Source organism: Phasianus colchicus, chromosome 11, assembly GCF_987193195.1.
Source record: "Phasianus colchicus chromosome 11, bPhaCol1.hap1.1, whole genome shotgun sequence".
Lineage (NCBI taxonomy): Eukaryota > Metazoa > Chordata > Aves > Galliformes > Phasianidae > Phasianus > Phasianus colchicus.
Genome location: NC_143446.1, coordinates 6,986,118 through 7,056,597, shown reverse-complemented (window position 1 = coordinate 7,056,597; position 70,480 = coordinate 6,986,118). Strand labels below are relative to the sequence as shown.

Genomic DNA, 70,480 nt, shown 5'->3' with positions numbered 1-70,480 from the left:
TAGCAGTGATTTTACTTTTAAACTATCTCAAAACAAAATTATCTAAATGCAGTTTGAAGTACTACTGAAAAATCATTAATGGAGTCTCTGAATGAAGGGATACATGACAGAAATTGTGATGCTAGCAAGAGATGACGCAGAGAACTTCGTTCCCAAGTATCTGGGAGAGAGGACTGAGGAATGCATTCCACATTTACCAGACACTTCAGTGACTACCGAGGCAATATTTAAACAGCAGGAAAACAAAAGCAGTAAATCATCTCCACTATAACTGGCACTGCTGCAGCAGACTAGATCAGTTCTTGGAAATACAGCAGAGCTTCCAAGCTCAGTTAGACATGCCAGCGCACAGCCTTGAAGCTAAGTAAGATTAATGGAGAAATCCTGATGCCACCTACCCCTAGTGATGTTAGTGCTGAAGAACAGAAAATTGATTCCAAAACCACAGCATCGTGTTCACACACAGAATACTGGACATGTCATTTTCAGGAGGCTAACTTCAAATTCTTTCATCATCACATATACAATTTCAGGTTCAATTTGCACTATGCATATACGTTCTCTTGCTCAGAAAAAACTCAGCTGCTGTGCTAACATGGACCCAAAGCATGCTTGCCCCAAATGTCTGAAAGGTAATTCACGATTGCAAACAAAAGTTTTCTTATTTCCTTTTCTCTGTGGAATGCATCTGAGCACCTGAAGAGCTGGGGCTCCTGCTTTCTGCCTAACTGCTGTGGTGCAACATGGGCTTTGCAGAATCACAGACTGTTTCTACCATTTATGTTCCAGTAGTAACCCTGGCTTTCATGGATTTCTAAACTAGTTCAACGAATTTGTCCTAGAGGCAAAGTAATGACCAATCTGCCCTCGTCATTTTTGTCATTTCAGGAATTATATCATTGCAAAAGGTCAGTTCTCACACAGCCTAAGCTTTTAAACAGTTCCCTGCTGGGGCATTAATATTTCTCCTGGGCTGTTAAATATTTGGAACACAACCCAACATATGGTCAGAAGTAACAGGTGATGACCAGATATGCCTAGGGACATTGAAGTTCCCATACTGTCCTCCAGAAAACACTATAATGTCTGTTAAGTAGTCAGTACTATTTGCAGTGCTTTCTTTGGGGCTTTTTTGTTCTTTTCTTACTTTAACCTCCAACCAGTGACTATTGGGGATAAGCTGAATTCAAATCCGTGTATCCTTCTGAGAGCTTACTATGTTTGGTGACTTGAGTTGTTCCTAGCATGAGAATAACAGTACTATTCTCAGTATTGCTGTACTACTCTTCAACAATAATTACTATTTTTTAGGAAGAAAAAAGACTCTTTTCAAAATACAACTTAAAAAAGCAGGAATTACGTACCAAAGCATCATCATATTTTAACATTTGTATCTTGATACGATAACTAAGAATCTAGTAAGCTTATGCAAGCCATTTAAAAAGCACAAAGAAAATAATTCTACTTGATGTTAAAGCAAGAACTTCATTGTAATGATTGTCATATTTTCCTGCTCCTTAACAGACAGACTTTTGCCTTGCATTGGTAACAATAAAACGCTATGCATTTCATCTCATGTTCATACTTTAAGTGACATCTCTCTAAAAACTGGGAAGTTATTTCCTTAATACACCATCAGTGATGTCTAAAAAATTCACTTCTTACATAAAAACTGCTCATTTCTGTGCATTTGTAATAAACAGTAGATGATTTAGAAATCTTCTTACATTCCATTGGGAGAAACTTGTCAGTTTTTGTGCTGAAAAGCACATTCATATTAACAATATTAGCTTTTGTAAGGATCCAGGCATGGGTTCTACACTGAAAAAGGTTTCTTCAAGTGAGATGAAGTAGGAAGCAAACCACAAAAAGTACTCACAGACATTATCAAATTAGTTCACTTGATAAGAGCTTCCTTTCCAGCACCGTACAGTTTCTGCTGGAAAGGCATTCAGAAGCTGTGTCTGAAGTTAATATTCCCATAACATTAATGTAATAAATAATGCAGTCTTACTCATTGTCAGGGGCTGTTGATGACACAGGTCTATTCAGCAGCCCACTCACCTTCCCTTGCTTGAGGCAGCTTAGGAACTGAAACACAATCATCTCATTGACCACAGAAGGAAGAAAGCCTGGCTGTCTCATCCAAACTGATTGAGAAGAGTTTGGGTCTGACTTTATGAGTGTTTTGCGCTCAGAGCTTCAGCTGAAATCAATGGTAGAAATCACTTTTTATACATAGGTTTCCTGTAAAGGTTTATGGCAAGTATTTATTTCCATCTCTTTGCATTGTTCCCTATATGTATATATTTTAATTCACAGGAAAAACGAAACAAAACAAAACAAAAAGTCAAACACATGGAAATGTTCGTGGCATCTCAAGGGACAAGAACATGGCAAAAAGCCAAATAATAGATTCTATTTATTTGAAAACTACTCAAATGCATCTACAGCTGTAAATGATGGATAAATTGGAAATGCATAATCTTGAAAATAAAAATAAAGATATTGAGAATATCCCATCAGCTGTTAATCCTACTGGCTTTGTATGAATTACTATGCTGATACAAAAACTTAACTCCTCTTTTTTTATCATTATCATTTATGAGGGTTTTTTTTAGGTTGATTAGTTGGGATTTTGTATGTTGGGTTTTTTTGTTTGTTTGTTTGGGTTTTATTTCTTGCTGGCTTCTTGGTAGATTTTGTTTGTTGGTTGGTTTGCTTTTAATTTAAGTGCTGCCTAAATGGTAACTCAGACACAGAGCCTAGGCCCATCCTTCTGCTGTCTTTGGCAATCCTTACTCTGAATTTTTTATCCTTATTCTTGCTGAGGTTTCTGACATTCCCAGTGCAAGGTCTGGGCTCTGTACACACTGAGCACTGACTTCAGAAACTGAAATAGTTCTGCAAGACGTGGTCTCTGTGGTCTTCTAACAGAAGACAAAATTTGATCCTTATAAGTATGTTATTAGAATAGTCCTATTCACTCTTACAGTAAGTCTGAATAACCACCTGTTAAATTACCCCCTTATCACAAGAAGCAAGTCTCCCCCAGGATCAAACACTGTTTATAAAACTCTTAAAATTGTCATTTTATATATATATATATATATATATATATATATATATAATTAAGATTAGGCTATCGGATCACAGACAAACTGAGATAACTTACACAGCAGCAACTGAAAACTAATGTTAGATAACCTTCTGTAAGGAAACACACATCTGTACGTTAGGGATTCAGAAGACAGAAGCCCCGAGCTGACAGCCCAAGCTCCCAGATGCACTTCTGCCATGTAAAAAGGCTGCAATCTGCAGCCACTTGGCTGCAGTACAGACAGCACTGCCTTGATGCAGCAACTGAACTGAATGAAAGACTCTGTGTATGTGTGGGGAACATAAACGGGATATTAATTATTAATTTTGACAAGTCTGAATGCTTTAATAATGTATATTTTAAGCTGCGGGGTTTTTAAAAAGCCATTGAGGCTAAAACAAGCTGACTTTGTGGCTTGGGCTCTCATTCCTCCACTTACACCAAAATGCACAGCGACAACAAAATGGGTTGTGACAGACTTTGGTGAGAGCGGTCTTGTTTTGTATATTTAATAAAGGGTTGATAAATACAAGGTTTAAAGTATAAGGTTTGGAATATATCAACCAGAACACACTACGTGTTAACCAACCTGACACACGAGGCAATTTGAATTCATACTTGCACAAACTGACTCATCTGTTGATCCCCTCCTGCCTTACTACTTCCAGTAGTGTAGTACCAGCACAGGTGACATTGTATTTAAATACAAATGTAGAATTGGTGCAGCAAAACGTGCCGTATATTAATCCTACTTGATTCTGCAAACAATGGGAACTATGTGTTAGATCTCTACCATGTAACTGTTAGGTTACTGTAGGTAAGGTAGGTAGCTGTTAGGTAAAACTCCAGGTTTCATCTGAAACTGAGATGGACTTGAAAGTCAACAACTACATAGAGCACAGAAATAATAGTGGATATATTTTAGAATTGAAATCAAATTGCTTCTTCCTTTCACCCTATGCAACTTTTGAAAGGTTTTCTAATTTGATTAACCATACTTTTTCATGTTACAATTTGTAATATCAAGATGAAGTAGAAAGTTCTCATCTCCAAGAACGGTCACAATACTACCTGTTGTCTATTCTACCTGTTAGTTATCTTTTACCTTGAGCGTGGTGATGATTGGTTTGGGCCTTTTGATGTTTTTTGGTTTTGGAGGGGGGGGTTGTTTGTTTGGTTTGATTTGCACTTTGTGTGTGTTTGGTTGATTTTATAACCAATAGGAAATTCAATTGAGCAACACGTACCAAGTCACATAGTTCAAAAATCCACTGTCAAATATATAGGAATATTTTAATGAATTTGATATTTTCCGACTAGAAATGGAGAGAGAATTTTGGAGTTAGAGGAAACAGGTGGGAAAACAAGTTTTCTTCCTATTCAATTCTACCATCATCACACACAAAATGAAAGTAAAAAAAAAAAGCAGACCCTACAGCTGGTCAGTAGCCTAATGAAGTCTGGTTTCCTGTGGTTTTCTGTTCTATATTCTATATTCTAATGTTCTTCAGCAATTCTGCTTTGCCCCAGTTTGAATGCAAAGAGAGCTTACCAGCAAATCCACTAAATCCTCACACAGCCACAGTGGTTAATGGCTTCTCAAAAGGTGCTGGAACTGGCATGAATTAGAAAGGTTGATAGACAGTGTGCTCGTGTAGGTCTTGTTTCCAGAGAACAGAGATTGAAAAATCAGAAAGCAGCAATGTTTCATTTTGGAAGGAAATCAATCTTCTGTCCAGTTGCTTGTTGCCATGGCCAAAGAACAGGTCTGCCTATGAACTAATACTTCCAAAGACAAGTGCCCCATAGTTTCCTCTTACTTCCTAGTTAGGGTCGTATGGTTAGGTCGTGGTTGGGCTCAATGATTTTTAAGGTCATTTTCAACCTGAGTAATTCTATGATTTATGATCCTAAATTCTTTTTTCTCAGTGGTTGCTCTTAAAATCTTAACATCAACCTTTACGAAGACAAACACAGACCATTTTCTTCTGTATAAAAGATGTGCTTGCAACTAAGGATACATGAAATGCTACATCTTTTTTGTTCCAGTTAGTAAACACTAAAGATCTCCCTATAAGTAACTCTGACACATCAGTTTGCACATCTCCATATCTTTTATCTTCAGCTCTGCTATTCCCTCACTTCATTTCAGAAAATGTTATCTTGAAAATGAAAACAATTCAGAATTAGGCCACCATTTTGGTAAGTCTTTAAAAGACCCCAAAGTACCATTTGTGCAAACATCTCCAGCAAGCTTAACTAATCCATATGTAAGGCAGCAAGTTGGCTGCTACTGGCATCCTACCCACAGAAGCAGAGTTCTGCACCACTTACTGGTGTTGTGGTTGACCAGCCAATACTGTAGACTATAATGACAGTAAAAAAAATCTAGTCACTCTGCTCTGCAAAAACCAACAGGGATATATATATATTATTAATTTATAGGGAGACACAGTTAACAGGTATCAACCTATGCATAATAAAAGAAAGGAAAAGGGCAAGAAAAAAAAAAAAACCCTGGCAGTATCAGAAGATCAGCACACAGTGCTCCCTGGACTAAGGCAGCAGATTTTTAATTGGTGCAAATTATTCACCATTCTCTGCAGCTTAGCAAATAATCTGTTTCAAGGGAAAAACAGGTGGAGCTCTGTCAAACTAATTCCCAGAAGTGGCAGTCAGAAGTCTGCATAACAATATAGCAGCTAACCTGTGTGCACATGTACATCTCATTGTCTGCAACTATTTCTAGTCCTGCTGGATAATGATAGTATGAGATGAAAAGAACAGTTGAAACTCAAGCTGTTAAAGACATGAAAAGCATTTCTTTAAAAAAAAAAAACAACTCACAGTAATGAACTCACAATAAGCATTAACCTCTAAATTATCTGAAACAATAAGAAGAGCATTCAGCTAGGTACGATTATTAGAATTCCCTGTACAGTAGTTTTCATTAAATCTAATATTAATTGAATAATACCTAGCATTACCAATTAAGCCTAATATTACCCAACCCCTCATTATTAAAGCAGAGCTAGCTTTAAACCCCATCCTAAGACCTGTAAAGGCAAGAATCTTGGTCATCTTCTACCAACGCTGCTAGCCTCAAGTCTGTAAAACACATTCTTAAAATGGATTCAGCCAAGCCCTGAAGCACGTGCATAATTCTGAGCCCTGCTGGAGACCCAGAACTTCAGAGCATGCTTTAAAAGCACAGGATTTTTTGCCAAAGTAAAGGCTGAGATTTAACAGGAACAAAGCAACCTAAAATTTAAGCAAAGCCCTAAAAATAGCTGTTTCTTTTGTGAGGAACAGCATAGTCAGCTTCTTCCTGTGTGTTCAATTAATCAAAAAAAAAAAAAAAAAAAAAGTCCTTTTAAGCAAGGATTAAATTGCAGTTACTACCAAAAAACCTTAGCAACTTAGGCTATTTAAACGGATTTTTTGGACTGAAAAAACTTCTGCTTCTGTTTTTATACCCAATTCTGAATGCAAGAATGTATTTCCCAGTCACATCTGAAAGATGCATTATAAGTGAAATAAACGTACCTTCATCTTTCTCTGTATGATACAACATTCTTCTGATGTTTTTAATCTTGCTTCAAACACTGGAGGAAACTGCTTACTCCTTAAAGCGTCCTGCTACAAAACTGAAAGACTTTTAACCTCTAAACATACTGCTAAAAAATCTGACTCACAAGAGTCTGTGGGAGACATTTGTATTTAGTAGCTTGTGGTAGCAGTGGTGATGTGAAGACGGTTGGACTAGATGATCTTATAGGTCGTTCCCAACCTTGTGATTCTATGATTAGACCAAGCTGTGTCCTGCTCAACAGGCAAAGTTAATTCACAGCTTTGAAAACTAAGCGTTTGCTCAGACAGCAGACAAATGCATCACCCACAGAGGTAAAATAGAGTCAATAGGCACAAACACCTGAAATGTTGCCCAGCTGATTCCTGCCCCAGGCATTCAGAGGTGCAGTCCAACCCAGCCCCCAGCAAGCTGCTTCTAGATATCTCCAGCCAGTTTCACGGTATGATTTCACAGTATGCCATTCAACGAGAACAGGAAAGAAGTTTCTCTGTTTACAGAGACACGTATTTACAGCGTTCATTCTTCTTTTTGGATAAGAGTTCAGCTGTAATCCGTATCTTTTGTTCAGTTGCAGATATGAAGTCAGAAGATTTCACGTTTCCCAGCCTCGACTCCAATGGAGCAGTTAGCAGGTGTGCTGCAGATGGCTCAGCATTGGCACGCTGCTCCACACAGGTGTTTTGTTTTACACTTTGTGCTAGCCAGCACAAAATCCAGTCTTCTGGGGACTGAGATCCATGTTCAGTCCTGAAGGGCAGGAATCTTCCTTGTTTCCTCTCTCACTACCAGAAGAGGCCACAGCTTTATTTATAAAAAGATTAAACTATGAGTCCTGAAATGTTTAGGTTGGATATTAGGAGGAAGTTTTTCACATGGGGGGTGGTGAGGCACTGGAACAGGTTGCCCAAGGAGGCTGTGGATGCTCCATCCCTGGAGGCATTCAAGGCCAGGCTGGATGTGGCCCTGGGCAGCCTGGTCTGCTGGTTGGCAACCCTGCACATAGCAGGGGGTTTTAACAATATGATCATTGCAGTTCTTTTCAACCTGGGCCAGTCTATGATTCTATGAAATGTAATACAAAACATGTGGATTACCTAGGGAAAGTCCATGTCCATGAATAGGAGTAATCTGTGCAATGAATGCCACACAAGTACGTCAGAACATGGCAGACTGTAGAGGAGGTGTACCCACATCATTATTTTATCATATACATCATCCTGGATGGAACCCATGTAAGGCACACATTCTGAACAGTCTTCCTTCACACCTCTTGCCATTACCTTCTACTAACTATATAGGTGCAGATTTAATGAATCATTTCCTTCACGTGGCTTCCTGATAAGGCGCTGCAGTTATGAGGACTGAAGTCCTCAACTCACGAAATGCAGGCAGCAGCAATGCACACTACTTGATGCCTCTCAGCCAAAGTGCTTTAACTAAATCTCCACTTCCCTGCCACAGCTGATGGCACAGTTTCCACCCTTTTATGGCTGAAGAAGTGGCTAACAAGTATCCAGCTAAACCACACCGAGCTTCATTAGATGTGTAAATTCAGATATTTATGCAGAGAACAGGCATTCATTAAGCAAGCAACAGACTGCATTCTGCAACAATTTTCAGCCAGTCACTAACAACCCATGCAAGAACTACCCTGGCTCTCTGCAATTCCCATGTTTATGCCATCTCCTCTAATTTTCAGCCACGTTTTAAAGACCATTGCCTTGTTAGTGATGTGGAACAAAGGCCAAACTCTGCTGTGAAATGACTAAATCGTCTTTGAAAATCCTGTTTTCTTATATTTCCTGCTTTGTGTACAAAAAGATCTCTTTAGGAGATGGATATGCAAAAAAATCTTCAAGATAATAAAACTCTTGAGGAACTGACAGAAGTCAAATCACAGTAATAAATGCCTTGCATCCAGAGATGCTGGGGGTATCTTGAACTATCTACTAAGCATTTGTTTATTCGCATTTTCCTAAGATGTTCAGTGAAATTCTTTAAAAAGAATAGTTAATTTTTGGATGATGTTCTAGAGCTGATGAAAATCATTTGCAGACACATAAAACTAAGGAGTCAAATTAATAAGGAAAACAGCTTCAGCCAATAACTTCTTCCTAAGCTCAGAAGGATATCCAGTGGAGCTATTACCAATGGAGAAGCTTCTTGCTTAACTGCAGTGTCTGACCAAATAGGTTGAACACCACATTAAAACAGGCAAGAAACCACTGCAGCACTGAAACCAATGACTGTCAATAGAGATCCTTTGAGAAATTCAGAAGATGGACACTTTTATAGACCTTCAAATATTTGATAAGCTTTTCAAATAAATATTCAATAGGACCATAATGCCATTGTATATTAGACACAAATAACACCAAGTGAGCAGCTATACTGACAAATAGGCAGTTATTACCTAGCTTAGTCAGGTAGCTATCACTTAAAAAAAATGGCAAATAGCAATATAACAAATCAGAGCTTGGTCTCAGACCTGATGTGAGGAAATGTGACCGGCAGTCTTTGGGAGTAAAGACTGCAGTGACACTCATGGTAATGAATAAGTAATTCTTCAGCTGCCTCCAATGAAACAAGTTACTGCTTCCAGCGGACAGATGAAACTTGCTGAAATCATCCTTAGAAGTGCCATTTCAGTGGGACAGTCTGAGAAGAGACTACAGATAAAACAGACATTTAAAAACTCAGCTACAGGTCAGAGGTGAAGCGTGTTGGCAGGGGCCCATGAGGAAGTTCAAGCAAGCATGGCCATGATGTTCTTGTTCTGCAGCCAAGCAGACAGTCTCCGAGGCTGCAGATCCAGTATTTTTCATAAGCACAAGATTCAATTAAAAAAAAAAACGTGATTTAACTGTGAAAAGACGAGTTTCTGTTAAATGCTAAACAGTTGCATCCCTAATACTTAAAGCTTGCTGTGCCTTCCATTGCCAGAGCCTTCAAATAAACTAAGCAAGCTTGCTTATATAGCAGGGAAAAAAAAAAAAAAGATATTTGAAATGCTGAGACAGTGCCAAATGCATCCCAGAGCCCTGTGTTACCACGAACTGGCCAACAGTCATTGCAGCTGAGACCAGAGCTGGTTTCCACATTGCTTTGTTTATATTGACTGCATTTATGATGCCTCAGAAGTTGCCAGTAAAATATTTATTTAGCAGTTAAAACGTTCTGCAAATGATTTTGCTGTCCCAAAAGATAAATATTTCTCAGCATGCTGAAATGATACATTGGTGTTTTTGTTAAGGAAATTGCATGTTGATAAAATTTTCTCAGATTACACTCTGTCGTTCCTTTGTATTTGAAGTGGCCACATTAATTTTTTGTGATATTTATTGTAATTGTAAATTGCACTGAGATTAGAAACATTAAACTTACCATAAAATGAAACACATTTCAGCTATTTCCGAATCATCTATTTAAGGGCTTGAGGACACTTTTGATCCTTCAGGTGGATCCGAGCACTCCAAGCTTTCAGGACAAGGATCCAACACAAACCAGAATCCTACTCTTAACTATTTGGGAGTTATTTTTTTCCCCTTTCATTTCTTCTTCTTTATTAAGTTATTATCCAGCACTATTTCGGTGTGTCCCTACACTGCAAAATTTCAGCCTGAGGTTTGCAGCAGATTAGAACTTTAAGCAGACTGTAAAAAAAAATAAAAAGACACCACACTGCTATCTTCTCTCCTTCCTTCCACTTCTTTTATCTGCCAAACAACAGTCACATCCATAGTTTTGGTTAAGCTTAACAGATTTAGGCAACATAGTATATCTCTAGACAAAGCCTGAAACTGCAAACAAATGAGAGTTGTCAGTAATTGATGTTATCAACGTTTCCATTGCACAGTGAGGTCTTTGTGCCTGCTCCCAGACGGGCAGGGCGTTGGAATTATGTCTCAGGTCCACATTAACCTACACCATAAGCAACTGAGCAGTTCTACTGTACGTGACTGAAAAGTAGCTTCACTTCCACCCACAGGTGACTCCAAATTGAAATCTTCGGATGCAAAACAGGAGCTATTTTTGGTTTAACATCTGCATTAATGTATTAAACTCCAATTTTTGGCTATTTGTGTATTAGGCATTAATAAAAGCAAAGAGCCATCTGAAAAGTAATAGGAGAACCAGATGTCTTTCCTCACTCTAACATAAAGGAAGCCAGCCTTTGACTTCTCTGCATATCTGCAGAGGTACTGGGGCTTACCAAGGCCAGGAGGGATGCTTGCTTCAACAGACTCAGTGCTTCATCTATACAGAAAGGACCTCCAAACAGCATCACACATGGCATGTCAAGTTTTACCAAGGGAATAAATACACCTCAGGTGATGTATAAATGCACAGAGATCAACACATGAAATTCTCACACTGCACGTAATCACACAAAGCTGTTCTTTCCGAGTGCAAATAAATACACACACGTTGCTCAATAAAACATCTTTTAGTTTGCTGCTTAGATTGCTGTACCGTGGGTCTTCATGGGTTGCTTCATAAATCCTTGTGTCAAGAGACTACATCGTCTTCATTCTGGAAGCATAAAAAACAAAATTAAGATTTTGCAACTATTATTTCAGGATTTTCTTATTTATTTTCTTTTGTGTAAGTGGATTTATTATCATTGTTACTATTATTTAGTAATATTTAGCTGCATTACCTACTACCATCAGGTAGTATCTCTAACCAATCATATTATTTCATATCATGTTATCAATATCTGATCATATTATATCAGTATCTGTGTCAACTGAAACAGGTTTCTTAGTTTTATGCTTAGAGTCTAACCCATAGTGCATCCCTGGCAAAGTAGAAGACACATTTTCAGCTGTGCCATCTGAAACTCATTCCTATCAATAACAGTAGTTTGCACTGACACGCTTGATTTCCCAGCCACAGATCTCAAGCATTTTATAACAGAAAAGAAATAAGCATTACTCACATCCGTAGCCTATTTAGGTGCAAGGACTCTGATGAACATGTCTGCAAGTCTCTGCAGCATGCTGACCAGCATTCCAGTTCATCCCTCTAAAGAAGAAAGCTATTCCTAGCTCTGTCGTGGTCTTCCTCCTCAACCTTTGCTCTTCAGTTATATCTTATGGCATCCTGAACACATTGCCTAGATGCAGTCAGAACATATTTGTTAAGATGGAGGATCCCAGAAATCCATTGGAACGCAGAGCAGTTCCAGATTAATCAGTCAACAAGAAAAATATTCTACTTCCCAAAAATTCTCATCTCCCTTCCTCATCAACCTTTTAATTCATCAGATTATCTGGGTTTTGTTATAAAATTAAACCATTTTCCAGCATTGAGGGAGAGCTTTTTCATATCTCCCTATGCAATAAACATTCTTTTTGCCTTCTTTTCTTCCTGTAGGCTTTTTTGTGCCATCTGACCTTACCAAGCATCCCTGTGACTCCACAGGGAACCTACATGGACATAAACATTGAACACACAGGAAACGAAGTTCTGATTCTAGCTGCTTTCAGACCAACTCTTCAAAAAAGGCAATACAAACTTTTCAGTAACTGATCTTGGACATCAATGAATTCCAGCTCTTAAAATGTGCATTCATTAGGAGAAATCAAACCCAGCTTTATAAACGAATGTTTGCAACCACAACCTACAAAGAGGTTTCCACCCTTTCCTCTGAAAGCACGGATGCACCCCTCAGCCAGCACACGAACCAGAGTGAAACACTGAGGCCTCTTCCATAGGAATTTAAGTCCTCTGGTAATTAGCAGGCCTGGGAAGATTCTGAATCAAAGCTAACCAAGAAAGGGCAACATGATTGCATGAGCAGGGATTATTCTGACACAAGGACTGGGTTTCACTCCAAGGACGCTGATACTGGGGATTTAGGATATCACAGACTGATATGAATTTACAGCCAGGACCCTGAAAAAGCTCTCCATCACATATGGAGACACACAAACCAGAACATTCCATGCTAGTGATTTTTTGTTACTTTAAGAAACACTGTACGTGATCATTGGTAGATACATTTTGGCTATAAGCTAGGACCATCACATCACAGACCAAATATAGTGTCAAAAATCAGTACGAACTCCCTGATATGACTGAGATGTGGGGAAGGCAGAGGGATACTGGAGGAAAAGTTGGCACAGTCCCACAGAACAAAAAGTTGCATGGAGAAAAAGAGGATATTGTCCTTGTCAGAACATGATCCAAAATACATCAAATGAAATTAGTGAGTGGCAAGTTAAAAAAGCAAACAAGGAGTCATTCTTCAGATGTTGCACAGATAAAAAAAAACATGTCTCCAGACAATGTGGCATATATACCAAAGCCTATTGGCTGGAAACAACAAATAAATGCAACAAATGACTACAGGCTAATTGCCACTTTCACCTCAGAAAACCCCTGAGCAACAAATGCCTGCAAAGCAACAATATGCTTACCTCTTCTGTACCTGTCACTGGGCACATGACTGACTGCCATCAAACGTAGCACACAAAACAGATTCAGATCTGTCCTCAGATTCTTGGGAAATCCTTTCTCACTGTCACCTTTCTCTGCAGATAAATATTACTTTGACAGAAAAGTAGTGAGGGTAGGGATGCTGAAACCTTCGGCACGCACTGATTTAATTGAAGATTGAAGTGAGGAAGAGGAGAGTATAAACAAATAGGTGCGATAACTGAATTATCTCATTATTAATCTTCTAATATTTGATTTAGAAGTGGCTCATCAGCTTGTCTCAGCTCTTACAGGTACAGCTGCACAGGAACTAAAGGGATCTGAGTAGAACAAATAAGACTCAGTCATGTAGACAGAGGCTGGCAGTGCAGGGAAAACACTTCTGATTTGCAGTAAACAGGACAGGACCTACGTCCACACCACTCTGGAGCAACCATTATTTTCTATCCTCTACCCACTACCTAAGCTTCTTTATCAAAACAGTGCATATATGGATTCAGGATTAAACTTGCAGGTTTGCTCCCCCCATATGCATCTCCCAGCTGTGGCAGATCTAGTTATAATACCTTCTGCATTGAAAATTACCCTTTCTTTGAAGCTTTCATCTGCACTGAACGCAGTATCCGGATGTATATCTGACAGACTTTGTGGGACACTCAAGGACACGTTTACCATAAATACACCAATAAAAATATCATCAGGAAAACGCACCTGGAAAATGGGAGGTGTGTAAACCTAAGGTCAAACAAGAGAAATTGTACAGAGTGTATATAACCAAGCCTGAGAAAGCAGAGCATTTTATTAAGAGGGCAGAAAACACAGATTCATGCCAAAGTCTTTGGCCCACTTCTGGCTACCACCAGTTATGGGCTCTCTAATAGAAAGGTATTCTTTTCTTACCCAACCCAAACATAACTATTCCAGATTCTTAAAGGGATAAGATCTTCACTAGAGGTCATCTCATCTAATAGAAAATACGTTGATGGACTGTACACAATCCAAAAACATTTGTTAAAAAAACCTTATTTTCCTAATTTCTTTTTTTGCAGACCCAATGAAGAATATTGTTTCTTTCTATTAACTGTAGTATTTTAGAACTTTCTAGTTCTGTCAGGATGTCAGTTGCTTTTATAAATCCCTATTAAATAGAAAGATTGCAACAGAAAAGAGAACACAGCAGGATGACAGTGCCCACCTGACACTGCAACAACCAAAAGAGTGATGTTGGTCAATGAGTGGAACTCCTAAGAATCAACATAGTATAAAAATACCCTCAACTACACTGTGACTGTTTTAATAATGAGAGGTGATGCAATACTTTTGCTTACAGAGGCTTTTTTCTCCCTGATAGGTGTTTCTGAGCAGCATTTGCACATGTGGTACTTTCCCTGCTTCTCTGTTAAACAAGATCCAATAGGTTTACACTAGAGGCTACAAGGCTCACAGCAAACCACAAGGATCTCATCACTGCCTTCGTGGCAATCTGCTTTTCGTTCTAAGAAGGGCCATCTTCTGAAATAAGAATTAAGTACAGTTTCTAAATCTAAAAAATACATCATACAATAGAATGAAAAGGGATCCACTGAAACAGTAAAGATCAAGGAGTAGAAGGAAAATGCAGCAAGTTAAAAAACGGTTGTATATATAAAAATCCTGCTTGCAGAATTGTGGAAAGCAAGGAAACAAGAAAATGCCTTCTATTTGTTTAAATGCCTGGAAAACAGAAAACGTGACCCTTTCTGAGAAGAGGAATTCGTGAGTCTGGGGAGGAGACAGCTGGTACGACTTTCTGACCACACAAATGCCACAAACACCCTCTCCAATGCTACAGCTCTTGGCAGCAGACCATCACTCTGCCACTTCATCTACAGCTTTTCTGGCCATTTGTCCAGAATTTCTGGCTGTCCATAGGCTCAGTGGAAGCATGCAGTACGCACTGAGTCCATCATCTTCCAGATTCCTCAGGCTACTTTTGCACTGAAAAAACAGTGAAAGCAGAGGGGAGAATCAGAAACCCAGAGCAGAAATATAAACGCAAGTATTATTTTAAGTGTCAGGAAAATAGCTGTAAGACCTTCATAGAAACATGTGAAACTGTTGTCATTCAGATATTTCCTGGTCCATTGGGATTAAAAAAGCAGCAAAACTAAACAGGAATTCCCTGCATCGAGGATGCTGAGAGGTGGCTTAATCAATGCTGCATGCTGTCTCCAGAGCACATCATCCAGCAGTACCAATACAGCTTTACCCTGGCCAAGCTTGCCAGCTCCTAACAACCTGTGTTCCTTTGAAATCCAATACTCTTTCCTGAGTTCTGCTCCTCATATCTCTCTAGAATACTACCAGCTTGCTTTCACTGCTTCCACGCACAACTCTCTGTCTACCCTGATTTCTTCCTCTTCCTTCGAGGGAGGGAGAAAAGAATTAGGATGAATAAATGGCAACTTTCCCTCTTGAAATTCATCACTGTTACCATGACCTAATAGTGTATCCACCCCAGACTAGCAACACTACAATTAAGCAATCTATACAGACCCAGCATCACCCAATCCATTCTGCAAGGAGAGCATATGCTGCGTGTTAAGCCTGATACATTCCTCCTTCCCCACTCCAAGTCATGCTTCTCCCACACAGCCTGTTTTCACACTGCAAATGCAAAATTTAGCTAAGACAAAGTTTCCTGAAGACTGTCACAATTTCCATTCAGAGAATCAATTCTCTGGAACCAAAAGGAGAAATCTTGACTTACAGAATTCATCCTGAACTGCGGATCCTGGGGTTCAGTCTTCACATTGCTCCTGCTGGGGATAAAAGAGTTAACAGACACTATTTCATTTGTACCCACCAGCCAGCAAAGGTTACAGACCGCTAATTGATGTGGTTATGTAAAATTTCTGATGTTCTGTGTATTTTCTAAGGGTTTTGTTTTTGTTTTTTTCAAACTTGCCTGTATTTTTCCATTTAAACTGAGGATATAAAAGTTAAATCCAGCGGGCTTAGCTGCAGTTTACACACTGGGAAGTGTAAAGCACTGGAATTTACAAGCTTTCTGTACCATACACACACACATTACAGCTAAACCAAAATTCTGCAAATATTCATTAAAATTCAGAAGTAAATTCAGCCATATTTACAGCTGCTTCACTTTTGCTTTCTGCAAATATTTGAGCACTTGTACTTTACTAGTGCAAATACTAGTGAATAATGAACTTTAATTTCAAATAACCCACGACCTTAGCAGAGGACATTCAGATATGAAATGTGTGGTCTGTATGCTTATCCAATGAGAAGTGTGTGCTGATCAAGAAACAATGAGTACTTTTAACTTCTGGAATTGATGGTATCAAGTCTGAATACATTTTCACACCTATTAATGGGGAATTTTCACACCACATCACAGAGTTAAAAGCAGTTAAAAGGACAACGAAAATCCTCACAGTGGCATTTCCATCTCAGCTGTGACAGTAACACACCTCGAACAGCCAAAGCCAGAGGAGGCTGAAAAACAGCAGGAGCTTCTGAATCAATCTGAGGACTGGTGCACAGCCCAGAGCTCTACTGGGGCCCAGCAGCCCTAAAGAGAACCACTGCCCAACAAATGGGAGCATCCAACAGCCTGGCTCTCACGTTGACAAAAAGGAGAAGAGGATGATCTTTGTTCAAGTATTTATTGAAAACTATTTTAATTTACTTAAGATGCTATTCAGTTCAGACAGCAATGTAAATGGGAGGTCAGCATTCAAAAGTACTTGTGGTTCATGTTCAGCTCTTAGTAAGTAGCTCAGAAAACGCCAACTGGGGGATCAGCTGGGAGCTGGCAGTCAGCTGGGCAGTAGGGAAGGAAAAAGCCCCTTAGCCCAAATGGAAGAGCCAGCTTCTTGCTTACAGACCTTGCTGTGTTTTGGGAGTCACTTCCTTGACCGCCAAATCAGATGAAACCTGCTGCTGTAGGATGACTTACACACACTTACCTGACACAACAGCCACACTACACACAGTGCGAGTTTGGAGGTTGCTGTAAGCCATAGAAGAACAGCCAGGGCAGGGTTTGGGTTGGCAGTTCTAACAATTGCAGAATTGTCTCTTCAGAAAAGCATCGGAGCTGCTGTAACACAAAGCTTTCGGTGTGTGAACAACCACTGCACATCCGCCTCTTCTCTTCACAGCTCTATTTTCTTCATCCTCGTGGAACATCTCTGATGGAGAGGGATTTTGCACAGGCAAGTTCCCAGGCTATTGGCTATGAAACATCAGACTGGGATCAGATGTCACAAAGAAACATTATTTTTGCACAATTTTCCACTGCAAGTCATGCTCAAGTAACTTCTGAGTATGAATAACAAGTATTTTTCGAGTATGAGTAATGCTGTAAGAACATGTGCACCTGAACCCAGCAGGCACTTTGTGGCACTGAAAGCCTCCCCCTTGAATAGCACCCTTACACAGAACACACGGGCTTCAGTATCTGCTCAGAGAGTGAGCTTACACTGCCAGCAGCCCTGGAAATAAGCAGCTGGGGGGAAAAAAAAGCGTCGGAAAAATAAATCTTTTCATTGCGGCTAATGCCCAACCTTCAGACACAGATAATCTCCTCGTGTTCATTCAGCTTCCGTGTCATTTCGTCCAGGCAAGTTTCCACGTTCCCAGCCTAAAACCTCTCTCAAAAACGCTACGGGCTTATTTTGTGGTTTGTTAATATAGGTGCAATGTAAACAACGGATTTGAGGATCTCGCATAGAAAGAACCCGTTTGGTACATAATCGTGTTTTAATGGACGGCGTTTGTAAACCGGTGAAACCGTACCGGGCTGTGAGCGCGTGTTTCCATCAGCGCGGAGCTGAGCGTTTACTCACACACGTCTCGGGACACGAAATCCGCCCCCTGACGAACGCCATCGATGTCACTGGAGGCGGTCATCGCACGGCGGAGCTCCGGTTCTGGCGATTCCCTGAGGATCGCACGGAAAGGTGCAGCCCAGCGGCGGGCACAGCCCCAACCGGCCCAGGGCTGCCCTGGATTCCGACCCTCCCGCAGCCGTTCCCCTCACCTTACCCGGTGCCAAAGGCCGTCCGTCTGTCTCCCCCCGGAGCTGTTTGCGGCCGGGAGCTGACGGAGGGCAGAGTCTGGCGTGGGTTTCCTCGAGAAGCTTCATAAAAAGCGAATGTAGGGCGTCGGAGCTGGAAACTCACCTGAAGGGCGTTTTGTTCAGAGAGCCGTCGTGACGTTCGCCGATTAACTGTGACCGGATCGGCGCTCAGACGTACGAAGGAACCGCTTTGATGGTGCTTTTCCAGCCCTCGATCCACGCCCTTTGCTTTGCTTACAGAGAAAACATCTCCCGCGGCACCTCTGCTGCTACGGCGACAGCGGGAGAGCCCGCAGCAGCGGCTGCGGGCCCGGCAGGGCGCACACGTAGAGCACAGCACCGTGCACACCGCTGCCCGGGGGCCGCACAGCGCTGCGAACCACCCCGGGCGGGGACAGCCCGGCCAGCCGGCTGCTCTCCCTGCGTCCGCGTCACGCTTCGTTCGGCTGTGAGAGGTAATTAAGAAACGGAGCCATCAGGCTGCACTAGGAGTGTGTGCGTTGGCACCAACCTGCTCGCTGCCGTTCCCTCCGGGCAGGCGGCAGTGCGGGGCGATGCGCCTCACAGCGCCGGGAGCGCAGCGCGGAACGAGCCCGGGGCTGAGGGACGGCTGCAAGAGAACAACGTAGAAACTCATTAAGAGATCAATGGCTTACAGCGAACGAAGTATTTTATAAAAAAAAATAAATATATATCTATATTTTTTCTTTAAATCGGATATAATTTCGTTTTCTTCCGACTGATTTCTCACGTAGATAAGAGGAATTCGGTTTTAATTCTCATCCGTGCGGCTGTTCTGTTTCGTTCTCACGTCGTCGCGGTGCGGGCAGCTCTTTCCGAAGGGAAAGTTTGCCGTTAAAGTCAGCACTGTTAAAACAAACGTTTCTAGGAGAATAATTCCACCGACGGAGCCACGAACGCGGAGGTCGCAGCAGCGCGGTGCCCCGCACACGGCTCTCCATTCACACCCCTCTCGCACACCATCATCGGACTGCCTGATGGCAGCCAACGCGAATACCGCTCGGGGCAGCCCGTCCCGCAGCCTCCAGCCGGTTCCCGGCCCGGCCCGTACGTGCTGGAAGCTCTCCGGGAGATCTTTCCTTCTGCCGGGAGAAGCCTGAAGCCTTACTGCTCCACCTCTACAGCTCCCAGGCCGGCGGAATGCTGCCATCGCCCCGCGGTGCCACACATCGGGAAGCGGCTCCCGGCGGCTGCTCGCGGCTCCAGAAGGGCTCAGTCGCACCCCGCCTGCCCCGATCCCCAACCCGAGGGCAGCAGCCTGGGGAGACGCGACCTGGAGCCTCTGCGGAGCCGCTGCGTTCCCCTAGCGCTGTTTGGAGAAAAAAAAAAAAAAAAGAAAAAAAAAAAAAAAAGAAAAAAAAATAGAATGAGTTTTCTCATTTAACGCTTTTACGGTCTGTGAAAAATAATCACTTGTTCACCACTTACTCAAATGTGAAAAGAAAATATTAACACGATATCACAAGCGCAACAGGAATAACGTTTCCAAAGCGCTACTTAATGTTGGACACAGCCTGTCTGTCCGTTAAGTCAAGGCAGCCGGGAATCCGCCTTCTAATTACACGCGGTTCTTCCTTTCGGCTGCGCTGAAGCTGCTGTGCTGCAGCAGAACCGCGGGCTGAGAGGAGACGGGGAAGAGCCGGAGAGACCGCGGGGTTCCGCTCCTCGAAAGCGCCGTCCTCGCCCTTCCCGACGCTGATCCCTGGCCCCAGGTCACGCCGAACCTTTCCACTTGATTGTTTGCTTAAATCCAGGAGTCGTTTCAATGTAAGAATATGAGCTCGCTTCCTGTTTACTCAGTACGGCGGTATCCTACGCTTACCGACACTCCATCGCTCGGCCCGGCGGTTTGCTTTACGTGCTCCGGCAGCGGGAACCGGGGGGCACCTAGGGCAAGCAGGGCTGGGGGGGCGGGCTAATGACCGCCTGTAATTACTCAGCAGGCGAGCAATTAGCGCCCGGCAATTAGCGTTCCGCAGCCAGGTCTCGGCCCGGCCCTGTAAGGAGCGCCCGCAGCCCTCGAGGCCGGGCCTTGGGGCGGCTCTCCATCGCTCCCTGCCGCTCGCCACTTCCCGCAGAGCTTCTGGATTTGTTGTTGTTGTTCTTTTTTTTCGAGGACGATGATAATTGCATGTCTCTGTAGATGCTCTATGATTCGATACCTCGACGGAAAAAAAAAGTACAGCAAGGAATCAGAAAATTAAAAATAAAACAGTGCCACGGCTCCTTGCTACGTCGCCTCAACGAGCGCAGAGCCCCGGGGTCGGTGGAAGATTTCTGCTCCCTGTGCCCGAGCGCTGCCCAGAGCGGCACTAACAGCGCTTTCCCAAAGCGGCATTTAGATGTGCCGCCGCATCTCAGCCGCCTGTTAGACGGCAATGCCGCATTTCTTAGAGAAAAGACGACCATCGTCTCTCCCTCTGAGCGCGCCCAAGGCCCGAGTGGCCTCTGGGTGTGACGTGTGGCCGAGAACGAAGAAGAAAAAATAAAACAACAAACAAAACCAACAATATAAAGAAACGATTAAAAAGAAAATAAAAAACATTACTCAGAGCAATAGTCCATAAAATACTTTATTGAAATAAAGTAAATATCTTCGCATTAATAAAACCGATCATAAAATGCAGTTTTCGAGTAACTGGGGGCACCACAGGGTTTCACGCAGCGAGCAACGCCGAGGGCGGACCCGGTGCCCCCCGGCCACCGCGCACCGCGGGTCTCAGGGCCGGGACCCGAGCTGTGCGCTCAGTGCTCCGACCGCGGCCCCACCGCCCTCTGCCCCCGTCCTCTACCGCCCGGGCCGCTGCGCACGGGGTTCCTCCCGCCCGGGGCAACGCGCTCCGGGGCCCGGCGCGACGCTGGGAGTCCCCGCGCTCCCGGGCGGCGGCGGTGGGGCCGGGCCGTGCCCTCACTCCTCCTGGCTGACCTCAGCCGGCGAGCCCAGGCTCTCGGGGGGTTTCTCGACGTCCCGGGCGCGCTCCTGCTCCGAGAGCTGCTCGCTGCTGGGGATGGAGTTCTTCTTGGGGCGGCCCTTGGGCTTGGTGGGGGACTCCAGGCCGCCCCCCTGCAGCACCTGCGGGGCGGGGAGGGCACAGGGATAGCCGCGTAAAGCAGCGCTCCGGTCCGCGGCCCCGGCGGGGGAAGGTCCCCGCTCCCCGAGCCGTACTGCGCGGAACAGGGAGGGCTCGGGCAGCCCGTGTGCTGTGACCGCATGGAGCGGGGACATACACGTATATCAAAACATACATTTTTTTCCCCCCCCCCGGGAGGGCCCGGCGCCGGCACTTACTATTTTCTTCCATTTCATGCGCCTGTTCTGGTACCAGGTTTTCACCTGGAGCTGACTGAGCCCCAGCGATTCGGCCAGGTCTATTCTGCGGGCGGGAGAGAGGCGATGAGACACGGCCCGGCCCGCGGCTCTCCTCCTGCTCTCCGGACGATGCCCCCGCGCAGCCCCGCCGGTACCTGTCGGGCGTCGAGAGGTACTTCTGCTTCTCGAAGCGCTTCTCCAGCCCCATGAGCTGCAACTCTGTGAAGACGGTGCGGCTGCGGCGGCCCTTCTTGGCCTTGCTGCCCGGCTCGGGGCCGCCCGGCTCCAGCTTGCCGCGGAGGTGCAGCTCCAGCGGGAGGTGGGGCGAGGCGGAGCCGCCCTGCAGCCCCGAGCCGGCGGCCAGCAGCGCCGAGCCCAACCCCGAGCAGCCCAGGGGAGCCAGCGGGAACTTGAAGACGGCCGCCGGCTCCGCCTTCAGAACGGCTGCGGGAGAGAGCGGCCGTGAGAGCCGGGCGGCCCCGGGGGCTCCTCGCGTTGGGCTCCGCGCACGGCCCCGGGCCCTTCTCCGGCATCCGCCCCGAGGTCACGCCGTGCCCTGCAGCCGGCGGCAGGCAGTCACCCGCCCAGCGATCCTCGCGTTACCCGCGGAACCCCTTTGGAACCACATAAGAGCTGGTGGCGACTGACAGATTCAAGCGCAAGCGCTGCCGGGCCCACGGCCGCGCCGTCAGACTCGTGCTCGGCCCCGACGTGCGGGGCCCTCCCGAGCGCCCAGGGTCTCGCACCGAGCGGGCAGATCCCGCTGCCCTACGCAGCACCGCGACCGCTCTCCGAACGCTGAGCATGACCCGGGGGCTTCGAAAGCACAGGCGGGCCCGACCCGAGGAACACACACACAGACACACATCGGTGCAGGCCGGCATTTCAGACCGGTATCTAAAATAATCCCGAGTCCCCAGTGTTCCAATACAGGTACTTCTCCACTACGGGACTCGATGCTTTCTCGATTTCTTTTTTTTTAGAGGAAAACAAAAATTTTGAATCCTCCCGTTCCGTTCGCTTCTACAGATAAATGAACAGCGTCTCTGCAGATAAAGACAGCTTCGGAAGCGAAAGCGTTCCCGATCGCATATTAAATATTCACTCTAAAATAAAATAAATGTAAAATAAAATAACAAAAATCAACAACAACAAAAAAAAGCTAAACAAACAACCCCCCCCCAAACCAAAACACAACAAGAAATCTGTGCTTAATACCCTATCCTGCACCACGTCCCGACACAACACCGCGCGGCTCGCGCTCTCCATCCCCCATCTCTCCACGCACAGCACCGCTCCCCACGGCCCCACCGCCACCCGCACCCCACAGATGCGGTCCCATCCCCGCCCGGAGCGCCGCGGCGAGGTTTCCGAGCTCTCCTCCCATAGGAGCGGCCTCACACGCGCCGGGAACCGCGGCCCCACTCCCGTCCGACCCCGGCGGGACATACCGAGGTGATTGTGGTAGGGCCGCGCCGACAGCAGCGCCTGCACCCCGAACTTGAGCAGCTCCCCGGGCGGCGCTGCGCCCTTGGCGTCGGGGGGGTCGGTGAGGATCTCCTCAATCATGAAACTGCGGTAGCGGTGCGAGCGGTGGTCGGGAAAGGCTTCGGCCGGGAAGTAGTGCGCGGCCCCCAGCTCCAGCGGGTGCTGCATCCTCGCCGCCGCCCGGGCCGTGCCGAGCCGAGCCCGGCCGCCGGGCCCTAACGCAGCCCCCCGGCCGCTGGGAGCCGGGCAGCGGGGGCTCTGCCCATCGCCCCTACCCCGCCCTACCCCTGGGCAGGGCCCGGCGCGGCCCCCCCTCCCGCTCCGGCTCCGCGAGTGTCTCGGGACCGCCCCGAGCGCCGCCGGCCCGCGGCCGTTCCGCCGCACGCACGCACGGGGCGCGGCACCGGGCAGCACCTCCCCAACCCGGCCCGGCCCGGCGGGCAGCGGCCCTATTATACGGCCCCGGGGGCTGCGGCGGGCGGGGGAGGGCGCGGGAGGGGCCGCGGAGGAAGGAAGGGGCCGGGGCGGGCGAGTACCTGGAAGCGGGAGGTTACGGCGCAGCATTTGATCCGCTGCCATATAAAGCAAACGGGCCCCAAGGCGGGCAGCGGGCAGGCACACACCCAACCGAGTGCGGGCCCGGAGCTGTCGTGTCCCCCCCTCCTCCTTACGGCAGGGCGCTCCTGGCACCGCCCGCCACCTGCCCGCCCCCTCCCCGCTGCCACGGCCACGGTCACGCTCGGCCTCAGGCGGCACAGCACAGCACAGGGCCCCGCGGGATGCGGAAGGGCCACGAGCTCGGCTACATCTCTATGGGGAACTCGGAGCAGTTGGTCGAGAAAAGAAACAAAGCGCAGCGCGGAGCGGAACGCTTCCCCCGGCGTTTAGAGCCGCTTGACGAACATTCCGCTCAGCACAACGGGGTTCGTTTCGTTCCCCCTAAGCCGTGCCGCGCACCACCGCACGATTCGTGCTCGCTGCCGGAGTGCCCTGAGCGGGGCTCTGCGGAGGGGGTACAGAGCCGTCCTCCGGGAGCCGCCGTCGGGGCCGATCCCGCAGCCCCGCGTCTCGCCGCTGCCTCGGGCCCAGCGCCGCGGGAACCCCGCACGGAGCGGAGGGCACTGGGCAGGGCCGGGCACTGGGCAGGGCCGGGCACTGTGCCTGGGTCACTGTCGTTCTGTAGTGCTATGCCACAGCCTGCTACAACAGCCAGGTGCTCCCTCAGCTGCTCGATGCTCCGTCCCGCACTGACTTCCCCGTAACCCGCACCATGTGCTGGCACGAAGCGGTTCTGCTCGGATTTTCCGTTTTCTCCGCGTCCCGTCAATTTAAAACGACGCTCTACAACCCGTGAGAAGGGGGGAACCCTCCCCTCCTTTTCACTGCGGGGTTCCGAATGTCCCGGGCAAAAATGTATCCTCTTCCCTCGCCTCCACCTCTGGGCACAGCACCGACCCGAGCACACAGAACCGCTTCCGACAATTAGTGGCCCCGCAGACGCCGAGGGTCGGAGCCGCAGCGGTGCGGGTCGGTGCGGTGCTCCGCTGCGGGGCGGTGCGGTGCTCTGCGGGAAGAACGGGGGCTTTCACCTTCCGGCTGCACCCTCAGATAATGGTTTAAAATCGTTGCAATGCGAATCCCACCGCTCAAAGAAAATCGGTCGATGTATATATATGTAAATATATAGAACTATTTTTAATAGTGACTCTTAAAATGACGGAAATCGTTTAATTCACAGAACCCCCAAATCCGAGCGCCGATTTCGCACCTCGTACCCGGCTCTGCGCCGGGGGATGCGATCCTCTGCTGCTTCTCAGCCAGCCCCATGCCGGGGGGACGCGCTGGGCACTGTCTGCCATTCAGCAGCGATGGGGCGAACGAAGGCAGCCCCAAATTACGCGCACTTCGTTTTCCATCTACTGCAAGGGAAGCGCCGTGGTCTTAAAAAGAAAGCGCTCCGCATTTAACGGGTGTTTGTGTTGTTTGCACCAGGCGAAGCGTTTATCGTAGCGTTAGAAATGCAGGGTATTCCTAAAGCCACCTCACTGCTCGCAATTTGTTTCTATTCTTTAACCAAAACGTTTTCATTCGTTTCGGGACTCATCGATCCCTCCCAGGGCACACTTCACAGCCCTCCGCCGCTCACTGTCACACCGCGGCTGTTCCGAGGGCTGAAGGGGGATGGGGGGAGTGGAATCCCCGCGGTTCCGCATCTCTCCCGGTGCTGCGGGCGGTTCATTCCCGTTTTGAAGGGAAGGAGAGTTTTGTCCATTTTCCCATCTTTCCTCCGTTAAGATCCCATTGCGTTTCCCTGCTCAGAGCAACCATAACACGAAAAATAGCCAAAGAGAAACTCTCTTCTATCGGGGTACTTCAGGAAATGCCCTGAGTGCAACGGAGAAAGCGATTTTGTGCAGAAAGGGCGAGGAGTAGGTATGGATTAGATAGAAGTATATAGATATAGATAGATTGATAGATACAGAGATTAGAGATATATAGATGTAGATAAAGACGTATATATTTAAATATAGATATGGAGATGGTGATGGAGATGGATTGAACCCCACCGTCCCGCTCCGCCCTCGCACAGCCCCGCACCACCGGCCACGTCCTCACGGCCTCGGGGCGGCCTCGGAGCGCTGCGGGCCCCGGCGCTGCCTTCTGCTGGCACTCGGCGTCCAGGAAATCCGCAAAGCGGTTGGAAGAGAGTGGAAGCCGTGACATCACGCGGGGCAGGAGGGTGAAGGAGCGGCTCCGTCCGAGCAGCGCGCTGCGCTCGCGGCCGCGGGGAGCTCAGCGCTGACACGCGGATCCCAAAGCGATGATTGCGGCCACGCGGCCCGGCCGTCCCTTCCTTATAAAACAGGCAGAAGCTCTGTGCCCCCGCACCGAGGCACGTTCCCGCCCCGTCGTCTCCGGACCTCTTTTCTCCAAACCCTTCAAACGGACGGAATCTATCCTCATAGCTGCCGCTGTCCGGAAAGATCTGTGCCCGTACCGGGAGCTGCCCTCCGTGAGACCGCCGTGCTGCAGAACGCCAGCAGTGCACGCACAGTGAGTAGGACACGCTGGGACAAAACGGTGAGTCCCTCTCTTTTCTTTTTCTTTCTTTCTTTTTTCTTTTTTCTTTTTTTCTTTTTTTTTTTCCTTTTATAATGGTATCTCTAAAAGTGCGGAGTTCTGTTTTTTGTTTGTTTGTTTTTGGTGTTTTTTTTTTATTGTTGTTTTCCTTTGTTTTGTGGTTGTTTGTTTGTTTGCTTTGTTTTGTTTCCCCTTTCCCTCCTTCACAGAGGAGGGGAACAATTATCGGAAGCACAAACCAGCCGCGAGCGTCGGCAGAGGCAGCGTTGGAGCTGAGACAGCTCTTCCAGGCACTGCCCTCTCCGCACGCCGACCTCGGGGCTGACACGGGGCTCCGCGGGCTCAGCTCGCTCAGCTGCCCCGATCAGTGTCACGGCTGTCAGAGGACCGCGGTTACGCTTTCCCCTGCTGACAGCTCATACAGAGCTATCTATCTCCCTTCTCCACTCGGACCTGCTAGTAAACCCAAGAAAACCAGCCAACCAAAAGAAACAGCAGAGTCATCTCCATTGCTCAGGGCAGCCTCCTGCACTGCCCTGCCCAGGGGCCTCGCAGAGCAGCAGTTCAGGGGCACTGTCCATGCCGATGCTGACACGGTGCTGACATGGCGCTGGTACAGCCTTTAGCACCCAGCTCTCCACCTGTCACACACGAAACCAACGTGTTGCTTTGATGCACAGCTCCAACACGGGGAAATGCCGCTGAGCCCCTGATGTGATGGGGAGCAGGAGCAAAAATCCTGCAGTGTGGGGCTTCGGGATGGCGGTGCCACAGTTCCAGCCACAGCCAAACCCTGCACAGCACTGCCACAGCCACGTATGGGCACGGAGCCACGTGCAGAGCTGCAGGCAATGAGTGTGCTCTGCAATGGCCGGGCACAAACACACCGTGAGACAAAGGTGGGTGCACCAGGTCAGTAATTACAGCCTGTGTGAAACCACAGCTACGGCTGTACACCTATTTCTAGATGCTAAACAGGCCCCAGACAGAAAGCAAGGAACTGTCCTTATCGCCCTGGTGTTCAATTCAAGCAAGCCCCACCTCTGCTGCCCAATAAGAGCTGCCCTCCCTGATATCACATCATCCCCTATGCTGAGAACAGGTGATGTGTGCTGAGACAGCTCACTGTTCACTGACTGGAATAGGGCAGTTTATAAAATTAAGTTAATGATTACATCTGTGCAGAGAGGGGCCTCCTGTTATTAACAGTGAGATGAAGAAACAGAGCAAACCCCACATTCTGTGGGTTTGCAGCAGTGTTGGTCTGCTGGTTCCACCTGGCTGTGCCTTTATGGAGCAGCGGGGAGGTGCTGCAGGCATTTAACACAATAATGGCTAATTGAAACTTTTTATTTCTAAAATAGCACCATGTTTTATACATATTAAAATCATATGAAAGCTGACTTGCCAGACTCTCCTGAGCGCCATACAGCCAGTTAAAAAGCCTGTTAAGAGCCAATTAAATTCTATAACAGGCACATGATATAAAACAATTAGGTGGTGGCGGCTCTTTTCTGTTAGCTTATTTCTCTGCCTTTGCATCTCTAACCAAATCTCATTTTAAAGTGTGGTACAGACCCATCAAAGTGCCCTCCCAGCAGAGCAGGGGCAGAATCTCTCCCCACTCCCATGGAACCAAATAGTCTGGAGCTGGATGTGCTGCAGAGTGCGCCCACTGAACACAGAAGAAAATCACACTGATGAGAAATGCTTAAAGTTCCCAAACTGAACACCCAGGTGTCTGAAGTCCCACAGATGGTCCCTGCAGGGTGGGCTTGGTGGTGCCAAGCTGGGCACCAAGCAGTGTGCCTGATGTCCATGGCCCCAGGCAGCCTCTGTGGCCACCACCAGCCCAGGGCATGGCCAGCAGCTATGGGAACTGGGGATCCCAGGCACAGCACACGCAGAAGGTGAAGCTGATTTACCATCTTGGGATGGAATAATGTTTTCGGAATAAAATTATGCTGCATGGATTAGGATTTCCTGTATGCTGTTTACATTCCTGAGAGCCTTTATCTGTTTTAATCTCTATAGTTTGGCTGAGATTCAGTGGATGCTTAAAAATGAAACTTTTGCTGTAGGAGTCTTGGGCAGGAGTCTTGGGAGCAGGGCTTGGGCACAAGGAAACCTGATTTTCAGGAGGGATGGCAGGGAGCAGATGGCACTGGTTTAGATGGTACTGGTTTGCCATAGAAATGTGCACGGGGGGAGGGGGAGGTTGCCTTTCCTATGACTCCACACTTTCAGCAGTACAGCTGTGCTGCCCAGAGCCATCCCAGTGCTGTAAGACCAAGCTGAGCAAAGGCCTTGTGCCTCCTCTGTGCCTCATGCCTTGGCAGGAGAGATCCCACTAAAACCTTCTTTGCCCAACACCGGTCATGGAGTGGTGCGATGACATGAAGGCTGGTTTCACCTTGCTTGCTTCAGTGGGTACTCAAACAGCTGTGCCCTCAGTGGACATCCTACAGCTGGTGACTTCCCAGCTTGCACAGAGGACACCAATAAACCCCTGTCCTGGGACCCACTCAGGGCGATGCTCACACTACCAAACACCTGCTTGGTTCCTATTGATATTGCTGCAGTGCTAAAGGAAGGCAGGCAGCTCCTGGTCTGCATTCTGGGAGGGCAAACGCTGCCTTCATCAGCGCAGTGCCACCACCTCAGGCCAAATGAGAGCTGACTTCTGCCCTGTCTGCCCTGCAGCCCGACGTTCGATACACACATTTCTGCTCACCACATCCAGAACAGAACCATAAACCCATATATGGACACAACAGCTTAAGAAGTTTAAACAATTTTGCTTTTCTGTACGTATATTATGACACTTCCAAATTTTTTGGACGAAATTCCACGACCCGATAGCGATCTGATCCACAGATGGGTTCGCTTAGCTCAGTTCTAGGCTTTATCCGCCAGCTTCTTCCCTTCGCCTCCCGCTCACCGCGCAGGGCCGGCGGCTCCCGCAGCATCGCGGCTCCCTGGAAGCGGCACCGCGGCGGGGCCAGGGCTGGGGATGGAAGGCCGGGTTCGTGGCTCAGGGCCGGCGGATCTCGGGCCGCGGGTGCCCTCTGCCGGGCCGGCCCCGCCGCAGCGCCAGCGTCCCCGGTACATCGCGAGGGATACGAGCAGCATCGCAGCGTGTGACCGCCTCGCTCGAATCTTTCCAACAGTTTTTATCATTTCGGTTCCAAAAAAGGAAGAGGACTCAAAAGCTGAGACTGTAAGAGCCTAATGAACGAGGATCTTTGTTGCAAAGAAGTTTTACGTCAGTGGCAATAGAAATGCCTCTGCGCATCGGACCGTTGGGATGCTGGCACCAGCAGGCCAACTGCAGCAATGTTCTGAGATCCTCCAGCATCACAGATGCCGTGGAAGAACCAGGGTGTACAGCGATACACAGGAGAACCTCCTCACACCCATGCTGCTGGTGCCTCATCCTGCACACCAGCTCACTAGCTGCTTCCTGCTAAAGCTCCAAGCTGTACTAAAGCAGCATGCTCTTTCCAACTTCTCTCCCTCACCTCCCATCCTCCGTTTTGGTCCTAACTCCTACTCCTGCCTCCCAAGGCTCTTTGAGTGCATCCCAGAGGCACACCCAGAGTGCTCACACACTGAACCAAGACAGCAGTTTCCCAAGCCCGTTGCTCTTACAAAGCTCCTGCATGCTCCCCTTTTCCCAAATCCATACCATACGCTCCAGCCATGCTCTCTGCTCATACTTTATTTGATTCCAAGGCAGGAAGCTGACCAGCACTGTAAGGATTGGGCCCAAGGACACAAAGCTCTCCCAGCCTGCCCTTGGCCACGCACAGCTCCCAGCATAGCCCTGTGCCTGCAGGCAAATGGCACAGACCCATGATGATCCCGTGTCTTCTCCTGACCCCTCATTTGTCACCCTGCCAGCCCTCCTGTGGGACAGCACCACTCCAGCTGCAAGGAAGGGTTTGTTCCCTTTCCAACACCTTGCAGCAGAGTGCCAACCGTACTCAGAGCTTCTTTTCCTTCCAGTTCATGCTGAGCTCCTAATTAAAAAGCAAACGGTGGTGATCAAAACCCACACCCTTGGGAACCAAATCATTTCTGTAGATGTTTCCTGATCCTTTTTACCAAGCCCAAGTTCCCTCAGCCTTCTGTCAAGCCTGCTTGCTGCTGAGAGTCCCAGTGAGTGGGAACTGGGCATCAGCTTCCAGCTTTCCACTCCGAATGACAAGCCTTTGAGTTTTAAAGGATAGCCATCCTCCAGCAAGCTATGGAAGAGCCTTTCAGTTTGACGTTTTTATAAACACCAACCTTTTTATCCTCACTGTTTGTTGTTGGAGGAAATCCCTTCTAGTTCTTACGCATGTATAACATATAAAACAATTGAATTAATACCATATGGGGGTAGAGGGGTGAAAAGTCACGTCTACAGCCAAAATAGTTCAGCAAAACTGTACAGCTGAGGTTTAAGATCGCCTTCAGTGACTTTGAATTTTGTTTAGACATCAGTGTTAATATTTCGTATGGATTATGTGCAGATTACAACAGTATGTGCTGCGCGCTGTGTAATTTATGAACTATTAAACTTAATTCTTATGCTTTGGGGTTGTGAGTTATAACCGAGCAGAATCTAAACTACCACCAAATGGAAGACTTTCTCCTTTTTCTTGATTAACATAAAACTTCAGCGGGTTGGCAGGGTGCGTAAAACCCAAGGTCGAACACTTGCATACCCATCCCCAGCAAGCTGATAGCTCAGGTTTTAGAAATTTCAGTATTTTCTATGCTCTTCACGTGTATAGCAGTAGTGATAGAGTTCCATCTGACTGGCTTAGTGCTGTATGTGAGACTGAGGGTGGCAGTGAGGAAGTGCTTTTGTGCCTCTGAACTACTGAGGAAGGGCTGATGGTTACACTGAGTAATGTGGGTGTGTACATCCAGAAATTCTGCAGGCATCCCGGCAGCACTGACGACATGCCTGCATGGTCCTCAAAAACAGAGCTGCAACTTCTTGACTGTGGTGGCGTGGGGTGTTTTTTTTTCACGTAGCTTGACTAGACACCAACCCAGCTGTGACAGCAGGGAGCTCAGGGCAGGCCAAGCCTCAATGCTGGCTTACTTGGGCTCTCGTGAATGACGTTTCTCACTCCCAATCCACGAGTTTACACAGCAGAACTTCAACAAACAGCTGTGCAGAGGAGGAAGAAGGAATCACTTAAAGAATATACCTGGAAATCCTGAGCAGCAAAGAGGAGGTGCTTCTACTGCCCCGACACAAAGCTGCAGGCCCCCACAGCCCTGTCTCACCCATCTATTGGCAGCGCTCAGAGAACAACCAAGGTTTGGCTGGACTGGGCTTTTGTTCCTTGTGGATATTCAGCATCTGGGGCTCTATCCAGCAGCTGAAACACCATAAGGACTTCTACAAATTACACCCTTCCATAAATTATATTTTACTTTGACACATTTTAGTGTTTACAAGGTTTACTTGGGAGATGAAACAAAAGCTAATTACATCAACTGATACGTCAAGAAAATGGATGGATTTGATATCCCCTCCAGATGGGCTTCCTTTGCCTGGCAGCACGCACAGCACATCTTACAGCAGGGAGACAGAACGCGTTAGGAAGGCACATCTCAGCCATCAGACTGACACTTCTTCATTACAGCGTATTTATTTTTTATCACGTGCTTTGACAGAAGTCTCATAAAGTGTTACGCTCCTTCTGTAGGGTCAAAGTCTGGTGACCTTCCATGATTTTACAGAGAAGGAACATAATTTTAGAGGGCATGTTTATTATTTCTGAAAACAGACTGTTTTCTATGCCAAGAGAACAGTTTTTCTGGACGTACTTAGATGACAGCTCCACTCCACTGGCTCGCCCTCCTGACGAAGTCTCTCCTGCCAAGTGGTTTTGATCACAGTCTGGCAAACAACACCACATTAATAGTAGAGCTGAGCAAATAACCTCCAAAAAAACTGCTGATTTTCAAAAAAACCTTCTTCTTATTGCCTGCATAATATCTCTGAATCAAATGTGGTTTCCTTGAGCTGTAAAAGGCTCTAATTTTTATAAAGAAAAAATGAAATCCATGGAATCAGACAGGCTGTTTGCAGAATGGTTAGCAGTGGCGAAGCAGCCCGTCTCCCTGTGCCCTGGGAAACAAGTGGCTGAGACCCTCCTGCACAGCTGCACGTGGCTGTCAGTTCAAGCTCTGGAAACACAGCTTGCAGCTCTGTTTGTACTGACACAACTTTCATGGAAGGGGGCAATGAGATCACAGCCAAAGCAAACCTGCTTTAAAATCCAGCTCTCCAGCAGCACTTCCATCTCTATGTGAGAGCTGCCCCTGCATACCCAGTTCCAGTAGCATCAATGGATTCACAGAATCACAGAATCATTTGAGTTGGAAGGGATTCCTAAAGGCCATCTGATCCAACCCCCCTGCACGGAACAGGGACACTTACAGCTCCATCAGGTGCTCAGAACACAAGCAGCCTAACCTTGGATGTCTGCAGGGATGAGGCACCCATCACCCTTCTGGACAATCTGTGCCAGTGCTTCACCACCTTTATCCTAAAAACCTTTTCCTTACATCAAATCAGAATCTCCCCAATGAGAATTCTTCCTCTGAATATCTGTAATTCCCTTTACCAAAGCCTAATCCTGAAGTCTCTCTGGATTCTGTTCAGTGCCTTGAAGACCATTTTAACAAGGCTTTACATCTGCAGCTCAGCCTTCCTGACCTCCCTTTCTTGCCCTCCTACACAAACCTTGGGACAGATTGCTCTGTTTTGGCAACTAAAACCAGCATAGAGTCAATGCCCCACTCCTGCTCCTCAGCCATCCCAGGCAGTTTGTTAAGAAGTAATTCCTCCTTGACCTGGTTCTATCTTTCCAGGGAATAAAAAAATAAAAAAATCACTCCTTTAATCCCTGCTCTTTCAACATTTCCCTTCGTTTCCTTTTGTAAGCGGCCATTCCAAAGTGCAAACATGTTTTCTTTAGAGGGAAAGAAAACTATTATTTAGTTAGTAATTGTTTCTAATCCAACATACCCACTCCGGTAGCAAATAGCTGCTTTCATGCACTCAGAGGCTCTGAGCAGGCACTGATTTTTAAGAAACTGATCACATGTGTATAGAGGTGACTGAGAGCAGTCACTTAGCATCACAAGGGTTATGGCATTTATGGCATTTATCCTTTGTAGGTCCACCAACCCAAGCTAATGTGGAAGCCATGGAAAACCCCCTTCAATTGAAGGCTTATAAAGTCAAAGAGAAAAAATTAAAAAAAAAACATCAAAAAGCTGTAAATTCATAAGCTTTAATCATCCCCAAATCACCACTAGATTGAACTACGCCTCACTTAAAATATTTCTTTCTAATGCTCAAGGCAGAGTGGTAAGAGAATATGGTTTAAATTAGCTCCCTGCAAACTTACAGCTGCTATGGTATCCTATTAAAATTTATTTCCTTCCATTGTGGCTCACACATTAAGTTGCAGCTATTGGGTTGCATGCAACTTCAACCCTTACAGACTTTATAAAATGAAAAGTACTTAAGAATTTTTTTAGAAGATCCAAAGGTTACACACAGATGAATGATGAAAGCAGATTACTAAAATAAAGAGCAGGTCACACCTTCACCTATTGCAGCAGCATTTCTTCGGTGTCTTTTTGGAAGGCACTGCCACCTTCCACTGAGCACTCCTCCAACCTCAGAAGCAGCCCCTCCAGCTATTTTTTCTTGCTACAGCGTTGTTTCACTGCACCTGCCGATTACCCCTTTCAGTCTTTTGTTCCCTTCCCATAACACTGATGTTCACTGTGAACAAGAGAGACATTGTCCCGTGCAGTGATGTGCCTGTGTAAGCACCGCAAATGAAAGGCTTGCAGTGAAAGCCTAAATCATCTTTGTAAATGCTGTGTTTATGCTGGAAAAGGTCACTGTGGCAGAAAGCAAGTGGGACTTGAGAAAACAAGAGGAGGAATAACACATTTAAATTCAGTGCTTGCACAAGAGAGGTAAGGAGCAGGAGCTGCCTGGATGCAGAAATCATGGTACAAGTTTGAAGGTAAACATCCTGTGCTCCTCACAGTGTCTTACTCACCGGATTAACCAGGTACAGTTTTCACCAGCTACCTGCAGGCTTTGAAGTGGAAAGTGCTCAGCACGTCTCGCCAACAAACATGCTTTACATTGGCAGAACATGAGATCAAAGTGCAAAACACCACAGGTGCATCTCCAAAACGTGTATGAACTACTGCAGTGAAGCACCTGAACTTCGAGATGAAGCAATCTGAGCCCCAAAACGCAAGGAATATAAAAGGAAGGCAGTATCTTACTAAGGAATAAAGTGTGAAGAGTTGAGAATAAATAGCACAGACGCACGCTGTTAATTTGCCACAAGGTGGCATGTGCTGATCTACAATAAGTTTCAGCCAGGTAAGGTTTCTAAGATCCAAACAGCAGGACTTAGATCTGGGAAAGGTGGGTTCAGCCTCACGGAGTTACTGTGCAGGTATCTGCTTTGAACTCAGCTCTACACAATCTCACTAACGTACCCAGAAACATCACCAAACTTGAAAGCATGCTTCTTCCTGCAGGAAGTTTCTGTATCATGTAATTACACGAGCACCAATTTGGGAGCAGATATCCCAAGGCACACACAGCTCAGCATTCCAGGCCAGGCCCAGCACGAGGCTCCACCACCTCCCAGGGCTGCCCATGGCACTGCTCCTGCTGAGGAGTGGATCAAAGACATCGATGCCTAGAAACTTAACAGCACAGGTTTGTTACCGTTCAGTCAGGCATTCTTTATCAGCAGTGCCAGGTGGGGATATTTCCACCATAAGGGCTTCAAAGATGACATGATTCAGAGTCCATCAATTTCCACAGATAGTACATATTCATCAACTACTATTCATTAACATATACACACCTATCTCAGGCAGTGATTTATCAGGTTTCCAGTCTTCCATTCCATGGTCTCTTCTACCGTCTGGTGTCCTTTTAGCATCACGACAGCCCATTCAGCAGCCTTTTCCTTCATCCTATGGTTTTCTTCACACTCTCTAGATGAACTCTCTTAATTGACACGTGTTCAGTAGGAATGCCTATTAGAAGTAATTTATAGGTACCAAAATTGTAACATTTGCTCACTCAGACATTATTTCCGAACACCTGCTTGTCTTTGGATGGAGGAAAGTTTGGCAACCTGCTTTCTAATGCTGTAAACTGGAGTGCTGGAAGACAAGGAGGCTTCTTTTGATGCTTGGCAAGCCTACTCACATAGTTTCATTATTGTTTCTTTTGCTGTAAAGCAGAACAGCCTTACAACACGCTTTCTAGTCTATAATGCTACATCCAGAACTATTCACAACATCTAAAAGCTATTACAGGTTTGCAAGCAAAAACTAACCACACAATACAACAATTCAACAGCTGTATTTCTAAAAATACGCTGCTACAAAATACCGCGCGTTTATTTCTTCAAGCCAGAAGGAATCCCTCCTCTCACCCAACCTCGCTACCGACGCAGCCAGAGAAGCCGCCCCGGGACGCCAGGCAGCGCCTATGTGAGGGAAGCAGCCGGCAGGCGGTGCCTCGGGAAGCGGCTAAGAGACGTTACGCCGCATCCCAGCTTTCCACCGCCGCCTCCTCGCCGCCCTCCCAAGGCCCGGCACCGCCATACTCCGCTCCCCCGCCAGCGGCGCATGCGCGCGGCCCGGCCCCGCCTTCCCCACGCCGGGCGGCGGCGGAGCGGCGGCGGAGCGTTGGTGCAGGTGGGTGCGGCGCCCCCAGCCCTGCGCGCGGCCGTCCCGACGCCGTCCCGTGCGCGGTCGCTCAGTGGCGGCGGGTGACGCCACGCCCCGGCCGAAGGCGGCCGCGCCCGGGGCAGCCCGGGCCGTCGGGGCAGCGCGGGGCGGAGCGGGGCGGGGTATCTGCTGGGTAATGGAGCCCGAAAGGACGCGCGCAGCGCTGATGCCGGCGTTTGCAATGACGCGTTGCTTGAAACATCCGTCCCTCTGTTCTTGTCGCGGGCGGTTTGTTTAATAAAACATAACACAGAGCCACGTGTGCGAGGAAACAAAGGCAAAGCGAGCGGCGGAGGCGGTCCTCGGGGCCGTGCTGTAAGAACAGCGCTCCGGAGCTATAATTAGCGCTGTAATCCTCGAATTAGGTTTGGTAGAGCGGAAGCACGGGCTGACCCTAACGGCGTGCCTTGGGGTCTCCATCAAAAACACGAGGACGGCTCCGAGCGCGGGTTGTGAGGGAGCAGACGGACGGCCGCCGGATGGCGCGGGAGGATGCGGCGCGGGATTGCGGGGTGCTGCTGCCCCGCCTCGCACAGCGCCGGGCTGCTGTGCAACGCCGCGTTCGCAGCGCAGGGAACAGCGGTGCCCGAACGTTGGCCGTGGTTGTTCGTCGTAAGAACTTGCAAACGACTTTGCTGCTGGTTTTGGATAGCTCACCGTTGTTGTGAATTACGTAAAATCGTACCTGCTCCTTCAGTTTCTCTCCACCGGAGCGCTTCCTGGCCTGAATTTCATCACGAGAGCCAGCAAAGCTCTCATGAGCGGCTGTGTCCCTCCTGCTCCCTGATGGCCGGTTTGCTGACTTCCTCTGCTCCTTCACTCAAGCAGTCCCCACACGGCAAAGCTCAACCATTTTGTTCCTTAGGTGCGTTTTTCAAAGGACTGCCTACCTCCCATCTCCTTCATTTCCTCACCCGTTCCTCTTTCCCCCTTCATGTGCTGTTTTTGAACAGCTGAGCTTTGTTGTGTGTTTCCTCCAGGGCCAATGTTTGCTAGATGTCAAGCATACATCAAGCAGTGCTTTTGGAGCGGTCAGCACAAATTGGCAAAGCCTGTGGTAGCCCTTCAGAAGTTGTATGAGGGAAGGAATTAATTTCCTAATTTTGCAGTTTTCCAACAACCCAACGTTTGGTGTTTCAGAGACAGAGCAGCTAACCCAAAGCAGGCAATGACTGGATGAGGGCTTTGCCACTGTGCTCCACGGTCAGAAAATGAGCAGTCTCACAAAGCAGAGCTGAAGTGGGTTGCCGTAGCCCAGTGGCAGCTCTCCTCTCTCTTTTCAACCTGTATTTCCTTGAAGTTGCAGTTTTTCTTTAATTTCAAAGCCTGTGGCTGTGCTTGTAGCCTGTTTCCATAGGCTGGTGGTCACCTGTTGCACTGTGAGCACACTGAATGATCTGTAAGTAATGCGTGATGCAATCTGTCAGTTTCAGAATGCTCTTCAACTGAAATCTTCAGTTCTGCCTTTTCCTAACATTTCACTGCATTTCTGTTATATGCCATCTTGTCAGTTTTATCCAACAGTGGAACAAAAGAGGAAAGGAATGAATGTAGGAAGAACAAATGACAAAGGAGGCCGGGGCTCCTCGGTGGGCTGTTGCTCTGGGATCTCATTAAGCATCTACACGTGTGTGTGTCTCACAGGAGTAACACTGCTGTTGTAGTCGAGGTGCTTTTATGATCAATTTGCAGTGCGATGGCAAAGCCTATAAAAAGTCTTCAATAAAATTTCATACTGGTTTTGAAAAACACAAAACTAAAGCATTCCCTGCATTGTTTTCATGCAAGCTGAAAATGAAGCAATGTTAATTGATTTTCATTACCCAAATTATAAGAAGGGCAAAAAGCAAAAATAAAGCTGGAGATGTTCCAAGCCAGCTAGGAATCTAAATACACTGCTTGTGCTAAATTCAAATCTACCTTAAAGAAAGATAAGCTTTAGTAAACTTGAAGGTTTTAGGACAATTTGGTGCTCTTGTGTAGCAATGAGAACACCGCAGCCTAAATGATGGTCAGATATTTCAGTTGCATTCGGTTCACTGTGAGACAGTAACTTCACTGCCTGCCTAATCCCATGCAGTTCTACCTAAGGACATGGGACAGGTGCCTCTGCTTATCACACTGCAGAGCTGCTGGGAGGCAGCCCGTGTGATGCTGGAGGAGTGAGCTGCCCGCAGCCTGGTGACCCTGCTCTACTTACCTGAAAAGCCTGTTAATGTCTTTCAGTGGCCATCACAGTTCAGTAGAATTTTCCAGAGGACATGGGATTCTTATTTTGTTTAAATAGGAAAATGCCAAACCTAGAGAGAAAGATTGTTAGTTTAGTCACCAGCTTCCCACCTACTCTGAGAGCTCTTTCTTTGAAAATGGCAGATGATTTCAGCCTAATGGCTGACTCCCCCCAAAAGTCATCCCCAGCACAAAGCCTCTCTTGACAACAATGCAATGACAGAGCCTGTTGGAACAAACATGTTTGGTGCCCATTCCTGGAACTAGCTCAGCTTTTCAGACCTCTGGGAAAAAAACAGTTGTTCAGCTGAATGAGCTGCCATTCCTTCTGAAGTGTACAAGTGCAGGAATGAGAGGCAGCAACTCACTAATGCCTACAGATGCAGCAGAGCAGCAGGCTGCTGCACCAAGCGTTGAAACCATCCAAGAACAAACCTTCTTCCCGAGTCAAATAAGTGAATGCTGCTGTTGTGTAATCAGTGCAAACATTTAGAACTTTCCAAAAAAGGCTACACTTCTATTAAGAATTCCATTTAGTTAATGTTTCTTAATTATCTGAAGCGTCTTTCTGTTCTTTCATTCACTAACAGATCTGCTCACTTCCTCCTACCAAATGCTTTACCAGATTTAATGCAGGTTCCTACCGAAAGCATTTAATTTGTAGGAGCTCAGCGCTGAGTTCTGCCTCTGAGGCACTGATGTGCTTTGCTTACTGCCCAGGGTCCACCAGACCTCAGACTCTTTAAGCCCCACTTTCAATTAAGACTTTTTTTCAGAGATGGCCTGATATGCGTGTATATGTATGATATCAGCTATTTACTATCAGCTGCAGTTGAATTCATGCCTGTGATTTCTTTTTTGTCCCTGCAACATCAGTACAAAAAAGTGTGATGTTAAGGACAACTTAGTCCTTTTTTCAAGTAGTTGCATTGTTCTTCTTTCCCTTATTAGCACACAACAATAACAGTGACAACTCGCTACGCCATTATTTCTGAGAATTATTGTAACCATTTGGTCCTGTTCTGTGTCCTCCATCTCCCTCCTGACAGCAAGGCAGGTGTTCATCTGAGACAACACGTTTGGAATTAATACATATGTTGGCATCAGTTTCCAGTTGTCTCCTGTAGCTTGTTTAAATAAAAAACACGTCCCCATCTACAGAAGATTGCACACACACTTTTTTTTTCTCTAACTAATTGGGAGATATTAATGATGAGCAGTGAGTAAGCACTTAATTAATGCTAGCTTGTTTGTGTTCTTTTTTTTTTTTTTAATTTCTTTTTAATAAGATGTGGGGAAGCTGTGGAAATAGATGAAATCTGTTTTCTTGTCAGATAATACTGTAGTTGATTTGGTGAAATAGAACATCAAATCTCATTTTATTTAGCTAGTTTTATTACTTTAGTCTGGTTTGTATTAATTAAATCAAGTCCTTGTTTTTTTTAGCAGATCACATCCTTTGCATTCAGAATAACTTCTTTTTGTTATGCTTTCAGGATGTTAATGCAGTGAATTTGCAGTCGGTATATATGCTTTAATGACAGTCTTTGCTATACTGGATGAAAAACGAAAAAAATTGTTCAGGGTATAACCACAGCTGGAACATTGAGACATGAATCTGATTTTCTTTTCGTGGTGTTTTAAGGTTAATGCATCAGTTGAACCGCAGTTGATGTGGGTGCGATCCCAGGGTGACCTTTGTAGCTGTGCATGCAGACCCACACTTCTGGTGCTGATAGCAAAAGGAGGTGAATGGAAGGGACAGGGCAGGGTGGTGCGGAGGGCTCTGTTCTGTGAAGAGCTTGGCGTGGCCTCTTTGCCTCAATCCCTCTGAAATCTAGGCAGACATAGAAAGCAGTTCATGAGATGATTATCTGCATAGCCCGCAAGGCATTCCTCATACAGTCTTAAGTTAAGAAAAGATAGTTATTGGCTCCTCCCAGATTACCACCGTGAATCCAATTAACTACAGGAAACACTGCAGCAACATAATTCAGCATCTCTCCTGTAAACGGGATTTCCCTACAGCACATTTCTGGGGGTGGTACTGCAGCCATGAAGGGATCAGCATTCACTCACTCTTTTTGCAGGCTCACAGGTAAGATGTTAGGCTGAAATTCCTGCACTTCTGTTTGAAGACTCACTTAAATTTACTGCGTTTTTGACTATTTGAGATGTAACCCCTTTACCTTGTAGAGTTCCGTTTTAAATCTTCTCCACTTCCGAATTCCTTCAGTAGCACTCAGCAGCACTGAAGGTATTTCACTCTTTTGTATGTAGTCTTACATACAAAAATCTGTCACAGTAAACATGATATTCACGATCAGGAATATCAGAGTCACTCGTGTTGTTTGTAGAGCAGTTCCTTGATTCATTTTCACCCCATCTCCTTTGTGCTTCTCACTAGTAATTACTGGTTGCCAGCCAATGCAAGGTAGGTTCAGACAACTTCTGTTAACTATTGCGTTAGCACTGACAGCTAACGTGACTCAATGAGGTGAATCCAGTCAGTTGACAGACCTGCCCATTTTCGGTTGCTATTCATGTAAAAAAAGCTATTAATAGCAAACAGTGAATCACCAGACCAGCACCTACATAACTTTCTAATGAATTAAATTCTTTTGTCTCTTTTGTATGTGAAAGCTGTTACAGTCCTTTAAATGCAATGCGTAATGATTAAGTGGCATTCACCTTAAACTAAAACAAATGCTGAATTTTTTTTTCCTAAAGGTCAAAAAACCACTCACTTATGGAAGTAACAAATCAGTTCTGGCTGTGTGAAATCAGAGCAGTTCTACAACAGCTGCAGTACTGTTCTGCTGTGTAAATCATAAACTTCTGAACTGTATGAAGATGTGTTCAAATTAATACCTCGTCTTCCCTTTGGCCTGTAGTGAGTTTATTTGCCTTTTCCAATTGCTGATAGCGCTTTCAATTTTGTTTCACCATTCGTAACAATCAAGCCATTAATTATAAACAGTCCTTACGTGATCATATTTTTGCTTCGTTTTGTTAACTGAGTGGTCTTTAACTTCTAAACATCTTAATTAGTGCTGTTTTCAGAACTTCGCATTCAGGCAATGAAACTTTATCCCATATAATCTCATATTTAGACAGATATCCTCTTGACTTTTGTGGGACTGCTCCCAGGAGCAAAGCCATTCAAGAAGATAAGTACTTGCAGAACCAGGCCATGGAGTAAATGTTACCTGAGGGCTTAGGTGCTCACCTAGTGTGGCCCCTACCTGCAGTTGCACTGTGTTCCTTTAGCAGGTTGCCCATGCTTGTTCCTCGTCTGTGAATGCTATAGGGGGGAGAACAACTCACTTTAAAAGCAAGAAAATACTACAAGTGATATCCACATTTTATGTGACAGGCATAAGCATCAGCATTTGCCTCTCTTGTATGAATACAATGTATTTACAATGGAAAGATTACCCAAGATTTTTCATGATAATACATGAAACCAATCTTTTCAATGTGTGCTCTGCTGTCATATTCTAGGTTCCCAAATCCATACAAATCTGGAGAAATGGGTCCACACTGTTAGCAAACAGCTCCAGAAATGCGGGGACAATTACTGTGTGCTGGCAGCTGCACTGGAATCATTCCAGTTTGGAACGCAAACTCTCCTGTTTGAAAGCATGTTCTGAAGACAGTAACTGCATCTGTTAAACAACCATATTAATTGCTAAGGTACAGGGGGAATCTTAGCACTTTAGGGCTTGTTTTCTGGCTGCTAAAACATCAGACATTATTTCCTTCTCTCAGTCCAATCTGAAGCAAAAATTCAGCCCAGCAACTGGAAAACACTGATTTCCAGATCCTGCAATAATAGGAAGTGCTCATCCTGTATGCAGGGCAGAGTGACACCTCAGCCAGTTTTGGGCTGTGGAGTAACTGCCTTGATCTTTCTTTCCTCCTTTCTGGGCAGCTGCCCGCCAGTCAGTTGCAGGCCCCCATCTCTCACTTGTCCTACTTGCTGCATGGCTTTTTGCTGCTTAACCTGTTCCTTCACTAAGGGTTCTTTTATTCTCACCTAAGGAAGCACAGTGTGCCTGTGCAATTTCCTCTGATTATATGACACAGCAAGTTGGATGTGACAGCTGTCATCTGTTACCAAATGCAGTAAGTGAATTGGCAGCAAAATCTGAGACATCCTTTCTGCTAGGAACTGGTTTGCACAGAAGTGGGGAAAAGCCTTCCAAGGTACACAGAGAAAGCAAGTGCACACCAAAGCAAGTACAGAATGCATGGCTCAGAGGGGCTTGCTGGAATATCCCCTTAGTGCTTGGTGCCTGGCTCCAACAGACCCCATTTCCCTGGGCATTCTGCCATTTGTTTCAGTCAGCCAGCACCACAGATGTTATTTTTACTCCCGTTTCATTACCTGTGTTGTTTGTGCAAGCTCCACGACATTGCTTCCCACGGTAAAGAGCTGGAACATCAATCACCTAAGACACTGTTCCATTTCTTAAGTTGTGATACCAGGATTAAAAGAGCAGCCTCTTTGCTGTCATGGCAATAGAAGAGCACGGCACTGAGTGGATCTGATTAAGGTGGTGTCATGACTGCCATGAGGCACGTGACTCAGCTCCTCGGAGAGCTCATAAGGAACATGACCTGGAATAACATCTGAGGCTTGATTTTCTCTAGCGTCCATCAGGTGCTAACTGATGAACAAAATGCTGAAGAGGAGCTTTTTAAAACTAAGAATATGCAGTACATTGGAAAAACAGGAGTTGTTCCTTTTACCTCAACACTGTTCTAGCTCTCAACACTCTCTTTATCAGTGCAGGAATGTAATGCACCTCTGCAGTAACACCAAGACCAAATTAGTACTTACTACCTCAAAACACAGCTTTTTCCCTTTGGTGTCAGAGTGCTGTGACTGCTGGTGCTCCTGCTGTGTGATGAGACCTGGCTTCTTCAAATGCTTGTATGCTGCCCGGAGAAGCTATCAAGATTTTTTGAGAAAAGTTTCTGAGAAATAGAAACTTTTTTTTTTTTTTTTTGGCAGCTCAACTGTTTTAACCCTAAAAGGAATTTCTGGGGATAAAATAGTGATTTCTTGAGCTGCAGTTTCCTCTGACTGTGAAAACCATCCCTTACTGATTTCAAAAGCCACTGGAAAAAAAAAAACACAGAGATACCAGAGCTTCTCTGAATGCAAGTACAAACATGTATTCCTGCCTGTTTATTATGGGATGGACTTGTATAGTGCAGTCAGATGGTCAAGCAGCTGAGTAGAAAATGTGTGTCTATTCTACATTAAGACTATCTTAATGAACATTCTTCACAATATACATATTTACATAAGGAATGTCTTGCTTAGCATCACTGAACTTTCAAAAGACCCCTTGGCTTTCACAGACGAATGCAATTCTCATCTCTTTGAGGCCACTGATGCAGCAAGTATTAACGGGTTACTCATGTGTACGTGTATGCTGTTCCCACCATAAGCATCTGTAAGGGACAGAGCTGTACTTGGTGACTGATGTGGAATAAAGTCCATAAACACTGCTATAGAAGAATAGTTTCAATTCAAGTATGTGTTAGATAATATAATATCTATAAATGAAATGTCATGTGAATTGATTCAATTACTTACCTGAAGCAATTAGTCAGAATTCTAGTTAATATGTCATGTTATATAGTTAATATTCATGCACGATGAATGACAAACAGTTGATACCTCCACACAGCACTGGACTGTTTACCACGTAATAATCCTCGTTATTATTATTGTAGTAAACCTGTCTCTTAGAACACTGTGGCACTGAACCTTAGTATTGTTTTTGCAGAATTTGGGACAGAAGGTTTATTTAGAAGAATTTCAATAATCACAGCATGGACGTGCTTTTTTTAGTACTGTATTTGCAACTGTTTTACTATTGAGATAAGAGAAGTAAGGTTGTGCACTCAGGAGCCATGAAGTTGTTTTAGTTGAACATCACAGTGACTGATTAATAAGTTCACACTGACAGCTTTCCTTGTATTATCTGTTTTTCAGATACAATCTCTTCAACTTGCTTTGTATTACAGGAAAACACGCTTTCTGCTTAGACAGTCTTGTGTTCTGTTTTCTTATTAAAGGAGAATCTTCATATATGTGATTTCAGACTTGCCAGCTTACTAAAACTGAATGGAGGAAAGAGAGCAGAGAAGGCACGTACCTTACACATAGTCTGTTTGGACTACAATTATGAATGATATGATCTGGAAATAGTGCTGTCATCACTGGTTTTGCTGGAACTGCCTCTTGGAAGCTTCCAGTTCAGCATTTGTAGTTGTATGTTTTCTTTTAAGAATTTGAGAAAATTGAGATGGCTGTGAAGGTTTCTAGGTGAGTGGCTCCTGTGCATATAAAACACAACTGAAAGGTACATCATCAGCCACACTCTGGAGCTGGAAATACACCGGTGACTTCTAATTGCTAGGACAGATAGCAGAACAGGTAATTTTAATATTGCACACCACAAAGAAAGTAATGGTCTATGCCTGAATGCCCAGATCTTAACCCTTGGATGGCTTTGTAATCAGGTGCCAGGTACTGAGCTTTAATTCAGCTTTGTTTTGCATTTTCGAGCTTGTAGAGTGACAGCAAACACATTTCTGTTTCCACAGGTACTGCAATGGCTGCAGGAGTTTTGCTGCAAAATGAACTACCATACTCTTCGTTGCTAGAGAGCAGTGTGTATCTTGCAAATATGAGTTCAGGTAATGATTTGCTCACTTATGCTATTCATATAAACAGCTTAAATAAATTCTGAAAAAGAAGCAATTTTCCACCGGGGAAAAATGGACATTATTCCCAAATTTTAAGCATAAAATGTCTATAACAAAAACTGTGTGACTTCTCATTGCCACGATGTGTTAAGATGTCAAACTTTTCAGTAACTTTCAATTTGCCAAGTCTCTTGCTTAAAGAAATGGTTCCATGTTCAGAAGCTGCCTAGCTCTCTGAAGGCACAAAAAAGCTTCAACAAAAAAACCCTCTCCAATATTGAAAGTTTCTGGGTGAGTACTTGCAAATCATGCTAGATTCAGTGGAAAAATAATGGTATGTAGCATTTTCACTTGCCCATCTCTGGCTCCATTATCACTTGATATATGCAGGAGAAAAAAATCTGGGAAGAAAAAGAGTTAAGAATTAAATGTGAGAAAGAATGGAATTAACTCAAAAGCATTTTTTGTTTGTTTGTTTGCTGGACGTAGGCAGCACTTGAAGAACCTTTTTCATCTCCTTCCCTTCTCTTCAACCTGATGCCATGAATAAAAGCATTTTTAAGTATTTCCCCATCTTCTTATATCGGCTTCATTAGGATAGTCAGATCTTTGAGTTTTAACATTCTCCTTTTCACACACGACATCACCACAGATGTTTCCAGATGCCTCGTTTCTACAGAAATCCTTACTGTGTCTTAAGAGTGTTCAATATTCAGTCACTCACTCCCTGTTCAATACCTGGAAGAAACAGCAGATTTTTGCCTCAAGATTTTGTATCAAAAAAGAGCCTTCTCATACACAATTCCTCTTTAAGGATTACTGTTTCCATAACACAAAAGGAAAAATCAGACTGAAGTATACATCCTAGGGAAAACACAGTGGGATTTTGTTAATTGACCAAAGCTATGGTGAGTTTTCCTCATCTCCCTGCTCTCTCTCCCCCTTTAACACTCAGACAATTGGATGACTTTAAAAAAAAAACACAGCCACATTTCTGTAATCTGTTCTCCACATAAGTTGCTTGAGAATGTTGTGCTTTTGAGAACGCAGTAATCTTTCTGGCCAGCTCATTCTCTTTCTTAGCACACTGGCAGCAAAGTGGGAGGCAATTTGCCACCTAATATCTACCTTCAAAAGCCTGAAGCACTCAACTGATGCATCTTCTCCTCCCCATAATCTGCTTTATCTCACTCCGTAGGGCTAACAGCTCTGGTTAATAAAAGAGCTGTGCCCTGAAAAAAAATAAGCCTTTTGTTTTGAGTAACAAATTGTGTTTGTTAGAAGATATGAATGGTCCAGAGTGAACAGTCTACAATTCATCGCGTAATGAGCCATTTCAGTAGGAGCACACTAATCCCAATTATTACAGAGCTAATGATGCATTTTGCAGCAGCTCAGCGGAGGGAGAGAGGTGGTTGTGGAATGTAAAACCAGGAGGTGGGGGTGTATAATGTACTTACAGATTTCTCAGGAAGCAGAGCCTCCAAATACATTTTGATTGTTCTCTTGAATATACTATTTTGTGTCTCACTGAGTTCTGAATGTATGTTATTTACAACTAACTAAAATACTCACATTGTTTATAGAAAAATGTTTTGGTTGTTCCCAGTCCATTTTCAAAATTATCTACTTGAAATGCAACTATTTTCATCAGCTGCGGAACACTTTGTCCCAAACAGAATCAATTCATATAGAATGTCACTGCCACGGGGCTGGCTGGCAGCAGAGCCCTCATTGTTTGTCACTATGGAGACAGCTCAGCCCATGCTGACTAGCTGCTCCAGCAGACGGAGGGATGCGCATCTCGCTGCAACTTCAGCGCTGAGCAACTTGGCTTTCAGACCCGTGCCTGCTCAGCTGTCGCTGGGGCTGGTCATCATGCAGGGCTCACCCCGACGGCGCTCGGCAGTGAGTATTTTTAGCCACTTTTTCCAGGGTCGGAGGCATTCTTCCTCCGATCCCCTTCTTCGCATCATCCAGAGGCGCCGGAGCTCAGTTGTAGAGGTTCTCTCATCATCGACGCACCGGGTGATGGTGGCGATATCGTCGCTGAGCCCCGAGGAGCTGGATGCAACTTTTCCTGAGAAAAAAAGTAAAGTAGTTCTCATTAAGACTGTTGGCAGTTCTGTTGTTGTTGTTGACTCTGTGAATAAATTCATACACTTCTGTTCTGTTGACCGTATTTTATATATAAATGCATAAAATAGTATTTTTTTTTTTCCTGTGTTTTATATTTTGTTCATCTGTTCTTTATCTGAGGATTAATGCATGCTTTTCACTGTAACATAAAATAGAAGCATGCATTCATACACCTGCCACATGTATGTGGCTCTTTCAGATTTCAGGTGACTGTCAGTTGCTCCCCTGCACGGGGTACTGCACGCCAATAGCTCCATCAGGAAAAGAACACATTTGCTGTGACAAACACCAGCTTTAGTAATGCAAGCAAATGTTTTTTTTCCTCAGAATCCTTAGAGTCTGGCTTGAAAAACATATACTGTATATTTATGCTCTTTGTAACTTTACCATTTAAGGTTGAGCAAATACTTGTAGGGTGGACATGAATTCATGAGGCTCTTAATAAAGGGGTTTTTGCCTCTGTTATAGGAAGTTCAAGGCGGCCAACAGCAAAATACACAAAAGTGGGGGAGCGCCTTCGCCACGTCATCCCTGGGCACATGCAGTGCTCGATGGCATGCGGTGGTCGTGCGTGCAAGTATGAGAATCCGGCTCGATGGAGTGATCAGGAGCAAGCTATTAAAGGGCTCTACTCTTCTTGGTAGTATGCAGCATTTACTGTCACTGGAGTATTTAATGTAACTGGAGCCTTTATATATATTAAAAGAGAAGTCGAAGTAAACTGACATGAATTCTAATACAAATATCCTGCACTACGGACAGTTTTGACTGAGATTTAAAATGCAAAGGAGTTAAATGTGTTTGTAATGGAATTTCAAATGAAGTAAAAACATTTATTGGAGATGAAATATGTTTGAAAAAAGCATATTCATATACGGCAATACAGACGTGAAGCACACCTTCACATTCTTACTGATCTTCTAACAGTGAATGCTGTGTGGAAGCATAAAAGCCTTACAGGGCCAAACAGGGAGCAGCTCAGATTTCTATTCAAAGGAATTTTTTACTGTGTTAATTGGACTGGCTGGCATTCAAACAGTTCCAGTAAAGGTTTTTTGATGTGTAATATCTGTATCTACTTAACAGGATTCATCACTAACCCTGTATGATAAGAGTTTTTTTAAAAAGAATTTCTAGTACATCAGCAGCATGTCTGTCATTATGAAAATAACACAGCAGCCTTATCTTGGCAAATTAATTCCCAGGAATTAACATAATTATTCTCCTTACTAATGTAAAAATAGTAAATATTATTATTTTTTAATTCCTCAGGATAACAGATAACATACTGGCTATGGCTCGACCCTCGACAGAATTAATTGAAAAGTACAACATCATTGAACAGTTTGAAAGGTAAGAAAATTTGCCCATTATTTATTATACGTATTACTAATAGAATTCCCAGTCTGTTTTCTCTTTCAACCTATATTTGGATTGTTGGTGAAGGACCTTATTCTCCACTAGAAATAAACATGTATTTCATCTCTTCCTTCCTTAGATGTGGCATAAAAACCATAATTAACCTGCAGCGTCCTGGGGAGCACGCAAGCTGTGGGAATCCACTGGAGCAAGAAAGTGGCTTCACCTACCTTCCTGAGGCATTCATGGAGGCTGGCAGTACGTGCACTCCTGCTGCTGGGCCTCATTCATTATTCATTTCAGCTCCAGATATTTTTACTTGAATTTGCATGTCTTAAATAGCTATGTAAGAAATGTTGCACTAGTTAGGGTGTAAGCATCAAGGCCAGGCTGGATGTGGCTCTGGGCAGCCTGGTCTAATGGTTGGTGAACCTGCCCATGGCAGAGGGGTTGGAACTAGATGATCATTGAGGTCCTTTTCAACCCAGGCCATTCCATGACTCTATGATAAAGCTTGGCAAATATAGTCCAGGGTGAATAACACATTATCCACGACACTATACCTGGTGCTTAGAAGAAAGAAGGGACAACAGCTGGTTAATTTTTTTCTTCTCAGTTCCCAAATATCTGATACGTTAATGGTGTTTCAAATTCTGGTACATTTCATTAGAAGCCATTTGTAATGACAGGATTTTTTGTGTTTTCATGCGATGACATGCGTAAATGCGCCTCTGTATAAGAAAAAGCTTTTGACTGAAGTAGTGCTTTAATTTCTAAAAGGGAAAAATGATGCTTTACTTCTAGATAGCTCAGTAATTTTTGTATGAATCATTCAGTTTTGTTAAATTTTTTGTATTCCAGCTGAACTCGAGATTGACAATCTGGTGCTAGCTTCATGCATTTATCAAATTGCAGTAGCAAGAGTACTCTGAAATAGGAAAATAATCTCTTGTAAACAGTATGTAGTCAGATTCCCCCAAGAATCCTTATACAATTTTCTTACTATAATTTATTATGAGTCATCTCTCCTCTGCATATAGTACCGAAAACTTCACTTTCAGTAAAGCAAATAACTCATTCTCTTTTTATTTTAGTTTATTTTTATAATTTTGGATGGAAGGATTATGGAGTGGCATCTCTTACTACTATACTTGATATGGTAAAAGTCATGGCTTTTGCGCTGCAGGAAGGCAGAGTGGCTGTTCACTGTCACGCGGGACTTGGACGCACAGGTATGTTGTTCTGCTGCACAATACCAGAACTGCCTTTCTGAAGATGCAAAACACTCTCTGTTCATAAATTATTCATAATTTAAATCTCCCTGCTGCACTCAATGGGACAGTTTCCTTTGGAGCCTCCGCTGCTCTCACTGAAAGTGCAGTGAGAATGGATTTACTGTCTTGTGATCCAACAAAAGCAACTAACCCCACAGCATCATACTATAGTGGGCACAATGCTTGTATCTTCACCTATATTCATTTTCATCCCATAGTTCTTCTGAATAATTGTTTTAGTTTGAAAATTCTTGAACTAATTGTTATGTTTCTGTGTTCCAGGTGTTCTAGTAGCTTGCTACTTAGTTTTTGCAACAAGAATGACTGCTGATCAAGCCATTCTTTTTGTCAGAGCAAAAAGGCCTAATTCTATTCAGACCAGAGGGCAATTACTGTGCATCAGAGAATTCACTCAGTTTTTGATTCCTCTCAGAAATGTCTTTGCTTGCTGTGAGCCCAAGGCACACAGGGTGACGCTGTCCCAGTACCTGACCCGCCAGAGACACCTGCTCCATGGTTACGAGAGCAGGCACCTCAAACACGTGCCAAAACTCATTCACCTAGTGTGCAAGCTGCTGCTAGACTTGGCTGAAAACAGACAAGTGGTAGAGGCAGAACTCTTAGACATAGCAGATCTCTCAGCTGAAATTGAAAAGACTGTCTCCCAGCTGGTGTCGACACAGCTGGATGGAGACCTTGCCAGGCAGGACAGTGACACGTCGGACTCCTCGCACACCCACTCGGCCACTTGTGACACACAGGATTCTCTATTCTCCCTTGCACATGAATGTGATCCTCTTTGGAAAAGGAGGAACGTCGAATGCCTTCAGCCTCTGTCTCACGTGAGGAGGCGTCTAAGCTACAGTGACTCAGACTTAAGGAGAACTGAGTTCCTCCTAGAGCAAGGAGAAACGGCATGGACGGTACCTGCTCAGATATTACTGTGCAACAAACTTAAGCAGAACAGTGGTGAGGAGAGTTCTGCCACAGACGAACAAAAGCCACAGCTGGATTTAAACAAAGAAGCATTAGTGCGTAATACGTGCACAATTTGGAGTCAGACTAAGATTAATTTGGATGGACAGAAAGATGGATCTTTACTTTATCAGAGAAGGAACTCTACCAAAGAAGTACAACGCAGCAGAACTTTTTCTTCAGGTCTAGCATCTCTCCACTATGCCACAGAGCCTGGAACACCAAGGCATAATTTCACCAATGAGGTTGGCCATAGGAAGGAACATGAGACTCGTGTGTACAGCAGAAGAGTCTACGTCTCTGAGGACTCTGATTCTTCTTCTTCTTCTAAAGTGAACTTTTCCATTGGATGTGAAAGCCAAGGTAGCAAAGATCCGTCAGAGGCAATTCCACACATTGTTCTGCAGTCAGAATTAAGTTTGGAAGCTCGAAGAGTTTTAGCAGCAAAAGCACTTGCAAATATAAATGAATTTCTGGAAGAGGATGAAGTGAAGCAGAAGGTAGAAATGTGGCAGGTAATTTTTAATTTCATTCAGTATTATGTATTCTATTTTACCAAGGTTAATTCTTAGAATAGCAAAAATGCCACCATGTGCTTTGAAATGGCACACTGGGACACAGATTTATGCTCTGGTTGAGAAAATAATTGTATTTGTCAGTTAGGAGTCAAATCTTTCAATAATATGTGAAACGAACCTACAAATTTCAGTACCCAACAGGATGTTAGAACATTTTTTCAGGTAGTGTTCATCCATTTCACTAACTAATGAAAATTGGTGCTGTTATCCGTGGTTTAACTTAGCTCCTGATAGCATAAAAGTATTACAGATTTTAAGTTACGTTGTTTTTAATCAGTGCTTCCTCTGAACTAATCAGAGGATTCTGCCTATAATTCAGTAGAAACTTAACTGCTTATTCTCAAAACCAAATCCTCCCAGCAGGAAGTAGGAATCCAATGCTGTGTTATATATTCTGAGAGATAACAGGGAGATTCTGAGCTGCACTATTTACATCATCCTTCTGTTTTAAAGAACCATTTGCATTACTGCTGACTAACATTGATGTCACGGAAAAAAAAAAAGTTTTTTTTTGTAACCATTAAGTCTTCTTTTCATGTTGGAATGGGTAGGTAAGCAGCCTAGTACTGTTGCAATTGAAGGGAACATCAGCAAAAGTAAAAAGATGATGCATTTGTAGTTTCTTTTTCCTTTCCTCTCTTCCCTCTCCTTTTTTTTTTTTTTTTTTAAAGAAAGAACTGAATTCTCGAGATGGAGCTTGGGATAAAATCTCTACCGAGAGAGATCCTTTCATCCTCTGTAGCTTGATGTGGTCCTGGATAGAGCAACTGAAAGAGCCTATTATATCCAAAGATGATATTGACATGCTGGCAAAAAATTCCGTAGAATCACAAGATGCACTTAACTTACTGAAAAAGGTAGATGTTTTATATGTCAATGCATTGTTTGAGCATGTTTTGTTACTCTACTCGTGAACTTTAAACATGGAAATTAAACATTCAAAAGGCACCTTCAATCTCTTTTAAAAATCAAACTGGGGATATGCCTGATCACCCAGAAATTTCCAGAGCAGTTTGAGACACACAAGAGAAGATTTTCTCCCATTGTGACTGTAACAGTTACATAGAAAAGCTCTTTAAGCTTGTGAAAATTCTCTCACCTCCTACACCTGAAGGTTTCAATACAGGAAGGCACAGTCTGATATTTAAGCAGCAATAAACAAAAACTGAAAGTGTTTTTCATGAAAAGATTTCTTCTAATGAGCTGCTGTTCCTTTCATCCACCAGGAACAGTGTCAGACTATCCTTTGTATTTTACACTGTGTGGTGAACTTGCAAACGCTACCAGCTGATGTGGAGGAGGCCTTACTTAATCGTGCTATTAAAGCTTTCACTAAGGCAAGTGACTGTTTGTCCAAGGCATCGTATTTGTTTGTTTAAATCATGAATCAGCAGAGCAGTAAAAGTGACAGTAGTCCCTTCACACTTGGTGTACTCGTGCTGTCTCCATTCAGAATTTGTGGTTACCATCCTACATAAAAGATAGGGAATATTCTCAACAAAACCCCATTCTGTCACTGGAGCCATAGTCCTTTCGTCTCCTTTTTCTGTCTCTGGATCTCTTCCAATTCATGGACTTCTTCATGTTAGGGAAAAGATGATTTTTAAGTGATGGGAATAAAAAGGCACTGGGTGTAGCTTACCAAAGGCTTCAGTGGGCTGTATTACTTGGACACTTCCCATCAGATTAAATTGCTTTCTAAATTACAGCAGGTTCAGCAGGTGGAAGTATTTAAAAAGAAAGTTCATCATTTTGCTTCCTAATCTCTTGTAAATCTACAGACGTGCCAGCTGTTAAAATAATCGTAACATTTCTTCATTAGTTTGTGTTAGTGTTTAGGAAAAAAGAAAAACAACCCAAACCCCAAAACTGTTTACCATTAAGTACTCCATAATGAAAGCACTCTGTGTATTTGTTTTTTTTTTTTTTTAAATAAACCTGAAAACTGATTTATTCCTTTTAAATGTTGCTCATCTCTGCATTTTGCCATGTGACATCTATTTAATAACTGAATTTCAATTTCTGCCTTTTATTAGACAAGCTTCGATTCTGAAGATGGACCATATGTTTACAATACCCTGAAAAAAGTATTTAAGCAAACACTGGAAGAAAAAAGAAAAAAGCTGAAGGAAGGAACGGAGAATCCCTCTTGATTTCTGCACAGTGATGCTGAAGGATTAGATGGCTCTACCAAATTATTTTGCATTTTCCAGCTACTGTAATTTGTGCTATTTTGCATGATTTACCTAATGTTAGGTGGCAGCCATTCTTAACAAAACACTTTATTTTTTTAGAGGGAGTTTTACTGTGAACTGTTCTATCTACATGGTTCTAAGGAACAGCTCCTCTTTGTACTGCAGCTTTTTGATTTCTAGTACTGTTTTATTTTATGAAACGTTCACTTGTTTTTAGCTGTATTTATTATTTAGAAACCTCTGTAATTGGCAAGCTATGCTTTGTACAAGTTACACAGTTGCCATAAATTATGTGCCATGGTACAAAAAGTTTGAATGGATTGAGTTACTGTTTATGTATTCAGTATGTTTACATTAATGTTACTTGATTTTTCTTTGAGGACAATAAATACTGACTGAAATAACTCTCCTTTTAGAAAATTTAAAATAAGAGAAATAAGTAACAGATCTTGAGGTCTCCTCTTAACAGCAGATGAAATAATTGCCACCAGTGCTTTCCTCAGAGGTGCTCCACTAGAGAAGTACATCGCATTCTTTAAGTCATAAAGGTCTTAATTTAGAAACTTTTGTCAAAAAAAAAAAGGCTTCTAATTTTTTCCTTAATGGAAAATGAGTTTTGTCTTCTTAAATGCTTTGAATAAATTATTTGTTATTAAACTTTCATTGATTTTAAGTGAAAAAAAATATTTAATTATCAGACTTCTGGCCATACTTACGTTTAGCAAAAACTTACATAAATAACTACCATAAAATAACACTCAAAAATAATCAATGAAGATCTTATGATCTCCAGTGCACTTTATAGAACTATTTTCATCTAATAAGACAGAAAACAACTGGTATATCATCATATCTGCAGTTTTTGATTACAGCCTTAGGATTCAGGATGGATTATCAGGATGCCGGATTAACAGTTCACCCATTTTGATATATATGTAGCTAGACAAGAATTTGTCATTTAAAAAACATTTTTATTTGGCACTGCAAATGACTATTTGGAATTAAAAGTAGACCAGTTTCATATGTGTATACATACATTAACTTTTAGATGATTATATATCAAATTCAGAGCAAGTTCTTTGGTAGAACCATCCTGAAGGTAGCATGCTTGAAGGTAAAACACTAGATATGAAATCACAGGCATGAAAGCAGCTTTGTAGGAGTGGGACGTGGTATGCAGCTTAGCTTTAGCCAGCATGTCTTAGCAGTGTGATTTTGGAATACTAAGATACATTTGCAGGTGTCATAGTTTCCCAGGGAATTACTTCTGCTTATGAAAGCTGAGCAGTTCCAAATAGGCAACACCAATTCCTGGTATGATACATAGAGTTTGGAATTGTTTAAATGGGGGTAATTAACAAGGACTGCATGTCATTAAACCTAGCTAGAATAATCTGTTGTGAGTTAATGACAGGTGTTTGCACTTGAAAAATTACCTACAGGCTGTCCATGCAGATGGATACTGTAGAACTGGGTGCTTTTTTATGTACTATTTTTTGTTGTTTCAATGACAAACGTGGTAGCAATTACCAGCAAACAAACCACACCTGACTGAATCCATCATGGAGAAAAGAAACCAAGAATAGCCCATCTAAATGAATAATCAAGCCCACAGACTTCAGCAGCATCCTATTAAGTCATTTCTTACCTGAGTGATGTATTTATTTTCCACATCATTTTCTCGTGCTCTTAACCTGACTCAGATTTGTGTTACAGCCTTGCAGCTGTGGGCTATGTGTGGGCAGATTTCTCTTCATGCTTACCAGGAGCACTGCTGGGACACACTGACAATCTGTTACCTAAACACACTGCAGCAAAACAGCCATGAGCTAGTGGCAGGATGGGACAGGAGGACCCCATTTCCTGACCCAGAGGTTACCTCAGTATCAGCAGCAGCAGTGGAGTACCCCTCTGCAATAGCTACTGCAAGAGACTGCTTAAAACAGTCTCTGAGCCTCACTGAATCTTGTCAGAAGTGCAGATCCACAAACCCCAACAAATGCCATACTGGAGAAACCCTGCCACTGGTGCAGCACTGCCCATCTCCATAACATCAGGACTCTTCTTCTTGATCTTCTCCCACCTCAAGTCCACAAGCCAGCTCTCTTCTAACTTGTAGCAAGTTACAGTGACCATCAAACTGTCATCAGAGGAGTCCTGAATAGAGAAACATGCAAATAATGCCCCATGTGCTCTTCTCACTCCCCATCCATCAGCAAACTCAGTCAGCTGTTTTTACCTATGGGTTTCCATACAGAGATGTAACTTTTTTTTTTTTTAATAAGATGGAAATATTTAAAAGAAAAAAAATATTTGTGAAATTTATACTACATCTTGGTCAAAACAACCAATAGTCTGAAAAATAGTTGGATCTTCCCTTCATTTTGACTCATGGATGAAAAAGAACCTTTAACTAGTAAACAAATACCTCTTGCTGCTTTTTTTCCTTGGCTCCAGTTGTCTCCTGAGAACAGAGCTGCTCTGAGTCAAACACTTCAGTTCTTCTCTCTCCACCTGCACAGAAACAATGAGTTGAGATTTTCCTGTGGCTCTCTGATCAAAATCTACTTATTCTAGGTCTGAATCTGCCAGCATATCAATTGTGCACAGCTGCTGATAAAGACTTCTCCGATAGGATTCTATGTATTTTGAAGTGTAAATAATTCACACACACATCTAGCTACTTTATAAAGCATTTTGAGAAGGGAAAGTGATCTTAATTCTCTGATCACCAGTGTCTTCAGGGTGCAATATTTGCTTCATTCTTTTGCTTTAGGGTTGCTGGAAAATCAATAAAAACCCATCAAGAAAGAATAAATTTAGATTTATTGTCGTTCCATCTTCTCGCTCTCCTGCAGCAGAATGCAGAGCAGAAGAGAAGCAGTGGACAATGACAGACAGCAGCTCGCTCAGGAACACAGTGCATAGCACAGTCTCACTAAAGAAATAAGCAGTAAAGGTTAAAATGAAGAATTCCCTTCATTTCAGTGACACGGGCTAAGAGGTACAGTGGCACTCCCCGCCCACTTTGCACATCTATTTTCCACAGAGGACTGTGCAGTCGGTTTGTTTTGGAGTTACAACATATGACAGAGTAGCAGATTAATAGATATTGGATAGGGCATGTTTTGATCAGCATAACCTAGCTTTTTGGCACGTTATCACATTTACTCTAAAGAATAAGCTGAGGCCAGTTAGCATGAAATGCCTGCATAAGCAACACAGCCATAGTGAGGATGGAGGCTGGGTCCTGTCCCCACAGCCCAAGCAGACAGAATTCTTCCTTGAATCCTGGTTGCATCGCAGCCCCACTTGACACCAAGGAAAGGGCTCTACCAACAAAAAGCAAACGTTATGTCAAGATACTAATTTAGAGCACAGAAAATTTAAAGAAAATATCCTCCACAATAACTTAAAGCAAAAAAAGAAAAAAGAAAAAAGCATTCAGTGTTGGCACCATCACCGAGTGCTTTAAGAGCTGAAAATAACACTCTACTTCCCACACAAGGTTTCCATGCACCTCCATTGATACTTCCCCTCACATGCCTATTTTTACACCTGCACATCCTATCTGTTCCAGAGCACCTGCTGCCAGTCTGCACCACCTGATGTGAGCTGTAGGACACAGATCATGGAAAAAGGAGGACTGAAGATGAGAGCAGCAACAGGCTGCTGTTGGGAAACGGGGAATACAAATTATCTTCTACATTTACCAGTGACTAGACGATCCTGATTAGCCTGCAGTCAGACTGAACACTCAAGCAGGCATTTCGTTTTCAGTGGCTGGAGTAGTGCCTCACCACTTATTCCTTTCACTTTCTCTGGGAAAGGTCCTGAATCAGAAAGATTAGGAAAAAGTAGCTCTCCTTCACTACGGAGCTGAGGCCTGCTGGCTGCACTGAACATAGAAACCTTTCATATATTTCAGTATCTGGCAGTAGATTGCAGAAACTTGTTACTGGAACATTCCTCAGACAGATGCCATTTATACTTTCAATGTCATGAGTGATCCTGTTCCCTAAAAAAATGTTTTAAAGCAGTTAGTGATAATGTAAGAGACATTACTAGCAAGGTGTGGGCTGACTTTCTGGAGAAGCTTTCAGCACAAAACAATGATAATGTGAATTCAAATGACTGAACAAAAGCAAAAGACGATTCTAAAAGAAAAAAAAAAAAAGCAGGTAATAAAATAATTTACCACCTCAAGGAAATTGTCTTGCATTGAGGCGTAAAACTCTTCTAATCAGAGCTACAGATGCTGAGCAACTTCAACATCTGAGTGTTAAACACCCAAGGAAGTACCTAAATCAAGCCCAAGGTGTTCCAACAAAAGGGAACATTCTGGTGTAATACAGCGATTCGCACAGGGGCCTGGTGAGATCAGAGATGCAGAAGACCCAATTAAGCTGTCAGGGGGAGCAGCTGCTGCCATGGAGCTATTAGTACAGAGATATGAGCTGGTTCAAAAACGCCAGGCTGCCAGCAGAGAGGGGCTGTGTGATGCAGTCAGAGACCAGCACAGAGACCTTTAGAGGGATGCTGTTGGGCCCCATATGCCTGGAGCTGTTCACCCCTCCTGTCCTGGTCCTGCACAACTTCGGCAAGCAATGCATGGAGAAGACACACTGAGAACAGAAAATAAATGGAACACAGTTATTTTAATATTCATGTCTTAGAGACTTCTGTAAGCGCAAAGTCCCCCATGAAGGGCTTCCTTAGGGATAATTCTGCTGCCATTAACACGCGTCGGTTTAAAACCTCCTCACAGTCCTTATGGAGACAAAAGTTAAGTTCAGATAATGTCTATATTCCCTGTATATGAATGAACTGAAAGTGTCTATGTTCCCTGTCTAGTGTGCAAATAAACTGTGACTTCAGAGAGTAACATGTTCAAACTGGACTCTCACAGTGCTCTTCGGACTTGCTTCTGAATATGAAAAGTAAAAAATGATACAATTCTTGCCTGTTAAAAGAAATTACAATTGTCTCTGCTTGATTTGCTGAATTCTGTATTCCCAAATAAACAATGCAAGTCTTGTGATTTAAGATAAACTCTTTATATCCAGATGCAAAGTACGGGCGGCTGATGGTCATGAGCCTCAAAGTCACAAATACATGGTTGAATGAAATGGCTGCCTAGATATTTCTGCACTATTTCACTATGGTTCAAAACTCATTAATGTAAATAAACACAAATTATGCATTTTTTTCACATAAGACTGAACTATCAGAAAAATAAATTGTTCCTGTAACCCTCAAATTATATTACTTTTTTTCCCCTCATTTAAAGGTCACTTATTTGAGGAACAAAGGAATCACTGGCCTGATAAGAAGAAAACCTTCATCCATAGGTACCTTGAGTTTGAATAGTTCCCAGGGTCAAACATAGGTAGCCTACTGCTTGAGAGAAAAACAAAGAATCACAGAATGACCCAAATTGGCAGGGACTGTGAGGATGATCATGCCCAGCTCCTGGCACAGAACCACCAAAAACCAAACCCTATCTCTGAAGGCAGACTCCGAACACTCCTCGAGCTCCAGCAGCTTGGGGCAATGTTGGCGGGCACAATTACTTACATTTCATTTGGCATGGAACTATTCTGAACACTACTGAAAGATATGTTGATGACTGAACACATAACTTCATATCAATTTATTTCACACAGAAAAGGGAAAAGCTGTTTAAAAAACTAGCAGCTGGTGTTGCAGACATTTGGGTAATGATTGACGTGGTTGGAGTCAGTTTGCTGATGGGCATTCTGCACTGAACAGCTGAAATGCTCTCAGAGTTACACAATGACTTTTCTACCAAACTGGAAAAGGAGCAAGAAGTGTCAGACAAAGCTGAAGCGTGTGAGCAGACTTCCCATCAAATGGAAACCCTCCTAGAACAGCATGTACATTCTGTATAACTTCTACAGGAAGACAAAAAACTCAAGGAAAAAGAATTAAAAACGCTCTAAGAAAAGGCTTCACATCGAGACCCATGAAAGTACATTTAATTTAAACAGTACTTTGAAAGTATTAATGTGAGAGTCTCTGTGCACTGCTTGCCAGGAGGCGCTGCCAAAGCCCACAGACATACGATTCTGAAAACACAGCCTCGTCCACACTGCAGCACTAAAGCAAATGCTAACGTTGAAAACGTAGCTGTTAGGGTGCCTGAGCTGGCACCACAGGCTGCTGGCACAGCATGCAGTTAGGGATGGCAGGGATAGCACCCAGTGTGCATTGTGACTCCATCTCCCTTCCTCCAACATTGAGCTGCAAGCGTGTCAGGTTTACTCTCTATTAGAAGTGTAGTTCACATCCCAAGCCCTACATTTGAGCTTTAAACCACCAACACAATTCCTTATAAGCCAACCTACTAAGGTGAGCTAATAACTTCCGTAAGAGAATTACAAGGTAATGTAAATATGTTTTAAAATTAGGCTACAACACCATGGTTTTTGTAATCTGCTTAACAATCCTTGTCCAGGTGGCAAAGAACAGCTGGCAACACACTCATATGAATGCATCTTTTAAAGTACAGGTACAGGGCCTGTCTACCTCTTTTTTTCCTTACATAAATTATCTGCATTCCTTAGCTAACTAAAACAAAAACATTTCTGTTTCTCAAAGTCATTTCTGCTCAACTTCCACACATTTTAGTTATGGAAAAATTAAAAGTTATCAGACTGGCTTTCCCTTGGCTCTCCTGGTAGCATCAGAATTACTTTTTTGGAAACCTAATAAACACAAGACACAACAATATTACTGGTGCTATCTGAGAAGAAGCCCATAGAACCCTGGGTATTACATTCTACACGTAAAAGGATTTCCTTCCCAGCTCAACTCCGGGCTAGTGTGTGCCTACTCAGTGCCAAACCTCCCCATGTGAATACAGGTGTTGCTGATAACTGAGGAGACTGGGTCCAACTATGAGAGTAACTTCAGTTGCTGCTTCTGCATTTAGAAAAATCCAGAAAGAAACAGAAGACAGGTTCCTCTAGTTCCATTGCTGCATGTCTGTGCCACATATACCAGGCTGAGAGTTTCCATGCTCCAACACTACCACATCTCCTGACACCTTCACCTTTACCGTTATAGCTGTTTTCTAATTTTATATGATTTGCAAAGTCATATGAGCTGGCATTTTGTCTTAGATGTCATTGTTACATGCTGTGACCAACCACAGATTTTATCATACTTTTATCTCTTGCTTCTCAGTTAGAGAGCTGTCCTGAGATGCTATTCCACTGCTGTTTAGTTGTAATGAATACTGTGTGTAAAAGGTAAATTGAGCTTCAAGAGACCAAGGTTACAACTTGCAATGCCTTGCTGCCTGCAATCAAGCAATGCATAACAAGTCAAACCACCACAGTAATGTCATTGTCATTTCTGATATTTTACATTTGGTGCAACCACAGCTCAGGTGAGGTATGAAATCCCCAGGGGTGCAGCTCCAGCAGCTCACTGAATGCAATGCAGTGCATCCACTGCATCATCAGCTAGGGTCAGGCTTCTCCAAGGAGCTCGGCTTGACATAATAACTGGTTTATACATCTACTTTCTTCTGTTCTCATACCAACTGTATTTGTCCACAGTGTTTACTGTCAGCATCTCCAAGACTGGGTCCACTTTTAGCTGGAGAAAAGGCTTTAAACTTTCCATTTGCCATCTGGCCTTGAAAACAGAGTAAGGTGAGCAGAACTACTCAGGCTGTTTCACAAAATCAAAGACTGTTCCTAGAATATGACTTTTCAAGACACATCCTTTCAACGTTCCCCAATCAATTTCAAAACAACTACCTAGCTACTGAAAATCATTCAGTAGTCCAAAATCATGAGCATTCCAGTAAAATGGACAGACTGACATTCCTAGACAGAGTCTAAGTCTAACGTTTATCAGAAAGTGATAGAACAATTCACTTTCTGAAGAAAAAACTGTCAACTTCAGCAACTGATTTCTCTTTCCTAAACCAAAACCAATGTGCCTTTCCAATTATGGGTGTAATCAACAACGGCCACCCATGAATCAGCAAGCCTGAGGCTATGCAGCAGGCCTGGGAGAATATCTCCACTCAATATTTCCTGCTCTGGAAATAAATGTGTCATCTGTAGAATGTTTCATTTTTGAAAAATGCTTCTGTGTCTCTTCTCGTTTATCACACAGCTGGAATCAACCTCCTTAGCTCTTTCCAGCAATTCTCACTATAGACACCAGAAATTAATAGAAATGTGTATTTGAATTTACATATTAAATTCCATAACGGATACTTCTAGTAATTGCTGTCTGTGTGCCAAGAAGAACTATCTCAGAGCCGACACAGAGTAAGTGCTGAGACAGCTCGTCACTGCTGCGTGCTTGAGAGCAAAACGCTTCGTTCCTGGGTGTTCTGACCCCATCTTGTGACCGGCAGTGGAAATGCAGGAGCTATGAAAGATGCCTGGCCGAGGCTTGAGGGAAGTTTCTCACCCAACCAAGTGCTGCTGCTTCTGTATTCATCAGAGAATGAATCAAAGTACACCTGAATGTGAAAATTAAAATGTAAATTAACAGCTGGCAAAATTTATGCAACAAAGTTTTACCTGAACAAGGATGAAAACTGCATTTGGGTTTAACTTTTGGCTTTGGAAGCATTGCTCCTTCCTTTGTTCTGCTGGCCAACCAGCTGGCTCACAGTCAACCATTTGCCACTCTAGTCACTGAAAACAAGGCCCCATGTTCCCTCCTCACATTCATGATAAAAATAACCATTGGTGAAGCACGATGGGACACCACATGCATAAGGGCTTAACCATACAGATTCTACACACTTACAATTGTCAAGAAATCACAAAACCTTTGTGATTTACAATATTTCTCAAAAGAATAGAAAAGCCTGTTAACAAAGATTGAAGGCTTCTTTACGCATGCACTGACCGCATCCTTCAGTGCCACACCTACATCTTCTTGAGCGCCTCCAAGGACAGTGACTCCACCACCTCCCCAGGCAGCCCATTCCAAAGCTTTACCACTCTTTCTGAGAAGTTCTTCCTAGCACCCAGCACAGCTTGAGGCCATTCCCTCTCATCCTGTTGCTGTTACCTGGGAGAAGAGGCCAACCCCCACCTCGCCACAACCACGTCAGAGTTGCAGAGAGCAGTGAGGTCTCACTAAGCCTACTCTTTTCCAGCCAACAATCACTTAGATTAAACATATCCTATTGGTCAATATCAAGAAACGTGGGAAAGAAGTTTTGCATTTGAAGGCTGATCTTAAACTCAGCATTTAGCTCTAGGAGCTTTTACCAACCCACAAAAGCACACAGGCTGCAGGACCACCTCCTCTGAAAGATGCCGTGCCCTACAGGTGCTGCGTACCCCCAAGCCATGCAAACTCATCAGGAACGCAGTAGAAAAAATGGAACAACACAGTTACAGAGGTGACAAACTGGTTGGCCCGGTGCGCACTGCTTGGAAACGTGGACTAGCTGAGATAATCCTGATCCACATCGGTTTATCTCAAAGCTCCAGACTCCTTCACAACCACTCTGCCAGTTCTCAACTTAAGTACCCTGTGCGAACCAGCCGAACCGCCAAGTCCGCGAAGCAAGTGGCCGCGGCTGGACGCAGCCGGGATGCGGCGCCTGTAAGCGGCGGGGCAGCAGCGAGAAGCGCTCCAGCCGCCGACTGCCCTCCCAGAGCTCAGCACGCAGCCGACACCGGGCCCAGCCCCACCCCTGCTAGCAGCAGCACGTGCGCTGCCGATAAGGCCTCGGCCAGCCCTGGGCACGCGGAAAGAGACTCGAGGGATGAGGCTGAGGCATCCGCGGGGCAATGGGACAAAACGCGGCACGGCCCCACCCGCACCGCCAACCCCTGCCGCGCCGCCGGGGGGCGCCATTTTAGGAGTGCACCCATGCCGCCTCCAATAAATGGCGGAGGGAGGCGGGTCCTTTTTTCCCGCCACCCAATGAAAAAAGATCATTCCAGGTGGAGGCGGTGCCGCGCGGTGCCAGACCCAATGAGAACACGCGAGAGGAGATGATGGACGAATAGCCCCCCTACCCGGATGCGTCCGTGGGCGGCGCCTGTCGCCCGTCGGCCAATGGGGCGGACGGCACGGGGCGCGTCGCGCCTTCCCGTGGTGCCGCGCGGCGAGCGGCGGCAGGAGCGGCCGCGACTCCATCCGGGTCTCGGCGCGGCTGCGGGTCACCCTGCGGCAGGTAACGGGCGCGGCCCCGGCTCCGCGCGGGCGGGCGGTGAGCTGCGGGCCGCCCGGGTCTCGGGCGCGGCGGGAGGAGGAAAAGAAGGAGGGAACTGGACCTCGTCCCGCTGCGGGCCCAGCCCGACCGCTCTGCTCGGCGCGCGGCCCCGACAGCGGGTGCTGCCCAGGGCTGCGGGTTACGGGAGGGGCGCGGCAGGAAGCGCTGTGCGGTCGCTGCTGCCGCGCGGGGCCCTCGTATCGTCGGGCCGCGGGCGGTTTATTTACCGTAATGGAGGCGTTTTTATTCCCCCTTTTCCCTCCCCCCCTCTCTCCTCAGACTAACTTGAAGGCCCGGAAGTGCCGCCCCCGGGCGCTCCTGATTGGCGGCCCGGCCGCGCCGCCCGCCGGGGATAGGCTGCGGATGCCGTCAGCGCCGGGTACGTCACTTCCGCTAGCAAGTGTGTGGGCCGCGGAGACCTTGGCCTCGGGGGGGCCCGGGCCGTGCGGGGAGCGGGCGGTCGGGGCCCGGCGCGCCCAGGGGAGGCGGCTGAGGGCCGCAGCGCGCCGCGGGCGGCGTGCCTCAAAGCGGCGGGAAGGGACGCGCGGCCGTACGGCGGCCACATGGCAGCGGAACCCTTCGGTCGGGGCTGAGCGGCGGCCGGCCGCGCGCTGGTAGCGGGCTTATGGAGCCTAACCGCGCCGCGGGGCGGGGGAAACGCGGCACCCTGCACGGCTCCCCGGGCCTTATTTCTGGTGTGGGAGTGGGCACTCAGCCCGGTGCGGGAGGTTCGTTAAGCCTCGTTGATAGATCTGTTTTCTGCGCATCTTTTGTGCTTCTCTTTAATCGCACTGGTAGTGCAGGCAGTTAGTTGGCTAACAAAAGCAGTAGCGGGGAAACTGCCTCGCTTAAAACATTCAGAGTGACCCTGCAGAACATGAGTGCAAAACATAAGTGACCCTGCAGAACGGTGCCAGACAACGTGGGGTCAAAGCCAGCGCATATCCGGACTTGGGGAAATGGGCCTGTCCTTTCAGAATCAATAACATTTTGTTATTTAGCAATGTTTAATGAATAGGGCATCCCCGCCGCTCTCTGAAGTAGGTGAGCAGTTCCATTTCTTGGAGATGAGCAGCTCCCAGGGCCCCATGCCCACGAGGGACTGCGGTGGGACAGCTGCAGCTCCCTGGGCTCATTGCAGCTGCTGCTCCAAACCCTGCAGCCTTTCTCCAGTAATCAACTTTCAAGAGGAGATTTTTTTTTCTTTTTTTCTCCATAATAGCTATGTTCATGAAAATGACCTTATTAATTAGCAGTATTGGGGTTGATATTTTTATAAATCAAATATCTTAAAATGCAGAATCGATGCATATAGTCGTATTAGGAAGTTACTTTACATAAGACAAGAGACTTGGCAGAAGGAAACAGACACATCATTCCATTACTTTGTCTGTCACTACTACCAAGTATATCCTTATTTTCACTTTCCTTTTGATAAATACCTTCTGTATTTTCCTCTGTTGGCAGTGGAAGCATCATTTCATTTGCAGATAAAAGGCTCCCGTGATGTAGAAGAGGCAAAAGATGTCAAATTATGTTGTCAATTAATAACATAACACAGCATTATTGGAAATGTTCTTATGTGTACTAACTTGAATGTTTGCTGAATTGGTGTAATTATTAGATGCATAAAGATTGCATGTTAATATAAAACAAGCTTCCTGTAACATGCTGTTAATAGGTAAAACGGCTTTCTTAATTGCTATTCTATGGAGAAAAACAACCTATGGAGAAAAACAAATAAATGTTTTGGTAATGTTGCCAATAAAGTATCAGTAAGTTTTCGTCTGTAAAAAACAATCCTATATTTCTTCCACTTTTCCCTTAGTTATCTGCATTCTGATAAACTGACTGGGGTTGTTGGAACAAAAGCATTGCACGCTTCCCAATGTACCATGTCCTAAGAGAAACAGATCTAGTGAAAAAATACACATGCATTTATTAGTAATAAAATGCACATTCCTGTTTGAAGCAGGATCAAACAACTGAAGTGATGGTTTCTATTGAGAACCATATGGCATTTGGAGCCGTAGCTAAGCTGCAGTATGCTCATATCCATGTTTCTACTGCCAGTGTACTGACTGACAAATGTATTCAAAAGGATTTGTGAAAATAAGACATCACAGTGTAGTTGTTTCCCTTACTGCACTGCATTACCTCATGTTGCTGAAGCTCTTGCCAAGGCTGTACCCCACTGTATGCTACATACTTAATGTATGCTGAATGGGAAATATGAAAACCTGATTTTTCTGTCATGTCACAGGATCTTGCATTCATATCTGCAAAAGATGAGTTCAAATTGCACGTTACACACGAGTTTTCTGTTGCATTTTCAGTACACTCCCAACATCTTTACACAGATCTGTGAGTCTTTGTGTGCGTGCACAGCCTTACGTACTCAGAAAGTATTTGTAAAAGCTTAGAAACCTCAACAGACCTTTTTTTCCCATTCTGCATTGTCAACTGAAATAGTGGCAGGTGCTTTGCTGTTTTGTAGCTGTGCAGTAGTAAATAACAAACCTGGCTTCTGCTCTTTAACACTCAATTACGCACTGATTTTAACACTCAGCACAGTCTTTTTTTTTTTTCTCTCCTTTTTCTTTGGTTTCTATCAAACACCAAACCATTTTAAAAAAAAAAAGAATCTAATTGGAGCAGAGTTTTGGGTTTATGGGCATAACAAGAGGCGATTTCTAAACGCTAAATTACTGAAATGCATCGATAGGGTTAGTTTTGAATAGCACGGAAAGGGTTAAATTTACAGTAGAATATGTAGCATTCATTTGTGTAGTTTGCTTTGAGAACTAAAGAATTAATGCTCACTTAGATGCAGATAGTTTAATACTAACGTAAAAACTGAGTACATGCAGAGGATGTTGCTAGAATTTGCATTCCTGTCATTCTTTGTTCACGTTCAAAATTATTAATCATGATCACATACTTTACTTTTCTGCAGGAGATGTGCTTCATTCCATGCATGAGTGGGCAGTAGTGACTCCTAATTTCTTTCAAGCTGTGTTTCTGGATATTTATATTCCTTCTGTAACGACATGGCCAGCAAAATAAATGAAAATCAAACATAATAATTGCAAATGGAATAACCAGTAATATTTCATGTTATGATTATTCAAAACCAGGGTGCTTTATATTAAAGCAATTAAATGTAAGTTGGATGCAGATTTTTTGAAAAAGTTTGGCATTTCTGATGGAGGCACAAGATATAGACATTATTGATGACTCTCCAAGGTATTAATCTAGTGGACACTTAACCCTGCCCAGCTGCATGGATTTTGGTGCTGCTCATATCTGGAGTTAAAGCATATCAGTGATTTGTATGGCGTGCACGTTTACACTTATACTCAGTGTATTGCTGCTAAATTGACTACCGTGTCCAAATAAATACTAAAAATAATATACATACCACATAAATACTAATAATACTAAATTTTAAGGTTTTGGCCATAAGCAGATGATTCTTAGAAAGGCTTCTGGCCTTCATCACCACATCTTGCGTTCTGATTAAAGCATGTTTGCTTTCTTGGAGGGGGCCTATTTTCACAGTAGGTGAATTTGCTTGGCACAAAGAAAAAAAAGAAACTCATCTGGTTTAGTCCTAACTATACATGATTTTTATTTGTTTGTTTTAAACTTAAAGCTTCGTCTTCTCTGCTGTGCTTAATTTTATCCACTGAGTTTTTTGAAGTTGAATTTAAACATTAGAGTGAAATAGTCTTTGGTAACAAGCTGTTTACAAGTGGTTGCCAAATGGTCTTTTTGTAGAAGGACATACTACAGCATTATATACCTCAAATTGATGCATCTGTTTATCTCCACACCACATAACAACAGATGTCAGTAAAGCACAGTTAGGATAAGAAGTGTTGCTTTACAAGCATCCTTTCAGCTTCAGATTATTTATTCTGTGCTGCAAAATTGACAAAGTCAAGTGGGAGGATAAAGCATTCATCTTTTAGGGTCACACTGAAATGAAATGGAACTTTCATTATAATAAGTCATACTTTATCCCTTCCATGCTGTAAGAGATACAGACTGTAACTATAGCTTGAGCTATTTTTCCTTCTGTTCCACAGGTTACAGACTGATTAAGAATGCTGCTGTTGTGCTGTGTGCTACTGAGAACATGTAAATTTCAGTGGTTTTTTTTTTCCTATACAGTTTAGAACTGTTCCACAGATTTCAAATATATACAGGTAGTTCAGGAAACTCATGAAAAGCATTCTTCAGAAAGCTAGTGCCTCTTTAGATTCTACTTTGTCACTTCTCTTGGATGCTAAGTAGGAGTAAGGCTTCATCAAAACGAGCAGAGTATTAAAAAAAAAGTACAATCCAAAACTGAATAGAGATGAGTTTTTAACTCACACTAACTATAGCTTTTGTTTCAGTAATTATGTGATCTTAGGCTCTTTTGGAAGGAGCGATGAGATGTGGATGTAGTGTGTGACAGCAGTATAGGGGCAGCTGAGGGGAAGCAGTGTGGAGGATAATTAAGTTTGCTCTAATCACGCTATTGTGCGTCCAATCCCCAACACCCCCCAATCCAAAAAAAGCAAGTTTGTAAGTCTGCACATACTCACTGTGGAAGCTTGATGTGTGGGGTCTTCATATGGGGCTGGAGAAGGTGGCAGAAATTCCCTCACCAGAAGTGTCAGTGGGAGTCAAAGTACAGCTCCAATGCAGGTGATGCTACTAAAATTACAGGACAAAAGCACCAGACGTTGGTGGTAGTGCTTGTAATGCGAATGCTAGAGCTCCTCCACGTGGTTAAAGCTGTGCACTGTGCACAGGCTGGGCCCTCAGCCCTGGGCTGCAGCGGCCAGATCATTAGAGAAAGTTTTGGCAGTGAACCTGGTTAGCTTCATTCAATGCTCCGTGATAGCTGCACAATTACAGTACCATTTTCTTCACTTTTACTGCTTCGCAGATTTTTAAATACAAGCACGTGGTGACTGGAAAAACACTACTTTGAACACAGCAGTTGATAAGGAAATATGTATTTCTTGAAATATAAAAATCATGAAGTGTTTACTGCTAAAGTAGTGAGCGTGCTGGTGGCAGCACAAACTTTGCTGTACTCAGGTATGATATCATCAGCACGGTGACTTCAGTGCAAGGATGTATGCCATAGCAGATTCACATGAAGCTGAGAAGATACCAAATCAGTAGAGGCTGTGCCAGGAGCATAATTTATCAGGCATGCAGCATGTCAAGCTTCTCTGCCCACGTGTGCCAGGAATACGTAATGTGTAACATCAGGGAAGCCTGGCAGATCTCCCTCCTTGAAAAGACAATGCAACTTAGGTAAGATCATTTTTAGAAGCTGATAGAAATAACCATTAACTGCAGAACTGGTGTGAAGCACAGCACTGCTGGGTTAGATTCTGCATGAATGTCACACAACACCTTCAAGAGACAGTTTGGACTAGAATTTTTGATTCTTTTAATTTTATACCTTTCTATTATTAAACAGAATAGTAAAAAGGACAGTAAGTACCTACCAGAGTAACGTACCATCAATAAAACTGCTTTTCTCCTGTAGCTAAAAGGCAGGATATGTGATGATCTTTCATAAGGTGTATTTGTTGCAGAATGAGGTTTTCCTAGTGCCCTGTGTGCAGTTCACCATCGATCTCAAGCCAGACTGTTGCACAGAACCACAAGATAACAATTGGATGTCATTCAAAACATTTTTTCAAGGACATTTTTGACCTTAAGTAATAGATAGCCCTTCCTGACCTGTAATAATGAAAGGATTTTGTTTCTGGAAGCTAAAAGCAGACAAATGCTCCAGAAGCTGCACATACCTAACAGGAAAGTCTTACGGCAGCAGTAGAAAATAGTTCAGAATTTCCTATAACAGAACTTAATTAAGAAGTCCTACTGCCAATAGCAATAATAATAATAAAAGCTTTTTAGGCTTTTAGATAACTCCATCTATGGGTGGTGAAATGCTACAGATTATAATATGTACAGTAATTTTAGTATCCTCCTGGGTTCATTTTAAAAAAGGAAACTGACAAGTATCCTACGTATTTTATACGCTTTATATTCTTTAAATACCTTTTTTTGTACAGTAACATCTGTCTAGCTTTTCCAAAGCGCTTAAAACATTTTCAGCACATCAGAGAAGCAGCAGCTTCACCTTAAAGATCCACCTGAATTGAAATGCCTTGGACTTCATGGATTCACTAAATGACAGATTGAAAACAGCAAGGCAGCATTCTCTATAGCAAGGCTGAGTGGGCAGAGGTCTCAGCAGTGCCTCTTCATGTAGGAATGGGCTCCTTGCATCAATTCTGCTCAGCTGGGGAAGGATTGCATGTAGGAATAAGAGACTCTGAAAGGACTGTCAGCATCCTTACCAAATATTTGCTTGACAGAAAGATGTCTAACCAAGCTAATTCAAAGGATGTGATATGTCTCAGTGCTTCATTGTCATTTGCCTTTGTCACAGCGCTACTGTTGTAATTTATTTCTGTTTTGGACATTAGGACCAACTGCTTGTGTCCATGTGCATCAGAAGCATGCGTTCTGATTTGTAAGTGGTTACAAGCAAGACTTTAAGTGTGATTCACCAAGATTTGTCATCAATATTTGTACAAAGGATTCTGGAGTAAAGCTCTGAGGGGGCCGGGAAGTACTTTTATTTTTTTCTCTGCTTAAGGAATAACGTCATCCCTTTGTATATTAATGCATTGGATCACGCATTGTGTTTTTTGGCAGGGACATTAACATGCATTAAGAGCTCTTGTTCTATCAAGGCTTTGTTTGATGACTGGTCTAAAAACCTCAGTTCAGAATTGGGATGAAGTATGAGTACGACATGTATTTAA

General features: G+C 44.4%; 3 protein-coding genes and 4 long non-coding RNA genes across 11 annotated transcripts in view; 2 read left to right on the top strand and 5 right to left on the bottom strand.

Annotated features, from left to right (window-relative positions):
• Positions 1-6,804, bottom strand: part of LOC149916419 (uncharacterized) — a 14,115-nt gene extending 7,311 nt beyond the window's left edge. Inside the window, exon 1 of the long non-coding RNA XR_016470223.1 lies at positions 6,647-6,804. This is a non-coding gene — a long non-coding RNA (uncharacterized LOC149916419). The remainder of the gene's footprint in view (positions 1-6,646) is intronic.
• A 4,066-nt stretch (positions 6,805-10,870) lies between these two features.
• LOC149916418 (uncharacterized) lies at positions 10,871-20,153 on the bottom strand. Its single transcript, XR_016470222.1, has 7 exons — positions 19,672-20,153; positions 18,974-19,552; positions 18,326-18,832; positions 17,108-18,242; positions 15,886-15,937; positions 11,635-11,811; positions 10,871-11,225 (listed from the first exon to the last, which is right to left on the bottom strand). It is a non-coding gene; the product is annotated as an uncharacterized LOC149916418 (long non-coding RNA).
• A 661-nt stretch (positions 20,154-20,814) lies between these two features.
• On the bottom strand, positions 20,815-23,355 carry BARX1 (BARX homeobox 1). Its single transcript, XM_090148550.1, has 4 exons — positions 23,005-23,355; positions 21,709-21,997; positions 21,533-21,617; positions 20,815-21,316 (listed from the first exon to the last, which is right to left on the bottom strand). The coding sequence occupies exons 1-4, from the start codon at positions 23,207-23,209 to the stop codon at positions 21,152-21,154; spliced, it is 744 nt and encodes a 247-aa protein (XP_090004676.1). The 5' UTR covers positions 23,210-23,355; the 3' UTR covers positions 20,815-21,151.
• A 12,336-nt stretch (positions 23,356-35,691) lies between these two features.
• On the top strand, positions 35,692-53,991 carry PTPDC1 (protein tyrosine phosphatase domain containing 1). 4 transcript variants are annotated; one of them, XM_090148130.1, is made up of 12 exons: positions 35,828-35,890; positions 44,780-44,872; positions 46,491-46,789; positions 46,862-46,973; positions 47,489-47,660; positions 48,293-48,373; positions 48,519-48,637; positions 49,474-49,611; positions 49,936-51,143; positions 51,878-52,063; positions 52,433-52,543; positions 53,243-53,991. In XM_090148130.1, exons 2-12 carry the CDS (start codon positions 44,788-44,790, stop codon positions 53,357-53,359), a joined length of 2,628 nt encoding a protein of 875 aa, XP_090004256.1. In that variant the 5' UTR covers positions 35,828-35,890; positions 44,780-44,787; the 3' UTR covers positions 53,360-53,991. The 4 variants fall into 4 exon arrangements, with proteins under 4 accessions (XP_090004258.1, XP_031464474.2, XP_090004256.1 ...); XM_090148132.1 differs by having other exon boundaries at positions 35,692-35,890; positions 46,491-46,973; XM_031608614.2 differs by lacking the exons at positions 46,491-46,789; positions 46,862-46,973 and having other exon boundaries at positions 35,695-35,890; positions 53,243-53,986.
• On the bottom strand, positions 46,877-55,356 carry LOC149916417 (uncharacterized). Its single transcript, XR_016470092.1, has 3 exons — positions 55,050-55,356; positions 52,849-52,996; positions 46,877-46,961 (listed from the first exon to the last, which is right to left on the bottom strand). It is a non-coding gene; the product is annotated as an uncharacterized LOC149916417 (long non-coding RNA).
• On the bottom strand, positions 55,357-63,319 carry LOC149916416 (uncharacterized). Of its 2 annotated transcripts, XR_016470090.1 has the most exons (4): positions 61,972-63,319; positions 57,928-58,026; positions 55,830-55,915; positions 55,357-55,558 (listed from the first exon to the last, which is right to left on the bottom strand). It is a non-coding gene; the product is annotated as an uncharacterized LOC149916416 (long non-coding RNA). The 2 variants fall into 2 exon arrangements; XR_016470091.1 differs by lacking the exon at positions 57,928-58,026.
• A 118-nt stretch (positions 63,320-63,437) lies between these two features.
• Positions 63,438-65,429, top strand: LOC149916415 (uncharacterized; the record flags this gene model as incomplete). The annotated part of the gene is made up of 3 exons (XM_090148539.1): positions 63,438-63,590; positions 63,909-64,008; positions 65,097-65,429. Coding segments are annotated over 3 exons (342 nt in total), but the record flags the coding sequence as incomplete, so codon positions are not given.
• Between the last annotated feature and the right edge of the window lie 5,051 nt (positions 65,430-70,480).

What these genes read in the sequence shown, in the direction of transcription:
- PTPDC1 (XM_090148132.1), top strand. Translation starts at nt 44,788, where the DNA reads ATGGCTGCAGGAGTTTTGCTGCAAAATGAACTACCATACTCTTCGTTG. An exon ending in ATCATTGAACAGTTTGAAAG is followed by an intron (nt 48,374 to 48,518) that starts GTAAGAAAATTT and finishes TTCCTTCCTTAG; the next exon opens with ATGTGGCATAAAAACCATAA. An exon ending in CTATTAAAGCTTTCACTAAG is followed by an intron (nt 52,544 to 53,242) that starts GCAAGTGACTGT and finishes GCCTTTTATTAG; the next exon opens with ACAAGCTTCGATTCTGAAGA.
- BARX1 (XM_090148550.1), bottom strand. Translation starts at nt 23,209, where the DNA reads ATGCAGCACCCGCTGGAGCTGGGGGCCGCGCACTACTTCCCGGCCGAA. An exon ending in GCCCTACCACAATCACCTCG is followed by an intron (nt 21,998 to 23,004) that starts GTATGTCCCGCC and finishes TCTCTCCCGCAG; the next exon opens with CCGTTCTGAAGGCGGAGCCG. An exon ending in GCATGAAATGGAAGAAAATA is followed by an intron (nt 21,317 to 21,532) that starts GTAAGTGCCGGC and finishes CCCGCCCCGCAG; the next exon opens with GTGCTGCAGGGGGGCGGCCT.